Genomic DNA, 72,089 nt, shown 5'->3' on the forward strand with positions numbered 1-72,089 from the left:
TTTATATTTTGATAGGTAGCGTGAAGCTTAATTTACGATCGGAGTTGATTAATTGCGTTAAAATTTCGAAAGAGAGTTATGTTTACCTTTTCAGAAAATGTGGATTGGTGTAAAAGCGTATTTGATCTGTGGAAAATATATGGGGATGTATTATTGACAGTATTGCCTTACTCTGTTGCTTATCAAATATTTTCATATACATTAAATAAGATTCATCATTATCATCATCAACGGTATCCGGTCTAGGCCTGCCTCAGTAAGGAACTCCAGACATCCCGGTTTTGCGCGAGGTCCACCAATTCGATATCCCTAAAAGCTGTCTGGCGTCCTGACCTACGCCATCGCTCCATCTTAAGCAGGTCTGCCTCGTCTTCTTTTTCTACCATAGATATTGCCCTTATAGATTTTCAGGGTGGGATCATCCTCATCCATATGGATTAAGTGACCCGCCCACCGTAACCTATTGAGCCGGATTTTATCCACAACCGGACGGTCATGTTATCGCTCATAGATTTCGTCATTGTGTAGGCTACGGAATCGTCCATCCTCATGTAGGGGGCCAAAAATTCTTCAGAGGATTTTACTCTCGAACGCAGCCAAGAGTTCGCAATTTTTCTTGCTAAGAACCCAAATTTCAGAGGAATACATGAGGACTGGCAAGATCATAATCTTGTACAGTAAGAACTTTGACCCTATGGTGAGACGTTTCGAGCGGAACAGTCCTTGTAAGCTGAAATAGGCTCTGTTGGCTGACAACAATCGTGCGCGGATTTCATCATCGTAGTTGTTATCGGTTGTGATTTTCAACCCTAGATAGGAGAAATTGTGAACGGTCTCAAAGTTGTATTCTCCTATCCTTATTCTTGTTCGTGTTTGTGTTTGACCAGTGCGGTTTGATGTTGTTGGTTGATTCGTCTTCGGTGCTGACGTTGCCACCATATATTTTGTCTTGCCTTCATTGATGTGCAGCCCAAGATCTCGCGCCCCCTGCTCGATCTGGATGAAGGCAGTTTGTACGTCTCGGGTGGTTCTTCCCATGATGTCGATATCGTCAGCATAGGCCAGTAGTTGGGTGGACTTGAAGAGGATCGTACCTCTTGCATTTACCTCAGCATCACGGATCACTTTCTCGAGGGCCAGGTTAAAGAGGACGCATGATAATGCATCCCCTAGTCGTAGACCGTTGCTGATGTCAAATGGTCTTGAGAGTGATCCTGCTGCTTTTATCTGGCCTCGAACATTGGTCAGGGTCAGCCTAGTCAGTCTTATTAATTTCGTCGGGATACCGAATTCTCTCATGGCCGTGTTTGACTATGCTATGCTATAAAAGGCGGCCTTAACGTCGATGAAAAAATGGTGCAACTGAAATGCATATTCCAACAGTTTTTCCATCGCTTACCGGAAACCACAGAGCGAAAATCTGATTTGCCTGGAGTGAAGTCTTTTTGGTATGGGCCAATGATGTTCTGGGGGTATGGGGCTATCCGGCCTAGCAAGATAGCGGAGAATATCTTATTGATGGTACTCAGCAACGTGATACCTCTATAATTGCTACACTGTGTGATATCTCCCTTTTTTTAAAATAAATAAGATTTCCAACTAAAAGTGGAGTAAAAAAAATTTGCCTTTTTCCGTAAAAATATTCAGTTTTCTTTCACCGTTCAGTTAAAAAAAAAAGCTGTGGCTATATACATCACACATTCTGAGAAAAATTACATTACTTGACTTGTTATTAGAGGATCCATTAGTTGTAGAGCGATTTGCACTTGGTAGTTTTATGCTCAATATTATAACCAACATTTCTACAAAGCTTGATGATTCTAAAAAAAATAATAATAATAAATTTTATTTGAGTAGATATGGCACCGTAGATTGTTTTGGGACCTAGAAAACATGTGCACAGACGACCATAATTTTTTTGATATTTTTCGGTTGAGTAGTTACTGGGAACATTTACTTGAAGTAATCAACGTTTTCGAACCCTGCCACTGCTTCCTTTTGCAACCAATATCAAAACTAGTATCTGCTTCGGATGGAACTAATCGAGACCTTCCGTTTTATAGCCCATTTGACTGTATTCGGTGAAAAAAATATTGCATTTTGCGCGCTCTCCAACTTCAACTCAATGTAGAACGACGTTACTCACTCCGCGCGAGTGGATTCGCAGTTAGTACCTTTCTACCGAATTTCGTATCAATAAATGTAACCATGGCTGAATACACTGGACGGTGATCTGAAAGCCCCTCAATTGCATTCAGATCAGGCCTACGACAAAGTAAAATGGCGCAACCGATTAAGGAGGATTGACCCCGCTTCTGAACGGGGCATGAAAAATATAAAGCCGGAAATGGTTAATATTCCCTTATATTAAACGAAATCCATGCTTGTAATATAATCATCCAAACGATACTGCACTATCACAGGATAATCGTGTACCGAACAAATGTCCCTGAAAAACTTATAAATGTCATAATAGAATTTTTGTAACCTATGAATAATAATAATCGTTGGCACAACAATCCATATTGGATCAGGGCCTTGATGTGTGTTAGAGCACTTCATTCAAGACCGTAACGGAACACTACAGTAGACTGGATGAGACAATGTGGTCAGCATTGCGCTCGCCCGAGATTATTACCCTGATTTCACTCAGGTACTCAGTCACAGCTGAGTCGACTGGTATCCGACGTCAAATCACGATACAAATCCCTCTGCCACCAGCGAGATTTGAACCGCCACCAGCGAGATTTGAACCGCCACCTTCCGTACGACAGCCTTGTGCTCCAGCCACTCAGCTATCCGGACACGTAACATATTGTTCTGTCATAAGTTGGAATTGCTTTGCACTCTTTAGGATAAAGCTAAAGGTTTGGTATCCAGAAGCTAAAATTTGTCATGCGAATTGCATGCTATACAAATGGACAGGCTGCTTCGAAACTCCTACGTATAATAGAGGGAAACCTGGTGCAGAACGACAATCTAACAACTTTTTTATTACTAAATCTTCTGAATCACTGATAAATTGCTTTAGAAGATGTGAATATATATTTATAAACATTTTTGAACAGAAAGACGTTGGTACAACGTCAGTCTATGTACAGAAAGGGCGCCATTTCCTCGGTTAAAGGTTTGGCATATGTAAGGCACATTTTTTGGAGGTTACTTTTAACTTTTGACTTCTTTTTGTTTGGGACATGAGGGCTCCTAAGTTCACATCCACTTGATGTCGGACCGGACCAGATTTAGCGCAACTTACTCTTACTTCTTTTTATCCATGGATCCCTCGTTTTGAGCATATCACCCAAGTATTGAAAAAAGAAGGAAAAACAACTACCGGTTTTGTCTAAGGCAGAGGTAACTCAGCAGACGCCGCCTCCCCTCAGCCCGGAGAGCAGCGTCACCGAAAGTAGCAGCAGAATCCGCTTCTTTTTATACAATCGCAAACAGGACAAGATTGCGAATTATGTTCAATATAAAACTGCAAATACTTTAAGCCTAAGCCAGATCAAAGCTACATTTTTCGTTTAGGATACCAGTGATCCTAAGTCAGATGGAGAGCAGCTTACTCTCACCTTTTTAGTCCACAACTCATCTGGTCACTATTACCTTGATTTGACTCTGCCACGATAACAATTCCCTCCGTAACCAGTGAAATTCGAACCGCGACTTTCGACTACGACAACCCAGCACTCTAACCACTTAGGTCATTTTGATACTGGACGAGCCCACAAACTTCAAGACCCAAATGCAAATATAATTGTTACTTCATCAAAAACAGCAGAAAAAGTCCTTTCAAATTGCATCAAAACATAAACGACTTTATTTCATAAAATGATAATCAACAAGTATTTGTAGCACGAAACGTGCTCAACCTGTGGTCCGACTAAAGTGGAAAAACAGCAGCTAGTTCCTTGGAAATATTTCACAATAAGCAGCTATCAGAAGAGATATTGGAACTGATTAATAAGGAGGGTTTGAAGCAACGCATTTTGTATTATCCTCAGCAAAACAAAAATAAAATACTGAGATCAGGGAAAGAGATGGATAAAGTGTAGTTGGAGAGCTTGAGATCTTTACGATAAACTCAAGATGGCGAGAGAGATTTGTATAGAGCCGACAGCCGAGGATATCGAAGGATAACAACAACAGTACTGCTTACTGACCATCGAGGCCCGACGGATAGATGGCGAGAATATTTCCAGCAGATTTCAAGTGAAGAATTTGTTTAACCTCCACTTCCACGAGCATTGCCGACATTTGCGGCAATTTCACCTGTTAGCGCCACTGAAGTCGAAGAAGCAATAAAACGAATGGAATGGGAGAAACTCACAGGAACTGACGACATCACATCTGAGCTCTGGAAAACGAAGAGCTGAGACCTAACACTGTGGCTCAGTGAATTCTATAATCGGGTTATTCAGGAAGGAAGAAACCATCTGACTGGCAAGAAAGTATCACAGTTCCAATATGCAAAAAGAAATCCGGCAGAATGTTCACATTACGACCCAATCCGGGTACCTCCCCATACCATAAAGATTTTTTCTTGACAACCATATTCGCAAAATCGTTGAAATAACCGTGAATTGTGCAAAATTCGTCGAAAACTGTGGAACTACTGACGCAATACACGCTGGGCGGTTGTTCATGAAGAAGCACAGTGAGCCCTTTATACATTACATTTCTGAATCTGGAAAAAGCGTTTAACCATGTGCTACGCGAACTCATCTGGTATCTTCCTCAACAACACCTAGTGTGAGAAGAACTCGTAGGCAGGGTTAAATTGCTCTACCATATTCCGAAAACTAAAGTTCGAAATGTGACGGATACATCAAAACCACTTCATGTGTCTGTCGGTGCTCATTAAGGAAGCACCATCTCACCACTTCTCTTTATTCTTGTTATGGACACTGTGAAGCGAGACATCAAACGTCCAGCTCCCTATATATTGCTGCAGATGATACTTTGTTAGCATTTCATAGCAAAAATAATCTCGAGCAAAAATGTAATGACCGCCTCAGATTGAATCTGAATAAAATAGATTTTCTATCGAACATTCCGCATGGTCCAAGCCCTAGCCCTGTCAATGGCAGAACTGAGAGATTTAAATATCTCGGATCAATGCTATCAGCCAATGGAGAACTGCGTTATGAAATTGCTTGACGCATTAGCGCAACCTGGATAAAGTGGCGGACCCCACCTTCTGTTCTTTGTAATCGACGTATCAACGAACGTCGAAAATCTGTACGATTCTGAGTGTTGGCCGACCATAAAAGAAAATGAACGGCGTCTTGCGGTAACGGAGCCAAAGATATTGCTTTGACTAGTGGTGTGACACGTTTTGATCACATCGGAAATGAGGACATCCCCGATCGATGCGGGGTTGCACCGATCGTGGAAAAATTGCGAGAGAAGCGTCTCCGATGGTATAGACACATAATTGGTGCCAACGAGAATTCGCTCGCAAAGACTGGTCTGAACATCTTAGTCTATGATATGCGACCAAAAGCCCACCAAAACAACGGTAGCTTTATACGCTGGATGAGGATTTGAAAGCCTCGCGATTGCATCCAGATTACGATAAAACAAAATGGCGTAAACGATTACAACGAGCCGACCCCTGTAAACAGGAAAAATAATAATAATGATAAACGTCATTCAAGATCGTAACAGTACACTACAGTATACTTTAGGAGGCAATGTTTTTAGCATTGCGCTCGTCTGAGATTATTACCCTGATTTGATTCAGGTGCTCATTCACAGCTTAGTCGACTGGTGTCCTACGTCAAATCACGATACAAATCCCACTGCCACCGATCCACTAACGAAAATTCTCTCGTATTGTGTACACGTATTGTATTCATACTACGAGATACTGAATTTCTCTGGTGCAACACAATATTTTTGTTTATAATGCTAGAATTTTTTCAAAACTTTATGGTAATTACTAATTAATTTCTAAAATGCTACTGAAAATTAAAACTTTCGTGTAGTGCCCCATCTTAGTACCAACCATTCCTAACAACGCTTAACTTTGGTGACAACTTGTTCAACTAACTTGAGCACTTGATGATTTTCAGATTGAAAAAAAAAATTAATTTAATTTAATTTCTGGAGCTTAGCTCAGAAATTGCCATAAAATAATTTACGGCAAATTAGATTTACCATTCGCATGAAAATGGTCTCTGCTATAACTGTGTTATTAATATTAGAACTTCAATCAAACTTTCCAGTATTATGCCAATAATTCTTCAAGGACGCGGTGCGACTTTCCCTTAACAGAATAATTATGCCCTTCTACTTATTCCATGTTTCGTATCCCTATAGTTTAAGTGCATTGAATGTTTGGAATGTTTTCAGCAAATATATTTAATACAGTAATAAATTATTATTAACTTTATTTACTTAAGAAGATGGCAAGATAAGATGTGCTTCTGGCCCTAAATATATAGATGCATCATAATAATTTCCCCAAATTTGTTGATTAGATTCCAATTTAGAAACAAGACTTGATTCCCTTTATAATGCTTACATTCCCTTTCCTTATTCTTTGATTTTCAAACTAATATTATAAGTTGGGCTAGTTCCGGAAAGCATTACCTTTTATTTAATACCACACATGACACTTTTCCTGAGAAAAGCTCCTCGTTTTTACATGTATTGTGTAATAACAGAGCTTCCCTTATTTTTCTTTTTATCCAAAAAAACAGGCATCTTCTAGGCATCGCCAGTGGTGTCACTTCTTCGAGAAAACATATTTGAAAAGCAGTTCATAAGGGTAATGATTGTCGAACTTATACATGGGGTGACATATAACACCGCCAGTAAGATTGAAATTCTCACTTAGATAAAACTTCGAAAATTTTCATAAATTGACGCTGGACTACTAGGGTATACTAGGAAACACATTCACGAGGAAAAGATAAAATGTAAGATCAAAGAAAACGATTCAACAAATTTAGATCTGAAGAACTGGTTTATCGTTTCGCTCGATTTTAAATAATAGAAACAAAAAACTGAAAAGAGCCTACAATTTTTGGTCTAAGGTCAATATTGATGAAATACATGAAACATACAAGGAAGAAACGACCTCTGGGATGCATTTGTTGAGCGATATGATAGGAAAAATCTCAACCAGAAAGCCAAAACGCGTGATAGATTAATCGCTCTTCTGCAAATTTTCTATTCTCAAGAGTACAAATCAAGTAAATAAGGGTCACTAAAAAATCTGTTTGAAACAGCCTCTAATTTGTAACTCAAAACAGCCGGTCAGTTTGAAAATGAATTTCATTTTTCTAGCGATAAATATTTGAGTGCAGACTACATTCGCGATGATATATTTTCGCATCAATTCAATCTCCCTGAAAAGCACATAAAAACTCATATTTATACCAAGCCATAAGTCTACCTAACAAGACTTTTACTACAAACCTCATTCGATGCACATATGCCTACATCCATCTAAACTACATAAATTATGTAGGTATCTACTAAAACAGCTCTGTACCGACATTTCCTGAACACTCTTCAGTACATAAGTAAGTATGCAACATGTGATTTATTGAGCTACAAACAATCAAATTCCGGACAGACTCTATTCAATTTTAAGCTCTGCCGAGCATGTCATATTGCATATGAAGAGCGCGTTAGACCAAAGTCTATAACCTGCTCATAATTCATGAAATCGTTTTAACTATCAAAAGACAAAAGACCATAAAGAACACGCACACCTACCTACATACAGCCGGAGAACGCACAAGAATCCCATCAATCCATCCAATTTACCAAAGGAAATTATATTATTTTCATTTTCAGTCAAATTGCCTTCCATTTGGTAATTTTCTAGTTTTTAGCTTTCATGGCGCTGGTATTGGGATACCGTCTTCATTCTCAATGGCTCGTTATTGTTTATGGAAATTAATTAATACCTGGATTTTGATTAGGCATGTCTAGTGTATTTCATTTTCTAAAATTGATTCCAGGCGTCCGTTCAGTGGTACATCGGCTGGACCGTCGGGTTGGGTGGTTAATTTGTAATTTTTGGTAGAGGATAATGAACGAATGTTTTGATCGATGGGAATAATTTTACTTTTTTTCCAAGACCGAAATTTAGGGGAGGTTAAGTGACTGACTGTTCCTGGTTATATAATTTAGACGTTATTGCCAATTTATTATGCAGTAATTGCAAGTTATAGTGGCGACAGAGAGTAGTAAAGTTTCCACAAATCACTTAATAAAATTGGTTCTGTAAAAAAAATCTGAATTGCTTGCTCGATCTTCTAGTGTGAAACATTCTCCATCTGGATACAAGACATGGTTCGTGTACCGCATCATAAGAAGCTATTAACGAACATGCGAAAATTTGCAATTTGCATGCAATTCAATGGAAATGAAGCTAGAATTAATATGTATATCGCCTGCTTATCAAATTAAATATTCAAAATTATCCAAAAATGGTGTCGGGCATTAACATTTTTTGGATTTTTTAAAATTTAAGCAAATCAAATATTCAAAAGCTGGAAGCCCGCCTGGTGAATTAAGTGTTAAGTCAAGCGAATGTCATCAGCTTCACAGTATGTCACGCGAACAACTTTTTTCAGTATCTTTTTCCCATTGAATTTCTGGTTTTGACAGTTATACATATTTTAATACATACGTATATCGAAGTAAAATATAATATTAGTTATTAGCTGGGTTATTTCCGAGCACATATCCGAAGATGGAAAAAATTTAATGAAAATTTGTTTGAACTTTCTTTGATGTATAATAGCTGCAGAAAGGTATCTACTGTCCAAAAATGTGGCCTAAACATATTTCAAAAAATAAAATTCGTTATTATCGGAGAACTAATTTATGATCCGGAAGTATTACATCGGAAGCATCAAGTCTTTCCCTTCCTTCACTTCAATGTGTTATTGTTCCTCTTGATAAAAACTTTATGGAATTACGGTCATGCAGATGGAAAATTAAAATTCAACTTCTAAACCGTGGTCTAACTCGTGTGGATTTACATATGGTTTATCCATCCTAATCAGGATGCAGTGGTCTGTTAATTTTTTAGCATAGCGAAATCTGAAAACCTTTTATTCAGTGGGAATTTTTATTAAGAAATTATACAGCTTCGCTAATAACGCTGTTCTATATTTAAAACTTAATAACTTAATTATAAGTCAATGTCTGAATATGAATGAGAAGCTACGCCTCAGATTCCAAAACCATAACCACCTAAATAGGAATAAAACAAATATAACTGTGAAGCCGTCGGAAATGGAAAGGCAACGGGCAGACACGTGAAATTTTTGTAAAATGACGATGAGGATCAGACGTTTTCAAGCTAATCTGACTGAGCGGGATGACATTAATGTGCTATTTCCTATCAAGAGTTTTGATGGACTATAGGAATGTTTATACCCTTTCAAATTAATGATAAACCCAAACTATCAAGAATTCATCTATCCCGCATATCGTCAAAACAGCGCTGGTCATTTCAAACGCTATTTTGGTAAAGATTGTCTGGACCCCAATTCATACACGTTTGCAATCAATTAAATTAAAAATAAAAGGCTGATTTATCATATTACCTAGATAAATAAATAAATAATAAATAAATATTGATCTGCTGTGCTCTATAAATTATGTAAGTCGGATGCAGATCACTTAAAATGCTCTCAAATTATCCATAGTACCAAGGAGAAATATCACTTACAAGGTGCTTGACAAAACCTCTATCCGGAATACTTCTTTACGTTGTATGATCCAAATAAGTAAAACAAATCAGGAAGCTAGAAGCTAGATGCTTCACGAAGAGATTTGAGTGTGCAAATGCCCCATTAATACGAAACACGTAATATGTGCAAATATTTGAAAATATGAAAATATCCGCTTTCAAGTGATATTGACATTCAAAGTCTTGAATTCGCAAAGAAGCGACAGTTTTGTAATAGTGCGATTTGGAAAGAAAATGATAGGATTATGCTCTATGCTGCTCAATTTTGCTGCAACTCGTGATTCTAGGATGAACTTGAGGGGGTTTCCTGCCAATTACTAAAAATTAGAGTAATGTACTATTATTAACTTTATTTGAATAGATCAACGTATGTAGGGTATTTCGGAGCCTAGGCACCATATAGTGGCAGCCTCCTGATTTCTTTCTGATTTTTCGGTTACGTAATTTCTGAGAATGGGTCCGTTAAAGAAATGATCACTTTCAACCTCCCGTACTCCCCACCTTTCCAGCAAATGTCAAAACTAAGACCGGCTTCGGAAAGTACTAGCCGAGACCTTTCATTTGAAACTACACACATGACTATATTTGATGAAAAGAAAATTTACTCCTTCCTTTTCCATGTATGGGGAGCCCCCCTTAAATTCAATGTAAATGAATGTACCTCACTGTATACGTGAGTGTGCACAGTTCCCACGTTTTCACCAAATTTGGTGTCAATCACTGTGACCGTCTCCGAGAAAGTTTAGTTTACGTTATATGCAATGCGTTCTCAGCTGGAGAGAAGTTGTCGCGGGAATGATGAAGTCACTGATAAGGGTTGTGCCTTTTGCGAGCAGGCAATTTTGAAGCCACCCACCCAAACTACCAATCAGAGTCTGCCTTTATTCAAGATTCTGTGTAAGAAATTTTCTATTCTGCCCCGAATGCGTTACATGGGACGTCGTCGACTTCACACGGCAAAAGAAAAATATGAATTCTCCCGAAATCCTACGACAAATCTCTTAGAAAAACCGTTGTATTTCCGGGATTTCATTAAATTGTCATTAATGATTGTTCGTCGCGTGAGTGCTGTGTCGCACGCATGGTCTTGTATAGTTACTCACAGTCGTGGATTCTTTTGCATTTGTAGAAATGTTTTTTTCTAAATTTGGTCCGGTCGAATCTAATCTTCGTAACAGGCTGGGTAATGAAACGACGCAAAATTGATGTTCCTTTTTAAATGTTATACTAAACAGTTCTTGTTGGCATATTTTCTTAGTCATTTGTAATCTGCTATAACAACATATTGAGCTAGTCAGGATGTTGGTAACGTTTTGTAGTTTTTTGTCAGTCATTTGAAAGAACTTTTTCTCCTCCACAAAGCTGTGGTATATGGTTTCTTTCTAAGTTTTTAAATATATTTTCATTTTTAAACTAAGAAATAAAGTATCCAGTGAAGCGAAAAAATGAGCTGAGGTTATATAAGTGCTCAGTCATCTCGATTCGATCAAATTTGTGAAAAATTGGGAACATGGGTGCCTCACGACCTCAAAGAAGAACACAAGGAAATGGGTCTTCAAATTGCCTCGCAATAATTTGCTACCGAGCAGCACGTCGACATAAGTGATACTTCTTATACTGAATTAGGGCAGGGGATGAGAAATTATATCTTTACGTCAATATAAGGCAAAGAAGAAAATGGGTGACTTGAGGAACAACGCCAATACCAAAGGGTTCCTTCACCCACAAAAGGTCATGATTTGTCCTTGATGTCCGCATGCATTGGAATATGACTACAATAAAAAATAGTACGATTAGAAAAGAGCTATAAATTGCTCAGTTGTGCAGGGTAAATAAAGCAGTTCAGCTATAAAGACCAGACGGACAATATCCAACCATACTGCTTCACGACAACCCTAGGCCTCACACCGCATTAGCGGTTAAAGGCGCACTCTAACAGCTCAAATCGAAGGTTTCTCACCAACCACCATATTCTTCGCTCTCCTTCGAATTAAAAACAGGCCCAACAACTTATTCGGCACAGGATCGAACAATTTTTGGCGGAGCGGAATCAAGAAAATGGTCGGAACATGGGAGCAGGTCGTAAGGGCGCATGTATTTGTTATAATTATTGTTTTTCGTTCAAATAAAACTCTATGGAAACAAAACGTAACGGACATATTGATCAAATCAATAGTTTACATTAATAAAATAATAAATTATCCATTCGAATAAGCATTTTTTCTCCCATCGACTTCGATGTTCAGAACAATATCGGCAAGCGAATTTTCATTAGCACGAATTAGATTACCCTACCATCGAAGACGTTTATCTCACAATTTGTGCAACCCCATATTGAAACCCCATCGAATCCCCATTTGGGATGTAATCATGGCGTGTTACACTAATGGAACAACGCCGTGTTAACCAATGGTCTACATTACCGCTAGGTGCCGCTCATTGCCTTTTATAGTCGGCAAACACTCAGCACTATAGAGAGTGACATAATCATTTTTGTTTTTAACGACATTCAATGATTTTTTGGTCAGCTTGTTATGGACCCTGCTGTGTCAATAGAGATCAAGTAGAACTTAGCATAGTGTAGTAACTCCAACTATAGTTTATATATTTCTTTCCCTGATCTCAACATTTAATTTTTGTTTAACTCAGGATAATGCAGCCTTAAACCTTCATCCTTTATCTAGGCTTAAGATCAACATGCTATTTAAATAACATGGCGGGGTAAGCATTTCTTATGTAGTTGATTTAATTATATATCCGTGTGATTTTTTAAAGAGCTATTTACACAAATAATTTGATCTAGAAAGCACCGTGTTGATAATAGTCAACCTCATAGGCTTAACACTAGGAATTCAATATTATTAGCAAATGTGAAGAAGTTAAGCTATGATAGATACAAAACAGGGCTGGGGAATTTTAATATTTCACTCGAGTGTTAATTATTCTCGTTAATTATGCCGTAAGCATCCTATTTGTATGACTTTAGATGCAGTACATTCGCGCGAAAATTATAAGTTTGAACTGCTATAACTTTGACATTGACATTTGCCGAATTTCCAAAAAACTTGGCATATGTATGCGCGATAGTGTCCTCTATGCTGGTCCAGTACTCCTAGTATAAACTTGAGTGTGCCAATTTCTAAAAGCTGGTAATATACTATTAGTAAGTTTATTTGAGCAGATATCGGAATGGGGCATATTTTGAGGCGTATTTTTCATATAAGAGCACCCACTTGATTTTTATCAGATTTTTGGGTTAAATAGTTTCCGAAAATGGGTCCTGTCTCACTTTAAATGTGCAAATTTTTACTCCTTGTGCATGGGAAGCCCCCCCCCTTTAAACTCCAACTAAATTTATGTCACTCACTGTATGCGTGGGATTTCACAGGACCCATATGTCCACCAAATTCCGTTTTGGAGAAAAGTGCATGTGACAGACAGACACAGTGAATCGATTTAAATAAGGTTTTCTGTAAAACAAAAAATCCTGTTTTTTCATTAATTTGTATTTATTGCCAATTTGTCTTAATTAAATTATTAGTAATGAATTCGACTTTATTAACTGCTAGCTCTTTTAAAAAACAATTATCCAGTCCAATGGGTTCGCGCGAGGCGGAAAAGTTTTCACGAGGAATATTGAATAAAACGATCAGTAGAGTGTCTATTCTCACATATCTCCAATAAAAGTCTAGCTTTGTTTAAAATTCTGCGCGACTAATTTTTTTTTGTTCTGCCAGGAACACGTTACATGCTACATAGGCCCCAAACGGCAAAAAGATTTTAATTTTAATTTTAATTCAAATAATCAATCAACCGTGATCAAAAGCACAACTGTATTCTTTGCAGATTAGACTGAATCTCGGAAAAAGTTATGTTTTTATGTATCGAATAGGTTTCGTAAAAATCTGAGACATTCATGTCACCTTTTACAAGAAACTTCGAGGATTCCCTAGCCGAAAACTTTAGGAGTAATTCTCAACCCTCATACGAACACGTATTGCTCTAATTCTGAGGTCCTTTGCAAGGAAGTCAAGCAGCAGGAAAATACGTACCTGACAAGCTTCCATTTTCAAGGACAAGAATGTTGAATTTCAAAGCGGGATATATTTTGATGCTACCATAAAACCTGGGAAGTACATTATAAATCCCCACCCCCCGCCACCCTCAATAATTTACACGAATACCGATAAAGAGATAATATAACAGAAAACACAAACAGAAAGTGTCGAAGACCCCAGGGATGACAGCGAGAAAACTACTAGATAACTTGCACGGATTGCAAGAAATCATGCATAGAAAAGGGAAATAACGACGAGGTTCAATGGGCACTTTGAAAGCAAATCTGGCGATAGAGAAAAACAGACCGACACATGTCCTGAAATCATTTGTAGCCAGATACGTCGAAAAATACAAAATAACTAAGGAAAATGTTGACTCCACCATGTTATGTAAATAGTACGCTGATTCCAAACCTAGGTAAAGAGGGAGCGTTTGAGACAGCGTACTTAGTACTACCTCCGTGACCGGCGAAAGTGAGATTAGAAGTACAGGTGGACGGCCAGCTTAGTTAGGATAACTCAACCATACAACAGAAGAAAGATTATAAAACCTGTTAATTCCTTGGCGCATTCAAATCAAGAACCAGAACATACAAGAATAATGGGAACATTGAGCCACCAACATTGGGAGAAACAAAGTCAGCCATCAAATGCCAAAAAATAAACAAGGCGTCGCGTATAGATGACATTCTCGCTGAACTCATCGAATTAGGCGGTCTATAGACCATGACAGTTATCCATAATCTGGTGCTCTCCATCTGGAATGGGAAAAGTCGAAAAAAAAGTTTGATTTGCTCTATCGACAAAAAAAAAGCTGACAAATTGATATGCAAAAATTACAGAGGCATTTCACTTCTTTGTACGTCTTAAAATTCCTCAGTAAAATAATAGAGAAAAGAATTAGACTGAGCGCCGACAAGATTCTTGATAAATACCGAAGAGGGTTTTGAACTAGAATATCAATAATCAATCATAATTTAAATATTCGTTGCCTTCAAACAGGTATATGACCGCATTGGCCGAAATATTGTGTACAAAATAATGCTTCACTTGGGAATTCCAGCAAAACAGGAAAGCCTTGTTTGGGAGAAACTGTTCAATCTGGCACTGTGCACGAAAACCCCGAAAGCGCTAGCAGATTTCTTCGACGAAGACAGGACATCACCGCTCCGATTTCGAAATTGGAAGACACGATCGTTGGATCGAAACGGTTGGAGGAAGGACATCTTGAGGGCACACATCACACTCATCAAGGCCCTGATCCAATTGGATTGATGGGCCACGATTATTACTATTACTTAGATTAACAGGCAGCCCCGACTGTAAACAGATTGAACTTAAACTCACTGAGAGGAGGGGGGACAACTGATCCTCGAAATATCGGTATATGAAAAATAAAAAGATCCTTTTCGCTATTAAAATAAAATAATAGAGCAAAAACAGACCAACACAGGTCCTGAAATCATTAGTAGTCAGATACGTCACCGAGGGAAAACACACAATAACTAAGAATAATTTTTGACACCGCCATGTTATGTATATAGCATGTTGATTCCAAGCCCAAGTAAAGGAGAGAGAAAAGAGAAATAAAAAAACCTTTTACGGTATTGTAGCAAAATTTGATCTTTCTTTTTTTTTTAACTATCCGTGGAGCTATGGAGACTTCATTTTCACACTAAATTCGAGAAAGATTAATACGCACATAGACGGTGAACTTATTTCTTTGAGATTTTATGTTTCGTAAACCTTTAAAAAACCTGTTAACATTAAATGGGATAAACTAAATAGCTGCATATGAAGAACGACTTCGATGTTCTATCGGCAAACAATAAAACGAATGGCAGGAGTAAACCACTTAACCCAAGAGAAGTTTGGAGAAAAAGCTATCATTTTCAGGAAGCTTTTATCTTTACACGTGGTCTCTGCTAGAGAAAACCCCACTTTTCTTTTGGAATTTGTTTTTATTTATAATTAATTTTTTCTATGTTTATGAAAATTCCATTCAAAATGTTCAGACATATGTGTTTTATAAGGAAATAGAAAATTATAGATTAATCAACTTCTGAGAAGGGGAATATTACCTCCAAAAGAGTCTAACTTTAGGAGAAAATCCAAATGCACAAAAGTAAGTAAGTAAGGCCTATTATAACTCTGTTAGTAATATTGTGATTTGCAGCAAACTTGGTAGTATCATGCTCTATAGTATAGCCTGTTTTACTCTAGAGCAGACTTAAGAGGAGTTCTTAGTCAATTTATAATATATATGACAATATACTATTATTAACTTTATTTAAATAGGTATCGGTATGAAGAGTATTTTGAGGCCTAGTCACCATGTGCATTGATCACCATATTTCTATTCTGATATTTGGGATGTGTAATTTCTGAGAGCGGGCACTTGAAGTAACTGGCCCTCTTCGGAGCCCGCACTCCTCTACTTTGCAAACAATGTTAAAGCTCATACCGGCTTCGGAAATTACTAATCCTAAGACATTGACATTGATACCCATATGACTATATTCGGTGAAAAAGAATTTACACCCCCCTTTTGCACGTATGGGGACTCCCCTCTAACTCAACGAGGAACTATGTTACTCACTGTCTGCAATGGGATTCACAGGTCCCACCTTTCTACCAAATTTCGAATCAACAGGAGTAACCGCTTCTGAGATATAACAAACAGACAGACAAATAGACGGACGGACAGAAAGACAGTAAACCGATTTTAACATGGTTTTGTTTTACACTTTATAACATTTGATATATGTTTGGTGGTAAGCATCTTCGTATCGAAAAAATTGAAAAGGTTATACCTATGAAAGGTTTGTCTCCTTTTATGTAATAGTATTTAGTATTTTCAATTCGATACAGGCAACCTATTATGTTTGAGAGTGTAATAAATTAATACAAAGTAATTAATTCTAACTAATTTGTTAGATGTAATAGAATTTGCACCAAACTTTTCAATGTCATGACTTACATATATCATAACTTCTATTTTGATGAAATGTAGTCTTGATGTCTATCTATGTGAGGTTATCTTTGTAAAAACACAACAGTTCAAAAAATGTTAAAAAAACTTGTATAATCTGCAGGTTCTGGAAAGTACAATATTAAATTGATTCCTGTGACCGAAAGGAAAGACGGATCTCACCAAAATAAGATATTCGAATATTGACGACGAAATATACGCAAGAGTTCCGAGTTATTACAAACTGAATCATAGATTACCGAAAGTCTGCAAGAGTCTTTCTGAAGGAAAATAGTAGTAAAGGCCTCGTAATCGACGGTGTTGGAAAAAATGGAAGTTGCCGGAGGGTTTGAGGTCTTGCATATAGTCATAGGAAGAAGCATTGTATGCCTAGGATTTATGTTGAACTTTTCCGGCATAATTAACCGATCACTGCTGCACATTATTAGCAGCGTCTTCTAGATAATAATTGGTACGAAATCAATGGAACTGTAGATCATAAAACAAAAAACACTCTCTACATTCCTAATGCCACTTAGAACTAGGAGAAAAGAAAATCGCACCTACGTAAACATACTCAAAAGTGAAAAATCGGCTTGTTTTCTATCGTCCGATAGCAACATTGGCCTGCTTAAATCGAACTCGGTACTTCTTCCCACGGTAAGTTCCGTCGTGATGAAGCCGTCACCGTCTAGCTATCGGGCTCGGGTTCCGTCGAGAAATCGGCCAGGATACTTGACGCACGGACAACGTCAGGACGCAAGTAAATTAGTCCGAGCAAATTAAATACGTATCTGTACGCTAAATATTGGCACCTTGACTAGAAAGGCTGAGGAACTCACAAGAGCCCTTTGGGAGAGGCGCATTGATATCTGCGCTATACTAAAAACCAAAGAGCCATAAACTGCGACTTAGTACGTGAACGAGGTAAAAATGGCTATAAACTTCTCTATTTTAGTAGACCATGTACTCAGTACGGTATTGGCATTGCCCTTTCATAGGGTTTCCGGGACGCCATTAAATAAGTCGAAGGATTTGATTACCGGCTGATGAAGCTCACCATCTTATCAGCTGATCGCACTATCCACTTCTTCACCGCGAATGCACTGCAGACAGGTGGACTTGACGCCGAGAATCATGCCTTCTGGCAACCTCTCGAACTTGTAACATGTCCGCTGATGACTAAGTCATCATTGCAAGCGAACTTAATGGTCATATGGGTGAAATGGGAGACAACAACAGGTGCCATGATTAAAAATGGTTTAGAGCGGGCAATGATGGTGGGGAGCGTATAGTCGATTTTGCTGATATCTATGTAATTATGTATTTCCCTATGAAATAATCGCACCGTTGATTGATGTTTTGCGAATCAAGCCCCCGATAAAACAACCTTAGGAACGTAGTGCATTAAATAATGACGATTTCGTTAGAAGAAAGATGAAATGATCTCACTTACGCAATCACCAAGTTAAAGGCACAATCCACAAAGCGGCCTATGCTAACGATGGGGTCACCAAGCCAGGTAAGTGGCTCAGGTCCGTAAGAGAAATGCCTCTACCACAAGTTTTTCAACGATAAAATGCTAGCTAATTGGTAAATTTATAAGAGTGGCAATCGGGAAGCAAAGAAAATAATCGCTGTCACCCGTGCGGTCCATTCCGAATGTCTATAGGATAAATTGGACACCGGGGATGGCGTGAGAGATCTATATCAATTTGTCAAAAGCCCACAGAATATCGAACACTTCTGTTGCATTAATGAAAAAACGGTACTTTGTTCACTGATCGGCGAGTCACAATGGACTCCCTGTTAGCGCGACTAAAGTTGAGGAAACACTAAGACGAATGAAATTGAGGAAAGCAACAGAAACTGACGACATCGCATCTGAACTCCGGAAGGCGAAGCGATCCGGTTACTGGGGTTCTTTATGATCGACGTATCTACGAATGTCTCAAATCGGTCTCTAGGGCGACAAAGGCGAAAAAGAAGAACTAAAAAAATAAAAGGAGAAATTAAGCAATAGTATATAATATCGCGGAAAGTAACAAAGGACGAGATGTAATAATCTTGGAGATTAGAGGATAATCAAATAATGAATTCGAGCTGGCTATTGTCAACCAGGCAGAGCTGTACTTCATTGTGGAAAATTTGAGGTCAGCGACATGTATACTATATATGCAACACTTCATTTTTTAGAGTTCTCATGCCTAGTGCGCTCTAGTGATAATAAGATCGGCAATTCTCTGAGTGCTTTCTATGTGATACGCTGGCGTATATATGTTCTCAAAATCAGTTAAAGTTGGCCCCTTTTTCTTACTATTCTACAATAAATGATGATACTATACTTTATTTATGCTTACTCTTTGATATGAGGAGCATTTTTATTCTATAATTTTAAGAAGATTTTTTTATTAAAAGCATCCCAATTTGTATGCATCGTGGGATTCCAAAGAAGGGATCATATACCGCTACTGACTTTTAGTTGATGTTGAAAAGAATGTCAAGCAACGATGCAATCCGTGCAGTCCTTTCCCACTTTTTCATTTCCTCGTTTAGCTCATCCCAGCAATCAGAATCCATGAGGCATAATGCATGTAAATTTTGAAGAAGCCGGCGTTTAAAATATTCCTAGTATCCACCCTTAATTGATTATGAAAGTAGTACACCTATTTGGGTAAGAGAGCACATAGGTACGAAGTTACCTGAATGATCACTATTTCAAATTCAGCAAAGTAATATATAGCTTTGCCCTTGCGACTGGGAAAGAGCAACTCATGTTAATGATCTGATCTCCCCAGAACCTATATGGATCAAAACAATACCATGGAAATCATACCATCAAATCAAATCAAATATTAAACAATATTTCGCAGCTAAACAATCAAGCAAAGAGCAGAAGCCTGCAAGAGATTGTGGCGAAGAAAATGTGCGAGCTTTCTGCTAATATTTGTTAAGCGGTGAGCGTTGAGTTGAAGCAAAGTTAGCAGTCTATCATTACAAACAGCGCCCAATAGAACCAATACCAATTCGTACCTCAGAGAAAATGGGCTGATAATAGTGTGGAGCGAAAAAAATATTAAGCACCCTGGTCACCAACCCATTTTAAATAGCATTGCGGTACGCATCAAAAGCTGGTTTTATGCCTTATATCAAAGCAGACTTTCCGATCTTTATTGGCCACTTTTGTATGTTAGTTTCATGCTCTCTTGATTTGCCAAAGACACATGGATGATGATCTTTCGACCGTCCTCACAAGACATTAACCACATATATATTTTTGATCACTTAAAATCCTAGGATTTCCGCCACCGACAATATTTCTTATGAATTCTTAAGGCCCTTGTACTTAATATTCCAAATAATTAGAGAAAATATATATATTTCCAAGGACCGCGATCTGCAGAAAGATAGGCATTGCCAGGTCTTCAGTGAAGAGTTACAGAAAGTGGAAAGTCAAACACTATTATCAAAATCCTGCAAGCAAACATGCATAGGAGTGCAATGCTCATGGCCTGATGGGACAGATGGTGAAAGAAAAAAGGGCTGACTTGTTGCTTCTCAGCGAACAGTTTCGAGGTAGGATCTCACCACCTTGATCCTTAAAAATCCTAGGATTGTTGACATCGACAATATTTCTCATGAATTCTTAAGGTCCTTGTAAGCAGTTGTACTTAATACTCCAAATAATTAGAGAAAATATTTGCTAGGGAAATATCTATCATGAATAACGCTATCTTAGAGCACTGAAGAAAGTATTTCGGATGCGTGTGCCAAAGCAGCTCGAACACCACTAGAAATGAGGAGGTTGATAAGACGGGTTCTTCAAAAGTCCAGCCCCAAAATGATGGGGCCAGAGGCAACATTTGGAGTTAAGCAATCAACTGTCAAATCTACTATGAAAGGTGGCTGAACCACTCTTACATGGACAAAATTGGCGTTATGGAGATAGTTATCGAGCCCTGGGACATATCCCTGGGAAAATCCCGGAATGATAAAAGTCATAAAATAACTTTACCCTGGTGAAGCTTACGGAAGGAAAACTCACCAGCTAAACCAAATAGTCAGTTTAGGATGCACTGATCCAGTGAAACTGATTCAATTTCAAAATCATCATCCCATCATCACTTCACCCGCCGGGACAACGCGAAGTGATTTGAAATCTAATTGGTATGTGTCCACATAGCTTTCATGATGTTATAAATTTTCTAACAGCTAAGTAGCCATTCAGAAAAACATAAGCGATATTCTGAGTTGTGACTCCAAAAAAGTGAAACATTCTATCACTATTAAATGCCAATTACATAGGTGCCTTCGGAATCATTCTAGAATATGACGAGTAAGAACATAGTTTCGAAGGATCAGCAACTAACGAATTTATTAAAAGATCAAGCAATGTGCATAAGTGTGACCAATTTAGAGAACATACCTAGGAAGTACTGCGGAAAATTGAAATATGACTAACTAGTGCAAACATTAAAGAAGGGCCATGAAAACTTTTCCGTGCCACACTGAAAAGTAACTTGGAAGATGAATATATCCAAAAAGTTCCACAACCATTCTTACAAAGATCTTTTTACTAACAAACAAAAAAGTCATTGAACACATTGTACGATATACCTACATCCAATAAAAGAGGAAATCTATAACGAACAATAATTACAACACATCACAGAACTATTGACCGGGATCCTCCTCTGTGAAGGTATTTTGGACACAAAGAATTACTTTGTTGGTGACAAGTGACAAATATAAATTTGACAAGGGCTATGACATTTTTCTACCTGAAAACAGTCTGAGTAAACAATAAACAGTATTTGTCATAAAATGTAACCGGCAAATAGGAAACCATGAAATTGTTCAATGCAATACACTTCCTATCTTACATTCTCTTGACTCAAATTCTAGGAAAGATGTGTTAGTAATCTTCCATAATTCTTTGGTATCAATAACACTAAGGATTCAGTAAGGGTAATGAATGGCTGATTGCCTGTCCTTATTCTTTCTCATGGCAAATTGTAGCAGAAGGAAATTGACTAATTAGAAGTCCTTCGAAGGGTTTCCACTTGATAAAATTTCAAAACCCTCATAATTGATGTGTGAGGGGTTGGACAACCAATTTTCACATTTTGAATGTGACTCAAGTAAGATAAAGTATTTCTTTTTTTAGATAAAGAGTTTATTTCACATTTGTGCATATGGTATTTCGGGAACCGGTTGCTTCCTTCTTCAAGGCATAATTTTCGGTTTCCATAATGCAGTATCTTCGAAAATGAACCTTTATCCACTTTCTTTAAATAATCTACTATGAAAACCATTGGATATCTTTTGAATATAGAAATATTTCCATCATTAATCCCTTCAGAGAATCAATTCGAAATAATTGACCGCAAAAAATGAGTTATGAAACCATAGGAAAACTAATCAAAATAGACACCTAGAAGGAGTTTTTAAGCATTGAAACATACCGCTGATTAAATAAAGTATTTTTTTACTAATCCAAATTCCAAGTAATGAAAATTATCCTTGAAACACTCAACACTTGAAAATAGCTATTCACACAAAACACTATTGGGCACTTGAACTGCTTCAAACTTGCATAATTCAACTTGGGCACTCAATCAGATTTTCTTTTTTTGCTTCTTTCAACTTATTAAAAATCACTCTTGATGGTAAGTGAATTGATTTGTATCACCAAGCACTTGTTAGCATTGCATTTTTAATTAGTTAAGATCAATGAACACAGGAAGGATTTTGAAAATCTACCGAACCACATATGACACTAACTTTGATACTCAAAACAACACTAAAGGCTTTCCTTGCGGAAATTCTTCTCATCAGATATTCATTGAATATTGGTGATTAATGAAAATATTTATACAATCAATTTCCCGGCACACAATTTACTAGAAACGCCTTTTTCTGTAAACTTAAACTTTCTTAACATTCAATTTCCTTTTACATTTCACTTAAACTTAAAAAGAAGCGTAGGAGTGAGTTTGAATGTTAAATATAAACTTAAATTTGTTACCGATAATATGAACTTATAAAATTATTTTTATGAAAAACGTGCACACGATATTTCCTCAATAAAATAATAATAATCCGCGACGGGGTCTTAACAAATTCGCGGTAGTTAGAAAACTGAGGAGATCATAACTTAAGATTCCTGTAAGTGTGCGCGGATCTTTAATGATAATAATAAAGGAAAAACAAGATTTTTCTTATTTGTATTTTCTTATTTATTACTACTACAAACATAGAATACATACAGGAAAAAACCCGGCAGGTATTCTCCCCATAAAGAGAGCAAACTAGAAAGAGAGCATGGTAAGTTTTATAACTTGCTTTGAACACTCCACATTTCTACCAATATTGCTTGATGGCAGTTTATACGCACGTACAGAATGAATGCGCCACGGAGAGATTGCGCTGGAAAACCGCTCGCTCACCTCAAAAGGTCTCAAAAACCCTAGAATTTACCTGTCTGCTGTCGTTTTCGTTTACCTGGCCACAATTCATTACAGGTATGATGCAGGCGTATCGACTACTTATAGAGAGGTTTTTGAAAAGGCGACTAACCCTAGAATTATTCAGGATGCTGGACAAGAACTTTTTTAAAAGGGAAAAGAAATCTGTTGAAGTGCTAAGAAAGAAGCAAGTGGATTGGTTGGTCTTGAATGATATTTTTAGAAAAGACAGGGTTAGAATACAATCAACCAATACAAACGACGAATAATCTAAACATCTAGAAAAACTCCTTTAATTCAGAAAAAAAACCATAACAGTCTCAAAGGATGGTGCGATATCTGGAAAACCAGCGTCAAGTAGGAACCAAGCCCTACTTCCAAAAGCAAGTGTAAAGTCCTGGATTACTTTGCATTTCTTAATAAAAAATGGTACTTCATCTTTTCTGTTTACTTCGCTAACATCACTCTCTACAATTTACATCCGAATAAAATACAATCTTGGGTTAATTTCCAACACATACAGGTTATTATTCGAGCGCGTCAAGTTCCAAGACCAAGCAAGTCTCCGGTCCAACTTAAAGGAGGCTCGATAACTTGTTTTAATTTTATTAAGGTGTTTTTTATCGCTCTCACTATTTTGCCATGCTATGCCATGCCATGCTGTCTTTACCAAAATAAGACACCGAACCGAAGCGAGCCGAACACGATCGCCTTCAACTATAAAAACATACACCTGAATCAAAAGAAGAAGAAGAAACGGCTAAGATAGGATATATTTTGATTTTGTTTTGTATTTCAACGTTAGCTTTGGTGTTTTGCTTTCGAAAAAGAACTCTTTCGAGTGGCCCATTCTCAGAGAAACAGAGCAAAAATATCTTAAAGTCTCAAGGAGATACACAACATACATGTCGAGTTGTATCTCTAAGAAGTATATACGTATAGAGTGTATACGAGTATATATGCCTGCCGGCCATGCTGATGCATTGGTCCGGCATGGATCGCATCTAAGAACGCAAAATCATGTCCGAGAGTTCAAATATTTCTGAACAAAGTAGTAGAGGAAATTTTTCTGATAGATACGAATTTTATTAGATCCAAGAAATATCATATAAAATTCTAGAATAAAACTTTTTCCGAAAATTTAATCAATGGCAAATAAAATTCAATGTAATGAAAAAGCGAGTTGCTGGCTTGAGTCTTTTGTTTTCAAAATTTTTTTAGTAATCCATAACAACGAATTTTTCGTTAGAATTTTAACGAATAAAAGAACGACTCCAAAAATGAAATAGAAAAAATCTGATGGAAACTTAGCAATTAACCTAATCTAAGGCTATTATTAATTTTTTAATTATGAAAGAATTATGAGAAGAAGAATGAAGGTTACGGTTGCGACTTGAGGTTCGACAAACACTTTCCAATTACGGCGTATCAAGCCAATACAATGATGTTTGGGGACTTAATGAGCAATTTTATTTAATATATATTTTGCATTATTGTCCTCTGCCCCTTCCGCTTGTAAAGACCACGTATCTCTCTAAAAACCGAAGCAGAAAGAAAATTTTAACTTTGGATTTGTGAATTTCATTGACAATTGATTTTGAAAAATTCATGAAATTTAAATGTTAAGTTTCTAGTAAATCCTAAATCTATATCTAGAATATTTAGATCACCGGAAAGTGCAAATATCTATTTTCATCTATTCAATTTGAATACCCCACGTCTGGTACTATTTCCAAAAGGCCTGTGTGTGGAGGTGTAATGGTCAATCGTACTCGATGCTCCCGTCGTAGATATAGGTGGGACATTCGAAAAGCAAATGTTTCGTACATTCGTTTTCTCATTACAAGATAGATCTCTCTTCTAAACATGTGACCATCTAGTGAATTATTGCCAATCAGAATGCCAACAATGCTTCCGTAAGTTTTTTTTGCTTTTCGACAGGATAGACTTTGCAGTATGTTTGTTTGGTTCCTAGTTTATTATAGCAAAATTGCCAATGCTACTGACAATCCCATTGCTGGGGCTAAAACCCCTTTTACCTCACCTTAACCTAGCACACTACGGATGAATATGCGAACATTGACCCTAATTCTCTATCTCGAGGCTTTGCCAGCTCGCTTTATTTTCACCACTACACGTTTGTCCCAAATTCAAAAATGACTCTCTAATATTTCAGTTTTTGGGAAGTTCAAGGATTATTCACTTTTTCACATTTCACATTTTTTAAAATAAAACCATTGTGGTAGCCCATGGCTGAACAAAAAACTGTCAACCAAGGGCGCGAATATGTAGTAAATGGTAGGACGTGCAATCAATCCTCGCGGTATTCCCAAAGTTGCAGTGGTTCTGAAAATGTATATTCCCCGCTGACAATAGATGCTTTTGTTCTTCTAATACAATCATCGAAATAGCAGCCACATCAAGTACGTCTACCAATACTGCCGAGTTGCGTGACACCCCCCTGTCGTAAAAAAGGGTGACGAACTTCTCAATCAGAGAGAATTCAAAAAGGACCTCATCTGAAAGACAAGGGTAGAGGAAGAGAGGCTATTCAAGTGAACCGATAATATACTTCAGCTTAGTTCGAAGTCCGATAAGAAGAGTATGTTCTGCGAGGCAGTCCAGGGCTTCTAGGTACGATAGAGATGGTTTAAAGCCTAGAACCCATATGCACCCTTGAAATAAAGGATATAGATTATCTTACTAATAAGAAGGAGGCAGTGTGTGCAAGCTTAACGTGGGAGTTACATCTACCAACACCCGAGAACAAAAATTGGCCATTGTTCCTGTCCCGAGTGACATACAACGAGCCATCTTCTTCATTACTAGAAAATAAAGATAGGTTGAATCATTTGCAGAATAAGGTGAAGAGCAATTCTAAATTGCTGTTTTATCTTCTAACCATACGAACATAAAGTAGGGGTCTGCACGAGCAGGACAGAAACACTTTGTGTTACAAATGTGACGAACCCGGGTATAACACGAAGGCTCGACAATGATGACAATGACCGTGGTCTGCAGAAAGATGTAGCTCATCTTCCTGATTCTGAGCGTTGCCAGGTCTTCAATGAACCGCTACAAAAAGTAAAAAGTCAAACACTATTATCCACATCCTACAAGCAAACATGCATAAGAGTGCAACTGCTCACGACCTGATGGGATAGATGGTGCAAAAAAAAGAGCCGACTTGCTGCTTCTCAGCGAACAGTATCGTTTGAATTCGTTGTGCGGAAGTGACGTTTTTCATCCTTTACCGTACACCAAATTCTTGAGGCACACAGATTTTAGGGATGGCGTCCAGAACAGGACTTATTGACCTAAATACTGGTAGCACTCCAACTTTCCAATGCCCTGGTTGCAAGGCAGTATCACTTATGAACAGGACTTATTGACCTAAATACTGGTAGCACTCCAACTTTCCAATGCCCTGGTTGCAAGGCAGTATCACTTATGTAACTTCTGCTACGGAGTCGTTAGTGTCAGCGGACCAACGATAAAAGGTACTGGAAGACTTCACGCTCAGTGATTATCAATACATTTCCTTCAAAGTGACAAACGGCTCTTCCTAATGTACTGCCATCCGGCAGGCACTTGAATGAAACATCGGCAAAATTGACATTGAAAAATTTGTCGAAGTTCTCACAAGTGATTTAAATCAGTGAAGAACCGCAACTGAATCGCCAGTTCACTCAACAGCCTTATCACCGCATCTTGGATTGCATCGGCTGCCAAAAGGAAATTGCACCCAGGGAAATTACTTGTATACTGGTGGGTGGCTGAAAATGTAAACCTCACGAAGGACCTGACTCAAATTTCGGCGGTTTGCGAAGCGTACAAGAGGCAAAGACAAGATAACGCTTAGATCCGCAAAGTGTAAGAGTTGGAAAAAAGAACTTCGCCATGAAGTCAACAGGCAGAAAGCACACTGCTGGCAGGCGCTAAATAGAGAGTCATGGGCCCCGGGTATAAGCTAGTTTCAAAAAACTCCGTGTCCATCGATTACCCTGTTCCATGGAAGCAGCGAAGATAGTTCCATGGAATCGTTCATGGACCTCTCGTCCGAACTGACGCTGTCAATGAGGTATTGATGAAAGCCCATTCTTCACTGCAAAGGAACTAGAAGAATCGAAAATTCACAGTCGCACTGTTTCTGGGCAATATTGTCAGTAAGATGAAGAGATACGTCGACAGATTCACATTAGGTTCTACTTCTCCTTGACATGAGGATGATTGAACTCGATCGGCGAAAGGGGTTCATGGCGGAGGGTTCTTGAAACAAAGAACTTTCCCTCCCCCCCTCCCTCTCTTGATGGCACGAATTCCTGACTTTTAGGCTCCCTGAGGTGGAGGACTTGCATCAAGTAATATGCCAAATGGTTCCAGGCAACTGTCAGTTTTTGGGAAGGTATTTAATTAATCGTCTAATCGCTTAAAATTGTGGTAGTCTAACACTCAATGAGTAAACAAGTTCGTCCACCCTATCTGAAGAAAAATCATTCTAAATGGATGCTGAACTCTTGAATGGACTCAAATGTGGCGATGAAAAGACTCGATTGAATCCTGATGGGGTGTGATGGAACTTTTGTGAAAAGATTATCCTTTTTCGTCGCAAAGTTCACAACTATATTTAAGAGTAGATAGAAATTTTAAGCATTTATCTGCTCTATAATGTGTGTGGCCATCAAATAATACGAACCTGACAGCGAATGGGAAGTGGGGTAGTGGTTTTGGTAGATTCGGAGCTGGAATATCGAATGACAGATGATTTTAAGGATGGCTTGTGTGCTGGGTGATGGCTTGCGTGAATTCCGACATCGAGGATGAAAACCTCAATTTTCAAGAGGAGAAACTACTGAGAGAATCAATTTCTGTATGATTTCTATATGATTCTACCAGAACGGTGTACTGAAAAGCTATGTAATCTATGGTATTACTAAATTTTCATTGATTTTGTGGGAAATGGATCTGTATCTATATCGGTATCGATTAGAAATATTGGTTGAGAAGTTGCTAATTGATGATTTTAAAATCAGAACTCATAGACGAAGGTGGAAGATGTGTGGCCAACATCAACCTGCTGTTGTTGATATGCGGGATTAACTAAAAGATGGGTCTAGCGTTTAAGATGTCAAAGGCCTTCGCCAAGCCGGACCAACCTAGGTCGCCACTGAAGAATCTAATAGTCTTAATCTAGTCCGAATTCGGAATGCGGATATGAAGTCGGTACCTCCAAAGAAGCTTGCAGATATTTGATTCGGATAGTTCTGAGGTCTCCAAAAAGAGAGGGGTAGAAACCGCATTTTCTTCGTCCACATACTTTGCACCCATTTTTGAGGTTGTTTGTGAAAGAAAACTTTATTAAAATTGGTTTGACGTCTGTCTGTCTATCGCACGCACGGTTGTACCGATTAACACAAATTTGGTGGGAATATGGAAACTATGAGCATCCATGCATTCAGTGAGCTACATTGTTCTATGTCGAATTTAAGGTATGGGGAGAGATCGGGGTGTAATTTTTTCACCAAATTTAGTCATGTGGGGTATCAAATGACAAGTCTCGATTAGTACATTTGATGAAAAAGGCGGGAAGGCGGAGGCTAGCAACTGGCAATTTTTCTTTTTGAAAGACTGATTCTCAGAACCTACCTAACTGAAAAATCACGAAGCTGCCACTATGCCGTACCTAGGCTCCTATAACGTTTGAGTTTCTCATTGTGTGCTTCTTGGGCTATCTTGGACGTTTTCCCAAGAGTATGCACAGACTATTTTACTACCTTCCTCCCAAGAATAAGAATAATGGAGACTTTTAATTGAATTCAATACATTCAATAATACATAAAGTTCATGGTCTTGAAGCCTTTCTGCCCAAAGTTACCCACATTGACGTCAATCTCATAAGCAATCATCTAGCAATCTTTAAAAATACCCCAATCCTGCTCCAATTATTGCTTAGCCAGATAAATATCAATGCCTCCTTTTCGACCACCGTCAAAATTGGGATAAATTTTTGATGAAAAAGGATGATTCGGTGTTATTGAAGACTGCTGCGAACTTATTAATGGCAAAAAAACACCTACCTAAAAAATTCTGCGAAAGCGATTTCTTGGCTATGTATTGAATGTAGGAATGTAACACTGTTACCGTCATCTAGAGGGAAATTACAACCGGCAGCAATTATATTTAAAGTCGTATTTAAATCGATCAGAAGTACTGGATTATGTGTACAAAAGTTGATGATATTTATCTAACCACACAATTCTGACACAAAGAGAAGATATAAAGCAGGACCGAATACCCTTTCATGTGGAGTTTCCGACCCTAAGCAGTAGTATCTCGAATGATATTGATTGCGCTTGACCCTTGCTTGTCGAAACTGTGAGATTTTATTCATCTTTTACTATTCTCATTGATATCTTTCATTGATAAGGTACGAATTGAGCCTATATTTCTCTCGGTTTGCATGGGTTGTCACTTGTTGAATACTTGAAAAAATTTCAAATCTTCGCTTTTATATGTCGAACCTGGATTAACATATACATAATTGCCCACATATTTGTGGTGTTCAAAACAGTTTGCCCTTTGCAATGCGACACTGTTGGAGTTCTTTTTATATTACATATTATCTGTTTAAACTATTACCAACGAATATTTCAACAACAATTCGAAAAGGGATTGACCTTTATTTGACCGCTGTAGCAGATTTTAATTATCCTGAAGTCTATAGAACTTGGAATTCTACAATGATATAGGTGGTTGTCCTTTGAATACAAAAGTTCAAACTGTGGCCTTAATAGCTTTGATCTTTAGTTTACTTGTTTGACATGTTATCTTCCACAACTAAGCATTAGTTGCCAAATAATCTGGAAAAGATTCAAAGATTTATCTTAGCTCAGTTTTTTTCCAGGACTTCTAGGCAGACTGTTGTAGTTTTCAATAAACTCAGTTATATCAGTTAGATCATAGTGCTTGATGGAATGTCCAAATGTCTAATTTTGACAATATTCATTAGGGGGTGGTAAAACTTGTATCAACTTATCTTGATTATGAATCGGTCCTTGGACCATACTTGGTATTCCTTTTTATGACCGCCACACGTCCTTTGGGTTAACTGTTTGAGTTTTGATGGCTGAAATTAAGCTTTTCTTCATCCGTGAGTAGAGCTAGAAAATCTTGGCTCGTTTCCAAGCAAAAAAAAACTCACTTGACTACTAGTAAAGTCGTGAAACAATGTTCCGCATCCCTAGAATCACCAACTTATTTAAATTTTCAGGAAATGTTCGAACTTCTACATTCTAATAAATATCATTGAATTAAATCTTGGAGCTGGCACTGTCCATCCCCACATTTTCACCTGCTACTATACCGAACAATCCAAACAACATACCTGTAATATTTTCGAAGTAAACTAATATGTATATCATCAAGTATCGTCACGTGTATTTGTATAGATATACTCCCATACACAGTCCCTACACACATATCTATGGGTATAAATACCAATAATAGCAGCACGAAGACCGAAGACTCCTCTTAGCTTACACATATTTTATTAAATAATATTATACAAGCACGCAACGTCGTCTGCGCAAGTATGTTCCTATGAGAAAAACAGGAATGCGCGACTCAATGTTTATACAAAAGGCCCTAAAACTTAAAGATATATCCATGCTACAGCAACACTCTTGGCTGGCCGGCTCCGTTCATACACCAGGCCATGCGATGCTATGCCAAAGACTTCTTCTCGTTTTGGTGAGGTGTTCGGTGTGTCTTGTGGCCAGTGTGGTGCTCAAGTGCATGATGGAGCAGTTTCTTCTACTTTGGAACCTTTATCGAATCTTCTTTTCCAATTCTTCTTTGCTGCCTCCAGTCGTTTTCTTGTACAAGAGCTGGTGTCCACAGCCCAAGACGGCAACAAAATGTTGGACTATGAATTGTAGCTTGCGGGCTAAACTGGTCAGCGTATGGATTACTACCTCTTATCGTACTTCATTCTTTCGCTGCATTATATACGGTTAGAAGTGTTCTTCGGCTAGGAAAATATGAACACTTATCCATGTAAGCTTTCTCCAAAATTTTTACTTATTACTGTTCTACCTTCCCAATACGTACCATTTTCTGAGAATACTTATTCAGCAGGTTTTTCAGATAAACGAATAAGAAACTCTCCGACTGCTATCTTATTTATACTGAAACGTATTTGTAATAAACCGAAGTTTTTTCCTATTGTCCTCATAATAAGTCTTCTAGTGACCATCAATATATAGAACCAAATACAAACTTAAGCCAGGAGTACTAGTTTACAAATTAACTGCAGGCTGATATCATTTCATGAGAAGAATAACTTCTTTTCTATGTTACTATCGGAAGAAAAATCAACCGATTACATATGTCTGTAGCCATAGTCCCCTCTTATCTCTTATAACCACACTTCCAACTCTCCACCAATTTGAGGCAAAAGTAGTTCATGCTAGCACATTATCAGTTCTTGTATTGACCTAGGCTAAGAATTATCAATTTTCACTTTGCTTCAACAACTGGCATAACCACAATCACTAAAAATCAATGACACTTTGTAATGAACAATGTCAGTTGCATAGTGGCCAAACCTCGTATAGTGTTTTGGTGTGAATACTACACTTTAGGTACAAACTCATCGTTCCCAATTTTGATCTAATAGGATTGACAGACCTTAGCAAAATCAATAGACTACCCCCTTGCAAGCAGCATTGCTTTATCTCCGTTAGAAAAGGCCAAGCTGTGCTGTCCACCAATCATTTCGAATCCATCTAAAATACCTCTATTGATTCTGAAATCCAACCACCCAGCATCCGTGTCGCACCCTTTTATCTGGAGTATAACTCAAGGAGAAACACCCCGTCCTACTTTGTCATCCATTCTCAAAATCCAAACTCTTGTAATTCAAATTACAAGTTACATCTAATAACTTATTTTTTGTTCTTCAGCCTTTGTCCCGTTCACAAGCGTCATGATCGGTTTCGCCTTTTGGCTCTATCAAATGCCTGATCTGGTTGCAATCGCGAGGATTTTAAATCTCCATCCAGCGTATCAAGCCTCCGTTGTCTCTGTCGGCCTTTTGATCGCTTACCATCGACTTCGATGTTCTGACCAATCTTGGCAAGTGAATTCTGCTTAGCGCGAATTACGTGTCCATTCCATCGAAGATGACTCTCTCGCAGTTTTTCCACAATCGGTGTAACCTCATATCAATCGCGGATATCCTCATTTTGGCGTTGCCTCTCACGGTGTTTCTCCATGAGTAACCGCGAATCACGGTTATTTCAATGATTTCGCGAATACGGTTGTCAAGAATGCGATTTGATGGTCCCAAGCCCTAGGATTTGTCGGAGGCTTGTTACTCGATCCGGTCATGCTGTTTCTAATGAAATTGGATGCATTTCCTTGGTCGGCTTGTCGTGGGACCTGCCCCCAAGAGAGATCAGGTAGAATTTAGCATAGTGGAATAACTCCAACTATACTTTATTTATCTCTTTCCCTGATCTGAGCATTTTATTTTTGTTTTACTGAGGATCGTATAAAGTACGTTGCCTCAAACCATCCTCCCTTACCTGGGCTTGGGGCCATCATACAATGTTAATAACATGGCAGAGTTAGTTACATCTCGATTTCCACACCCACATTAATTATTAAATGACAATAAGAACAAGCGACCTAATGACGAAGATTGCTCCGCGACTACTTCTTCCTTAAATTCCAAATTCAGGAGCTAACCGGTACCTAGCATGTTCGTTTTCTCCTAATTTAACGAAAATTTCTACAGTTAGGTTCAATGTTCTTATTGGATTCAAATTAGCTTGCTAAAATGGTTGGACTCAGACTTGAGTGAGTCTTGCTGCTTCTAAGACTTTCGGACTTAGAGTTGGACGAGTCTTCTTCTTCCCCTAGAGTATTAAGATGAGTACTATGTCATAAATACAATTTTTTGTGGGCTCCCTGTACAGATGCAATGCTGGCCAGCAGCTAGTCGATACCCTGTCCCAATATTGGGCTGATGTGTGATCGTCACAAGAGATGCGATGGACAGAGGACTGTTTCCTGGGGAAGAACAACTACACCATATATTATAGCGGCCATCCGGTAAATGTGCTTCGAGTAGGTTTCCTAGTCAGCCAAAAAATGAAACCTACTGTTATCGGCTTTGAAAACGTAAGCGAACAGCTATACACTCATCATCTACGAGGCAAATTTCGAAATATAAACCTCATTAACATTCACGTGCCTTCAGACGAGACTGCAGAGTCGTAGAAGGATACCTTCTACGAGACAAGCCTGCCCCCAAAATCATACTTGGAGGTTTTAATAGCCAAGTAAGGACGGAGCTCGTATACAAGCGATAGGTTAGCTTCCATAACTTACGCAAAACTACCACTGACAACGGACTGCGGATTATCCACCTAGCAAGGTCGCACACAATAGTGTGGAAGTACCTGGTTTACACGAAAGCAGTCCACAAACAAAAATGTGCCCCGAAATATAGGACCACTTTTAACCAAATTTACCATGTGCTAATCGAATGGTTCAACCTCTCAACCTTGATGAATGTCAGAATATATAGAGAGCCAATACACACTCAGACCACTACCTTGTTGGCAAGCTGCTTCGAGCTCGAATAACAATACCACCTTGAAGTTCTTCCGGCGCTCAGGTGAGACTGAACAGTAAAGCCATCAATAACGAAATCCTCAGTAACACCTATAAGGGGGAAATGAATGAAAATAACAAATAATCTTTACAACCACCTGAAGAGCGTTATCATTTGTAAACTCGGAACGACTGGTTTGACGATGAATGTATCCCCGGGAGACTGGGGCTCTTAGAAGGTCCAGTTGGAGTCCTGGCCTTCTGCTCTTTTTGTTTAGCCTATCTTGTCGGAAAATTTTCTCTTCTCTTCATTTTACACCTTTTCATAATTTTCATTTCGCTGAGAAATAACAGAAACTCCTCAGAGTATTGTCATTCAAATTTCTTCCAAGATAGTTAGTTCCAATTTTGCTCAAGGAGGTCGGATACTATATATGTTATTCCAACTTACGATCAGAATAAATTAAGCTAAGTGAATATCTCTGAGTTGAAGCTTCCCTGCTTCTCGTAAAAGATGATTAAAAGGGATAAAAATCCGTGGCCTAGCAACCTGCAAATTTTGAAAATTTATTGTTCCCGAAACGGTGACAACGCCTTAGATAGGGATCGATCTCTCGGCGAACATCTTTGGCCACCGAAAACGAATTACAATTGGTTTCGGCAATGGTAACGGGGGTACTAAAAACGATCGCTTTCTCCAATTCGAGCGGGAATTTCAACGATATTAGTTGGACATCCTCCGCCGAAACGAACTAAGATGGTGTACTCCGGAGAATACTCCCCTCCCACTTGCAGCACTGTGATTCTGTACTCGAGAAACCCAAGCGGTTGTAGACGGAAATCCGGTTTCGGGTTGTTTCTGACGATTACCGCAAGGTACGCTCTCTTGACCTGAATGCTGGTTCCTAACAGACTTCTAACTCCAAGATGCCGGTCCATATTAAAGAGCATCACAATTGTACAATGCGATGCATCAACGGAGACTTCCGATATAATGGAAAAAATGCTTTCTACGAGCATCGCAATTCAGTGGAGGCTTCCTAATAGTGATATGTGATGTGATATGAATACCAAGGTGAGATCTGACAATACCCTTGCTCAATCATGTGATGACGAAACACGGTCTTGGCGTTTGTAACGATAATGGTTGGAGGTTCGTGGATTTCTGCAACTTCCACTGCCACGTCACAGCTGGCACATTTTTCGAGCACAGAACCGGCCATAAGGCCAGTTGGATTTCAATTTACCGACACCGTTCGAGCAATCTGATCGACCAATTCGCTATAAACAATAGATTTCGGAGTTGTCTCCTGGATGTGCGTAACAAGGAAGACGTTGACGTCAGCCTTGAAAGGAATCACCATCTGATGGTGCGCAGAAGACAATAATTTCAGAAGTGTATACCACATCGCGAAAGAGCCTGGATATGGTCGCAAATCTTGCAATGGTCCTCTGAAGGACGTCAACGGTCAACTTCTCATCCACGATAACGAACAACTTCAGAGGTGGAAAGAACACTTAACCACGTTTCTTAACCGTATCCCATTCGGATAAGTCACCGTAACATGCGGATACTAACTGTTCCGCCAGGCAGAAAAGAAGTCATTTTGCCGTCAATGTACTCAAACAAAGTAAAGCCCCTGGGCTTAACTGTCTCCCCGCGGTTCAAATCTCACTGGTGGCAATGGGAGTTGTATCGTGATTTGACGTCGAATACGAGTCGGCTCAGCTGTGAGTGAGTACATGAGTCAAATCAGGGTAATAATCTCAGGCGAGTGCAATGCTGACCACACTGCCTCCTACAGGGTACTGTAATCCTGTAGTGTACCGTTACGGTCTTGAATGAAGTGCTCTAACACACTTCAAGGCTCTGATCCAATTGGATTGTCGCGCCAACCATTATTATTTCCGAGTTATCACAATCTCGGCTGATGCCGGATTTTACCTAATACTAGCACTAAGTGTCAAGCATTTAGGCTCGGACGATCCTACCTACTTAAAAACTAAAGGGGCACTGGTGGTGGTGGCCGGTGGTAGGTCAGTGGGAGAATCCGTCGAGTACTCCCCGCATCGAGCACGTATGCAGAATAGTGTACTTCCGCATGGTTTGAACCAGACTGTGCGAAAATCCCAGGATATCAAGGGAAGCCGTGAGAGATTTAGGTACAATGCCTGTAGCTGACAATATTATGGGAACTACAACCACCCGCTCGAGACGCCAAATTTCTTTGATTTCACGAGCCAATGGCTCATAGTTCACCTTTTTCTCTACGTACTTCCGTTCAATGTTGCTATTATGGGGGATAGCAACATCAATAATATACGCGATGCGACCCGTCTTGTCAACTAACAGTACGTCAGGCTTGTTGTGTGCGGTATGGTGATCAGTCAGAACTTGCCGGTCCCAATACATGCTGTAAGCAGAACTATCAAGTACTGCTTGCGGCTCATATCGGTAAACCGGACATGTTCCCGTGATCAGCCCATGCTTATATGCAAGGTTTTGATGAATAACCTTACATACAGCATTATGCCTGGTGATGTATTGCACCGGTGCCATAACAGTACAGCCAGAAATGAGATGGTCCAACGTCTCTGACGTCGTTCTCCACCCGTTCTTTCATGATGAGCTTTTTATAAGCTCGGGTGGCGACCACGCCATCCTGAATGGCACACATGACCCCTCCGTCTCAGCAAAGGGCTCCCCAGCACACAGCCATCTGTTCGACAAATGCAAATCGACAAATGGCTGCCAAAGACAATTGACGTGTTTACCGTGCATTGCCTTCGACTTCCATTCATCGATCCGCTCTTGGTCCGACTTCACCCCACTCAGAGGATTGAAAGATCGATCCTTCAAGTTAAGTGGAGTCAGTCCACAGTCTGCCTTACAGACAGCCGCATGCAAGGGACTCGCCTGCTCCTTGCTGTAAAAATAAGCGCGCAGCGAGTCGACTTGGTGATGATGTTGTGCCGCCACGTCAACCACGCTCTTACCTCCGATGTCACGAGGCAGGTTCATCTGCTCCACGGCAGACTTTGGGTGATGCATTCAGAATTTGGACATAGTTGTCCGTATCCGCTGCTGGACGTTTTCCAAGTCGGTCTTCGTCCACGGCAATATTCCGAATGTATAAGCCAGTGAAGGGATAGCGAATACATTCAACGCGCTTATTTTATTCTTCCCCGAGAGATGCGATTTCAGCACCAGCTTTACACGTCGCAGGAATTTGGACAGCAGGGCATCCCTCAGAACACCAACTCGAGGATGGGTTCCTTGCAGAATTCCTAGGTACTTGTAGAAGTCTGTCTCGGTCATAGCTTCGATGTGGAGGTCACCAATGCTATGTCCGGCATGCGGCTCGTGATGACCTTTGCGGATGGCTTGGATTCGACACTTGTCTAATCCAAACTCCATTCGAATATCACCGCTGAACATGTCTATTATTCGCAACAGACTTCTAAGATGGTTGTCAGTACCAGCATACAGCTTTATGTCATCTAAGTACATCAAGTGTGTCAGTTCGTACTTGGCACGTACTTCTGCTCCTCGGTCAGAATGTTGTTGGTCTCGAGGTGCGCATTAGTCCTTCCACTAATAATGGACGTGATGAATTTGTAGAGGGTTGGTAAGCAAGTGATCGGTCTTGTGTCTGCGGGGTCCTGCACCGTGTCCTTCTTAGGGATCAGGTAGGTAATCTCCGCAGTGAGGAAAGGTGGAAATTCCTCCGGCCGACTCATGACCTCATTTATACTGCGTGCCAACCGACTGTGTACGCTGGTAAATTTCTTATACCAGAAATTCTGCACCCGATCCAGACTTGGGCCCCTCCAGTTCTTCGAGCCGTTTATGGCTCGTCGAACATCCTCTTCGGTAACATCCGCGAAATTCATGCCAGGTGTATTGGCATGGCGGGTGCCTTCGGCGGTGATCCACTCAGCATGCTCAGCATGCTCAGCATGCTGAGCAGGTAACCCCCAAAGTCCACCCCAAAACTCTTTCGCTTCCGTCACCGAGAACTGTATTGTCTGGGCGCTCTGTTGGGATTCGTTGAGAGATCTGAAAAAGCTCCGCTGGTTCCTCGCGTATGTTTGCATTCTGGACACGTCTGGAATAACTTTCGCCATACCGTCGTAACCGACTGCATATGACAGAAAGTTTTTGTTTTAGTGTGTCCAGAATTTCAATAACGGGTGTCTCACAGGGGATGGCATAGTTCCGGTAAACCCTCTGCACTTTGTTTCTCACCCGTCGGCTGGCATTGGCAGTACTGATCTGAATCAGTCTAGCAATGTCCTGCCTTAGTAAGTCCCGCCGACGACGTTCCAAACGAATTTTCCATGGTGGATCTCTTTTGTCACTCAAATCAATAACACGAAAGTGAATCTTCTGACCGTGCAATCTGATAGCCGCAACTGCACCACAATACACAAGTGATTGTTGTTGCAGCAGCCACATATCAGCGCACAGTCGAGATGCAATCTCATCATTGATTTAAGATACAATTCCCGGAGTTGCTGGAGATGCATAGAGCCTGGGAATGCCTGGTCTATGCAAAGGATCCATATCCGAGAATTCTATACACGCTCTTTGGAATTCGTCCCGAACCTCAGCGGAAACCTCAGCTGGACGGTGGAGAAGAGTGCTTCGGCGAGTACTGAAACTGTTACCTACAGTGCGGCGTGGTGTTGTTGATGCCGCCGCCTCTGCCCCCATCGACTCTCGGTCACTAGTTTCCCCGATGACTTCAAGTCGAACACGCTCCCTGATGGTGGCCGGGATTGTGTCGCTGTGAGTAACAAAGCGGTACTGGTCTACGACTCGCTGCACAGTCACGTGCGCGAATTGCGGGAAACGCTCGACGAATCTCTGGTGCAACAGGGGGCGGTAAGATGTTGTACCCGCCCCCGCCGTTATTTCGTAGTAGGAGCGGATGATGAAGAGGTTCATTTCTTCAGTCCATTTCATCCGCTTCCTACGCGAACCTGCTGAAGTGGTCGCCACAGATTGTGGCGAAACAGCTGCAGCAGGCGGAGCTGTGCTCCTGGTCGTCGTGGCGCCTAAACGTCGAACCGCCCCACGACTAGCGGTTTCGACGCCATGCTGTCCATTACGAGAGCCCGACCCAGTCACCAAGTCAGACGACTCTCGCCGGTTATCCGTACCGGACCTTAAATTTCTCCTTCTTCTCATTTTTGGTGGTGCATTTTATCCCTAGGTGCCAGGTGTTGAGATAGCTTCCTTAGTGAGTAATCTGCAAGACTGCAAAGTTCCTGCGCTTTCCTCACCTACCCCCTGAGACGCTGCGGTGGCGTACAGCCATTCAGACTGAAGCTATCCATCCCTCCTCCTTTCACAACCGGGCTTGGGACCGGCTTCGACGGAGTTATTATTATTATTATTTCCGCGCTATGTGCCGTTGCAAAGATAATAGTTAAAATAATCGGATCTCATCAAAGAACATCTCGAAAGCTTGATCGACAGAGTGCAGACGGGCTACCGTTCGGGATTCTTCTGCATTGACCACATCTACACCCTACGGATCATTTGGGGACAGTGCGCGGAGTTTAGATCTTCGCTTCTCCTGCTCTTCATCGATTTCGAGTAAGCTTTCGATGAATAGGAAGTATATTTGGAGTGGCATACGCAGGAGGAGCATTCCGGAGGACGTAATAACTATTATTTATAGCGACATATGATAACGCAAAATGTCACGACCTGCACCGAGGTAAAATCTCGGGGGATATTGAGGTCGAAGTCGTTGTTGTTTTTGCTTACCATTAGTGAAGTTTTTCACGTTGCCTTCTCCGGAGGAAGTGGAAGAATTCAATGGGTGATGACATCTTTCTTCAAACACCTCGACTACGAATGAGGTCATGGATCTTGGCGAAATGGCTCTGAATTTAAAAAGAGAGAGGCAAGTAGAGTTGGGCTGAAGATAAACACCAACAAAATTAAGGTTCTCAATCTGACGTGTCATCGCGTTCTACTTATCTGCATTATTGGGCTGAGCATTGAAGGCGTTCACCAATTTGTATATCTAGGAAGCGTGGTCTCCGCTGACGGTGGCACCGAACTGGATGTTGCCCGACGCATTAACGACGCTGTCCTGTCAAAAATCTGCGAGTGCAGTTATCTCAACACCAAAATCAAACTGATACTATCCCGTTCTAGTGTTCTTTTAGTGTTCCTATATGGGAATAGCAGAAGGAACGTGATGTCCACTGTTACCCAAAAGCTCTAAGCTTTGGTGAACGAGCTGTTTGCGCCGAAGCGCTGGCCTGATACTATCTCAAACAGAGAACTTGATCGGCGCACAGGCGTGGCACTCATACGTACTACGATTGGAAGACGCAAGGGGGAAAAGATAGGTGATACATTAAGGAGAGACAACAATTGGGTTGCATGCAAGACCATACAGTGGAATCCACCCTCCTAAGACGACCAACGGGTGGATTGTCTCCAGGGCACTTTGCACAGAACAGTAAAGAAGGAGTGCAAGGATCCTAGGAAATCAGGGGAGCTGAAGCGCATTTTAGGTAGCCGCGAACGACGGCGCGTAGGTGTGATTGAGGCGCTATACCCCACTAAGGGAAGTTCGGGAACCATATATAATACATCCTGGATGGGCGTAAAAAGAGAGCCGCTAACATCGGCCTACAAAAGGATCTCCACCTGATAGTCGCTTCCATTCGCTTGCGTATTGCCTCTGCCACTTCTCACAGAATTGGAAAACTGCGACCCCCCAAGTTCATCATCGACCGCTTGTAAGATCCAGCAGTCGACAGTGGGAGAGCTATCTTATTGATCAAACGTCAGATGTTTTGTTTTTCTTAACATAATTTGTGAATTTCCTCTTCTTCTTTTTCTTCAGCCTTTGTCCCTTTCGGGGTCGGCTCATCGTGATCGGTTTCGCCATTTGGCTCCATCGAATGCCTCATCTGGGTGGAATCTCGAGGCTTTCAAATCCCCTATACCCATTGATACAAGCCACCGTTATTTCAGCCTACCTTTTGGTCGCTTACCATCGATTTCGATGTTCAGACCTAATATAGGGAAGTGAATTCTCGTTAGCACGAATTGCGTGACCATACAATCGAAGACGCCTCTGTCGCAATTTTTCCACGATCGGTACAACCCCATAACAATCGCGAATATCCTCATTTCGGATGTGATCAAAACATGTGACGCCACTAGTACAACGCAACATCTTCGTCTCTATTACCGCAAGACGCCGTTCATTATCTTTTATAGTCGGCTAACACTCAGAACCATAGAGGGCGACAGGACGGACGACATTGCGGTAAATTTTAGATTTGAGACGTTCGTTGATATGTCGATCACAAAGAACGCCACTTCATCCAGGTTGCATTAATGCCTGAAGCTGTTTCATAACGCAGTTCTCTATTGACTGATAGCGTTGATCCGATGTATTTAAATCGCTCCGGTCCGGGGACACCGCTAACAGTGATTGTGGCTGCTCTTTTTAGAGATCATTTACACAACTAGGATATTTCAATCTGCTGAGAAACGGCTCAAAAATAATTTTTTAGTTTTTTTTTAAGAATCGTCTCCCAAAAAGCGTTCCGGAACATCTTACACTTTTTTTGTTGGATATATTTTAGGAACTCTACAGTTTCGAAATCTCGACTTTTTGATTTGTTTAACTGGCATTCACATCTTTGCATAGTATAGAATACTAACGTAGTGTCTCCCTTTTTATTTTTTTTCATTTCCAGTTAGACTGTACTTCTGTTTAATTATAATCACACTCAATGCTGTTCGGAGCACATTTCTTTAAACCCAAACCCCAATCTTCAGAATATCTAATCCAAGGTGCAACCTCGGTGAAAAGGATTTTCCCATATTATATCCTGCACAGTTACTTCGAAAGTTAGCATGTGGAACATATTTGGCCTACAAAACGTGCTCAGTACAGTACATTCACAAACCATCCAATCCTAGATTGAATTTAGGCTCTTTAGACAACCAATTTTAATGATCAACTGGTTGTTGGCTTAGAGCGGGGCTCAAATTACAGCAAGTGCAGCAGCCGATATCCATCTTTCTTCTTTCTATTGCTAATTAAATTAAATAGGAGAGAGATACCACCGTCAATTTCCGAAAGTAAGAGTAAATATTTCAACCATACGTGCCAAATTCCGAGCTTTCTGCACCTTCGAATCTATATCCCGTTCTACAATTGTGTTTCCTCCCAAACTGGTAATCACGGAATTCGTTGAACGAATTTTAAAGCACCTTGCATTTTATAGCCTTGATGCTCCATCAAGTTTTTTTTCAAATCTTTCAGCTGATAAATTCGGAGAATGAAGTCCGAAGTGTACCGCTCATGTAGATGGTATGCTAGCATATTATGCTTTGTACTCGGTCTTAAGGACCCTTCAAACATTATTTCTATTCTGTCCATGTCTGCGGAATATATTCTGGATATGAATTCCTTCATACAAATAAAAATGTCCACACATGCAACCCTACGAGTTGCATTAGGTGACCGTGACGCATAGTCATAGAAACCACCTTGAATTGGTGTCCATCCGCATCGTTCGTCGATGTCGTCTTGGCCATCATATCGTCATATAAGCCATTGGGAATCGAAAAGGAAGCACCAAGGGCAACAACAAAATAAAAGAATGCCAACGCACAAGGTATTCTTCGTAAGCCCGTGGGTTAACATGAGTTGCGCCTGTTACATGTGTTGTTATGATGAGCGCGTTCTCTCAGGTGAGTCGAAGCCCCCCGAGTGCCTATTCCCTAGCACTGAAACGTGAAAATTCTTCACAATCTCCACAAATCGTAGAGCAGAGCGATAAACGCGCACAAATGAAAATATACTTATATGTTTGTACGATTGTAGAGTGGTAGACGCACCAGGGCATAGTACCTACCAAACAAGACTAGTCAATATGAATGTGTTGCGACCGCTGCATAGATGCGTGCTGTGCCCATCAGCCTTTCAAGAACAAGGTGGGCAGGAATCAAGAAGTGCCTAAAGTGTTAAGTTCTAGCTTGCATCGTACAATAAAGATTTTCAAGATCCAATGAAATTTCCAATTTCACAGATGAGTTAGAGTCAGATTTGTTTCATTACCTTGTGTTGTTTTCTGTAATATTATCAATCATGACCATTAAATTGCTTTAGAATTTCGAACCTGCAGCAATTTTTTGAATTGTTCTCGGGGCGCATAAACAGTAGGTACCTTCTCCCCATTTTACTCATACATGGAGTCACTTGTAGGACTGTCGTGCTACAATTTTATTATTGAGACCGATCTGAAATTGTAGCGTAATGTAACATGGAATAAAGCTGCATTTAGAGCTGTATACTAATTTAGCTCCTTGCAGTGGAATGCAGAAGAATACAGAAAATGTATCTTCGTATGAATTATCATTCAACTCACACTTTGTTTCCTGAAATCAATGCTAAAGAAAATTTAGATAACAGTTTAGTTGTGAAAATGGGAGAACCGTAATTCCAACCATTAAGGCCACAATAGGCACATTGAATTGTGCCCTGTGCGTTTCCCTGGGCAGTATCCTGCTTGCACCCTTTGCAAATTCGGAAATTCGGAAATTCAAGCACAGCTCCTCTAACCAAAGGGGGGCAAGAATTTTTAGTCAAAAACGATCCTCAAATCTGAGAAATTTGAACAGACGACTTTGGGATTTCTCTTCTTCTTCTGCCGCACAGGCTCAGCAGGCAGTCGAGCCCACCATCCCCAATTTATTAACAGTTTATAAACATACTGCTAATTCCCATCACTAGAATAGTAGTACAGTAGAGCTCGCTTACTTAATGTTTTCGTTGAAAGCAACTAGCCTAAGGCTTTCATGTTGAAGGCATCAACGAACACCTAAGCCGTCTACGTTCCTCTGAAAGGACCTCCCATTCCCCACAGCCCATAATAAGTTGTAAATGACCGTATCTGGTAACATGTCGGGAAACGGAAGTTCGATGCTTCAGGTAACAACAATCTTGTTAATTTTTATGTAAGAATATTTGGGTATACGAAGGCTCCATTTACTTAGCTCGTGTAAAAGGGGAAAATTTGACCTCCTATAACTTTATTACTAATAGTACGATTTCCACCAAATTTTCTAGTAAGAAGCTTCATTTCAAAGCAAGACATAGGTCCATTGTCCATGGTCTAGGAGAAACTTAATGGTAATAATGAACTATTATTAACGTTATTTGGGTAGATATCTTAATGGAGGGTATTTGTAGTTCTAGATATCAAATATATAGGCGACCATCACTTTTTTCAGAGTTTTGGTTGAGTAATTTCTGGAAACCGATCCTTTAAGTAATTCATGCCCCCACACTCCTAGCCCTTATATTCCATATCAAAATTAAGACCAGTATTAATCGAGACTTGAATTCATTCCCCACATGGCCATATTCGGTGTAAAACGATTATGTACCCTCTTTTACGTGCATGCCCTCCTTTAAGTTTAGCGGGCAGCAATATATTTCACCGCATATCTGGGGGTTCGCAGTTCCAACTTGTCTATTAAATTTCGAGCCAATTGGTATAACCGTTTTAGAGACAAGTGCATGTGACAGACCAACTGACTGGCGGACAGACAAAACAACCCCCAAGTGAGCCATCTTCCTAGAAACTTATATGTCTCCCGGACACTGTGGGGAAAACATTAGAGCAAATTGTCCACAATAGATTACTCCCTTTTGTTGAGGGTCATGGAGGCCTGTGCGTAAAGCGAGATCAACCATTAACGCCATCGAATTTGTTTTTGGTTTGGCCCAGGATGCAATTCATGGAAAAGGTAGCAGCACCTAATATTACGCGATGGTGACCGTTGGACGTGAGAAATTTATTCAATTCTGCCGATTGGACACTGATACGGGAATCTTTGGCGCAGATTGGTAATCCTGCTTTGCTCGCAGCTTTTGTCAACAACTATTTAAAAGAACGGAGGTATAATACCGATGATGGACCCTAGGAATACGTTATTTTCGCGGTTGTCTAACAGGTCTATGAAACTGGGCCCACTGCTATGGAACATCATCACTTCCAAATCGGCCATCAAATAGTTGGGAGTAATGATGGGCGCGATCCTCAGTTATAAGCAATGCGTAATTGGATCAAGGTCTTGAAATATGTTAGAGCACTTCTTCATTCAAGATCGTAACGGTACACTACAGGATTACAGGACCCTGTAGGATTTGACTCAGGTGTCCATTCACAGCTGAGTCCACTGGTATCCGACGCCACATCACGTCCACCGCCACCAGTGAAATTTGGGTACAGTATGCTTCTGACAAAGCATAAATCGCAAATATGGTCCTGGCAAGGTTGATGCCGCAAGTAGAAGGGCCAGGGTATACTTCGAGGTTGCTTATAACCCAGATGGTGAACTCAATCTTGCTCTATGTGGCCCCAATTTTGAGAAAGATATCGCAGGACTTAATTAATACTAATGAACTGAATGCAGTCAATGGAAAGACAGCTCTGAAGATGTGCTATATTTTCGGGGCTATCTCTCTATCTATTGATGCAAGGTTCGTCATTTCGAGAATGATGCCGATTGATACATTTGTAGATGAGATAACAAACATATATAATGCAAAACCTATCTCTCCTTTATCGCAGACGAAGAATGCCAAAAGGGAGAAATCTGCAAATGGATGGCAAGTACTTTAGGAACGCTCGAGAAAGGGTCGGTGAACACAAAAACTCATCCTTGCCATCCAGGAGTGGTTGGAGAGACGGCACGGTGAGATTATTTATAATCTTACACAGTTTCTCAGGGAACACGGAACGGAGTACAATACCTGTACAAGTTTAAAGTGGCCACCTCACTCGTTTGTCCAAGTTATGATTCAGTCCCAAATGACACGGAGCACGTTTTCTTCCATTGCCCAAGATTCGTGGAAGGCAGAAGAAACCTTGAGGAAATTCTAGAGAAGCTGCTAGTACCAAACAATCTGAGGCGGGGAATGTCAAGACTATTGTAATACGATCAACTCCATGATCGGATCCATCCAGAGTGACCTATAAAAGGCAGAAGAGACGAGAAAAGCACGGTTATGACCGTATGTCACGAATAAAGGAAAGGAGATCAAGCTGGAATAAACTAACCCCGCCCCGTGATGTTCTTATGGTGGTTCCAGTGGTGGATTCAATGGCGGTTTTAGTAGGTAAAAATCCAATAAACCGGTGTATCCTGAGCACTGCCTTTTGAAGATTTGTACCTCCTCATAAAAAAAGACAGACAGACAGTGAACCATTTATAAAAAATTTTTTTTTTCAACAAAATAAAACGAAAAAGGGCCTAGGGTTTTTAGAATCAAAGTTTATGGTAAGCAAATATGCTGCTCCAGGACATCCAGTCTTTCTGTCACTAGGGCAGTCATAATGTTATATTGGCTCGCAGATCCGTGTCCATAAAACAAGTTAAATACTAAGAACTAGTTTCTGAGTAGAGACCTTAATTCTGCAATTAGTTCAAAGTTATGGTTTTGTTTACTGCCTCTGAAATAAAATAACAGCACGTAGTTACTCATCTCCTAATCACTATCAATGTATCTTCCATTCTGCAACCATAGGCTTCCAATTTAATGGCAATCCTCTTTAATCACAATCTGATTGACCCACTTGGTGCCTCAAGTGAATCTGCTCCCTGGTAGATGCTTTTTTCGATCTTATGGTCTTCTTTGCAGCTCAATCGGGGAGTATTGATTTTATCTTACACGGCTGTTCCCCTTCTTTACCCTACCGACGAAGCAGCTTAGCTCGAAAGATAGTCTCGTGAGTTAGAGGAATACAGCATAGGGCTTTCATGGAAAGCGTCTTATCACCCTTGTCAATAGCGTAATAACCAGTGACTTGCCTTAATAAGAACAGCCAATATCCTGATTTTGAAGATTCTTCTCTCGAACGCGGACAAAAGTTTTCCATTTTTTCTATACTCTATACAAAACTTGGCACGCTAAGCATCTTTAATGTACCTTCATATTCGATGCTGCTGGTAATTCATAATCTCTTTTCTCATAACCTTTCAGAGGGAGGAAAAATACCCGCGCAAAACATTCGTTCTACATACTGAGTGGTAAGTCCAACCTTCGTCTATGTACAAGGCTCAGCTTTTCGCTTTGGATATGTACTTATTTATTCACACACAAAACCGCTTTTCCGTCTTCATGTTTTCCAATTCGTTTACAATGGGTAGTGTGCAGTACGTCCGTACCTGCGTGGAAACTGAAACATCGCAACTGGCTGTGATAAGGCTCATCGTCGAGTCCATGAGTGATTCAGCAATGGTTTCTCCACTCGCAAGTCTTGCCTCTTATTTACTCCTTTGGGGATAATGTTCCACCTGATATATGATCGCCAGTCATCACTGTGAAATGAGTGCTTTCTCCTCTGGCTGAATTTACTGCGTTCTGCATGGCTAATCACATACTTCCTCAACAACAACGAAATCATGCAAGGTTTGGCACAAATCCTTTCAAAAGAATACGTATTCAGACCCAACATCAGGATTGAACTGCTTCGAATGTACTTGCAGCTCTACCAAAATGATTTGTAGAGCAATAGCAGTTATAACCACTCACTCACATCCCACTAGGATACTAAATGTAAAGTAGGCAGAATACCTTTCTAATAAGATTGAATTGCTGCATCAACACTCGCAGTTGTGACATTACCATCGAATCTGCTTCCTCAAGAAGCTTCTTCTACTACAATGTCCGCTGCTGCTTTATCCGGCAACAGCGTAGTCTCGGCTCTAAAGAATGTATGGGGTCTAGGGACCAAGCTGCCGAGTTTCCATCTTATTTGTCTCAACATTCCAACATCACGTCATCTGGTTAGATGGCAGGATTTTAAATTTCGAGCACCTAGAAGGTTACTCTGTCTTTCGTGGTGACAGAGATTGCGCTGCACTTTGCACATCAACCAGCGGAGATGCCATGACAGCTGTAAAGTCCCCTTTCCGTACCGAAGCGATCATTTCCCCTTTCTCTTCCTTCTGCGATTCGGCCACCACACGAGTCATTTCGAAAAACACATATCATATTCTGCATTCTCAGCCCCCGTTCCTGTACGAAGATTTTTACGACAGATTATCAAAAGTCGTTCGACTCCCCTCCTTTATCGTCTGCTCCGACTTTAACCTTTCTCGCCTACTACTCCTAGCTTTCTTTCACTCCCCAATAACTCCTCCCACCCTTTCCTTTATCCACTTTCACGAAGACCTGTCCCTACCTCCAATTTAACCTTTCCAGAAATCACTTAAATCGCACTCTTGATCTTGTCCTTCTCAACTTTCCTAAACGTTAATTTTCCCGATCCTCTCATGCCTCCTCTAACGTTGCTCCTGACGCCCATTACTCTACTCTCGATTTGATGATATGACCGGACCAATTCCACTCTCCTATCATGCTCAAGTCGTCCAAATTTAATTCGTAAAGTGTATTTCGAAGGCCTGAACTCAGCCCTGCTGACAGAAAGCTGGGCTCTCCTCCTGTCTCCAATAACGTGAGAACAAGCACTCAGAACATACATTACCCTAGCAACAGTCAGCTGCGCCCTCCTTCTCTCTCCATTTACGTGCAAGCAAATACATTCCTTACCATTCCATCGGATCTCCTTCCTTGTCACGTCCCCTACTTTCCTCTTGTGCTCTTACCCAGTCTGGTTCCCCCTAAAGTCCACAAAAAACTTCATCAAAAACTTACTGCTAGGAAAAACTTCCTATGTTGTGGAACCCACGCTAACTCTGCGTTCCTCGCTCAAATCTCTAATACTTAAGTCCAGGAAAGAATTGCACAGAAACCTCAAACCATTCTGATTTCACATTTGCGCTTATGGTAACTCCCCCCAACTATCTTGTGATTTACTCTGCCGCTACTTTTCCTCAGTATATATTCCCCCCCTCACTCTTCTTCTCTCCCGCAAATGGATGCAGCCTACCTTGCGGCTCCTGCCCATTCTCCTCCTTATCCATTTCCTTGTCGGGTACCTTATTGACAACCTTAAAGCCAACACTGACGAAGGTTTTCTTAACCTGTTTTTATTAAAACGAACAGTCTATTTCCCTATTTCGCTCCTATCCTCTTATTCCAAAATCTTAAAAAGGTATTTCTGCGACTGGTTGTCCGCCCACATGGGCCACCTCATAGTGAAAGAGCAACACGGCTTTGTTAAAAATAGATCCACTACTTTTTTCAAAGCCTTCGGCAATGTAAATCACAAAATATCATACTTTGTTCCAAACTCACCTCTCTTAGCATTTCCATATCACTTGTAACATAATTTGCCTCTTACTTTTCCAATCGATCCTGACGCGATTCTTTTGATGGCTGCTACCCTGCTTCCTCCTTTCCCTGGCGTCCCATAAGGCTCTTTTCTTGACCCTCTATTATTTTCACTCTTTATCAGCGACCTTCCCTCATCCCTCCTCCATACTTATCCTCGCTTGCTCTATGCCGACCAAGTCCAGTCCATCTCCTTTCTGTCAAACGTAGATACTCTGGTTCGTTGCTAATGGTTTAGATCAAGAAAGATGGTATGCAGATATGCTTAGGGATTAATAGCAACTAAACGAAATATACAAAATTTTGAGGGGAATATTAAAGTCAATCATAAAATTTTACCAATGACTTTTATAAGCCGGATTTCGGCGATAATCGAATTGAATAAAAATGTATTATAGGCGAAGTATCTCTATAACTCTCATTGAATTTTCACCTAGTTAAATTCTAGAAACGAAATACACTTTTTGGAACGTGATTCGGAAAAAATTTAGTATCTCAACTGAATACCTAATTCATTTATTATATGCATCTCCTTACGAAAAAAAGTATCCTCGGCCAGAATCTAAATAATCATTGCAAGAAGAACAAATACCGAGAAAATCTAAAGAACACAGGCAAAAACGAAAACAAGAAAATTAAAATCAAACAACAGGCGACACAATCACAGTTTATTTAAGTGTGAAACGTTTTTAAAAAGGTGCGCGACAACTAATTACAATATGCAAATTTTATTGCAATAATGTCGCGAGCACTCAGACCATATTCGTATGAGAATAAGAATGAGGGAACAAATGCCAACGTATATATTTACGTGTATGCATATGCCGGTAAGTACATAAAAGTTTAAAAAAATCCAGTTTCCAGATTTCGCTATGGTTGGTGTTTTTTTAACTGGTGCGCACAATTTTTTTCTGGTAAGTTATTTTCTTTTCTGCACTTTTATGAGGACACGTTCAGAATAATTGCATGACAGAAATAATGAAGAAAACGGAAATAGTTTTGTGGAGTAAAGAATATAAAATTAGAAGAAGATCGAATGTGGCTTGCCGGTAGCCTAGCAAAATGATTTATGGGAAATTGGCGTAGAATTTTATTAGGAATACGCACACATTCGCATATGGCAATATAATATCTGAGAGGAGGGTCATTCCTTATTAATGTAATGCGACGTCATTGCTCAATCCTGCATTCCAATTAAATCGAAAATTCCTAATTTTTCCCACAAATCAAAGTAGTCACACCTTCACAATATGTAACGGAAGATACATATTTCCAGTTATTTGCTAGCGACAATTTCATCTCATGAAAATTTTCCTCACTCCAAACGAAAGACTTAAGCCAGTAACCCGCTTCCAAAATAAAATAAGACATGTGCTATGGTATTTCTATTTGCACATTAAATTCAATTAATGTTTGCTACCGTTCAACAATAGTCCCTTCACAAGCTCTTGACAATTATCATCACCAACAATCGAGTAATTACTCTTCCCACAAATTTCAGGTGGGCGTCTTTTCGATTATTCAAGCATTTATAGAAATCACAATATTTTCTTAACACTCATTATGCTCATTTCACCGCAAAGAAATTCCTTGCGAATAATAGAAATCCAGACGAGAAGAAGCGAGACCAAAGGAATTAAATGATGAATTGAACAGAAAAATTGGAATTTTTGTGTGTGGCTATGACAACTTGATCGTGATCAAATAAGGAAAGAGTAGATAACACTTGAGAAAACTTTGACCGTGACCGTCATCATCATCACCATCAACAATTTTGGAAAAAATGTCTTCAGGGCTGAACCAACTGTAAAAATCGTCTATTAATGAGAATCTATTGAAGAACCTAACGGAACGGCATCTTCTTCTCACAAAAATAGGCAAGCAGTCAACTAAACAGTCGGCCAGCGGGCACCAACCATTACATTTCATATTTAACTGATGATGATGGAGAGCTCGAAAAATTAAAAAAATACCAGAAATGGTTGATTAAGAAGAGGTCGGCGAAGAGTAAAAAAAATCGAATTGTGCAAAAATAATAAGCGCCAAAGAAATATTTCTTTGGGGTCAAATGGGAATGCTGAGAATGGAATTAAGAGTCTTTCTTTCTTCGCGCTCCAAGCAGCATGTAGCCTTTCTTCATTGATGCGAAAATATTGTCGTAGGTACAAGACGCCTGCAGTGTTCAGAATTTGGGGATATAAGGGGAACCCAGCGATACGAAATATATAAATTATCTTAATTGGACTGGGTACTGAAAATAAAAGAAGCCGTAGATGATAGATGGCAATACCAACATTACTCTTAATTTTGACTTCTTACCTTCTCGACCAGTTGTTTTCCAAAAGTAAACTCAAAGTGGGGCATGCCTGTACTAAAATTATAATTTTAAAAGTGTTATTTCCACAGATGAATGAAAGTTACCTATTTGACTATTTGACTGCCCTTAAAGTGCTCTGAAAATAAAATCAAACTCATTAGTGCGACTATTGTTATAACTTTCTTTAATACTTTCATAAAAATAACGAAAAAAAATCAAAGTTATTTGAAGAATTTCATATTTGCCCATAGCCCACGAAAATGAGATGAGATATGAGTATATTTGTAAAAAAAAATCACTGTTAAAAAATCCTTCCGGGCACACAACCGTTATTTGAACCTAAATCTGACTTCAAGAGTTGCTATGAAATACGACCTTCTAGCAAATATATGTATATGTTCTAAATTGAAAAACGGCGTTTTTACCAATTGACGGAAACATCATGCTAGAGCGGAAAAGTAGGTAGCATCCGCAGGTAAACCGATCCTAATTAAACCATAGTGTGCGAGATAGCAGCTTTAATCGGGGAGTAGCAAATACAACCAACAACCCACTCTCATGTCATAAGCGCGGAAGTGATGTAATTTTCTTCCAAAAGCTTCAAATAAATTCAAAATTCAAAAGGACTCCTTTAAAGAAGACAGTCAGCCAATCCGCAATCCGTGCTTGCATAATGAAATATACACTGAAATTAACGAAGGTCCTGGGGTACCTGACATGTAGGTGTACTTCCACGATCCTCTTTCATCAACTGCGCAACAACCGATATTCGGTCTAGGCCTGCCTTAATAACATCCCGGGTTTGTGCTGAGATCTGCCAACTTGATATCCCCAAAAACTGCTTGACATCCTGGTCTACACCATTGCTCCATCTAAGACAGGATCTTCCACGTCTACTTTTTTTATCAAAAATATTGGCCTTACAGGCTTCCGGGCTGGATCATCCTCATTCATATGGATTAAATGACCAGACAGTCGTAATATTGATTATAAATTTCATCCCTAAATAGGCAAAGGAATCGTCCATCCTCATGTAGAGAGCTAAAAATTCTTCAGAGGATTCTTGTCTTCAATGCGGCGAAAAGTTCGCAATTTTTCTAGTTAAGAACCCAATTCTTCGAAGAATACATTAAGACTGGCAATATAATTGTCTTGTTCAGTATAAGGTTTGAACCTATAGTGAAACATTTCGAGCAGAATCTGGTGGAAACATTATTAAACAAACTTCTCGCATCAAATGACAGTTGGCCTAAACGGGTAGTGCGTCTTGTGAACCTTTGGAAGTTCATAGATTTTGTGCATGGGAGCTGTGTATGATGTAAGTTTCCTTCTATTGTTTTTTGTACTGAAACACTGTATTCACTTTGACTTGCTGGTCGTGATACAATAGGCGAATGTTTCAAAACCTAATAAGGGCGATCAGACCCGAGTCTGCACGAGGACTAATCTGAACTAGCTTCGACCACGGAGTTTCACCACGGTTCCAAGAGAACTGTCTCAGGACAATTCGTGGTTCATTTACTTTTAGCCCAGTTGTAGCGGTTGGTCTCCTAGTGGGATTTTAAGGAGGATTGTGGCAGACAAGAGACCTTCCGGCCTCAAATGTGGAATTGCGTTTCAATTTGGGTGCCATACTCCTTGGTTTGGTAGAGATTTAGGTAGGTCTTGCTTTCACCAGTATGAATGATGTGCCATGTATTCAGTATAGTCTGGTACCGTTGCCCTTATCGGGGCTCTAATGGTGGTTACAAAATCAATTCGTATCTTAAGAAGACCAAGGGGTTAAGTCAAAACGTCGAGTACTCACGTTTTATGCTAGCCATCTATTACTGTTCTCCTTTTTAGATTTTTGCCTTGGATATTGATAGGATATAAATTGTTCTTTCATGCCGTATTCACCGAAAAGACCAAAAAGAACATCAGCAAACGAAACAGAACACGACAGCATGCTCATTTTGATTGAAGTGAAATTTTTGATACGGAAGAAACACAAATAGCAAAACTTCAGACCGACTCAGCTTCGCAAAATCGAGGAAAACCTATTCAGGAGCCCACAACGAAAACCTTAACAGGCGATTGGCACAGTATTCATTGTTACAGTAACAGTTAGGCAACCAAGCCTGTGAACCTGCGTCAGGAGCTCCCTGTTAGCAAAATTTAAAGTTTCTGGTGAGCATAATCAGTCTTCTTAGTGTTTACCGTGAATCCGTTACAGAAGTACCAACTACATACAAGATTGCATTCAGCAAAGTTGTCGATAATTATTATAGCTAGGTCGTCCGCAATTGCTTGTGTGAAGACCTTTGTTTTCTCCAGGAGCCATAGCGAAGAAAGAACCCCCCCCTATGGACAGCCGGTAAGACATCCTACCTCAATGTGAAGGATCCAACTGATCAACAGTGGATGGATACCATGCTGTCTTGCCACGTCATAAAGCGCCAGGAATGAGGTATAATTGAAGGCGCCTTCGCTGTCCATAAATGCACCTAAATTATATTCTTTCCGGATATCATCTTTGCAATTTTTGCCCTTTATTATCAAACCAGGAGTAATGCCAGCTGGACTCGCGAACTTCTTTCTATAGAACGAGTTCAATTCACATATCATCGTTTCTGCCACGCTTTCATGTACCTTCCGCTCTGTAAACGTAGATAACTCAGTTGCTAGCTACGATTTGGGTTGCGTCGAGATTGCGATTTCATCTACACGAAGATCGTTTATCCGACCTTATGGTCTGCTTTAGAAGTTTCTAAACCCGTTTATAGCGATTCCAACCTTTTGAGTAGACAGTTCTCCTGGAAAACTTCTCCCGCGCTATTTGGAAAAGTGGGTTCATTACCCTAATTGAAGATCTGCAGTTCGTTTCCTAACAGATACCCTAATAGTCTCGATCCTCCCGCGTTGATATCGAAACTTCCCCGACATATATGGTGACCGTTAACATCACATCCTAATATTACCTCCATCCATTTACTTTCGGCATATTGGATTACCATGCTAATACTTCCACTGAGAACTTCATCTACGTCATAAGGAAAATAAGCAGGGCACCGAATCTCCTCATCTCCCAATTGGTTTTTAATGGTCGGGTTGGCCGATGTGGTGTCACTATCACATAAGTCATTAACCACGGTCGATTGGAGGTCCTCTGTAACCGCAATGTGGGACCTACCGCTTCCATCGACATACAACAAGTCAGCATGTCGGAAGTTGCCTGACTTTCTACACCTACAAGATATAAAAATGCTTTGCAGCTATTGATTCGACGACTGATAAGTGCAGTCGCCACTTACCAATGCTGTAAATTTATTTGAGAAATATGTGGGCTGCAAGTCCCCTTCAATGGCTTTAGAAGCCGACATTAGAAACATGATGGTCGCAAGCGCTTAGTAGAGAACTCAGCCCGTTTTTCCCCGAACCTTCTCAACGTCAACCTCAGGAACTTCAATAGTAAGGAAAGGTTCTGGCTTATCGGCTTTCCCTTCTGCTTTAATACTGGACACCAAATTGTTCCAGAACCTCAGCACCATTTCGCTTCTGTTCCGGAAGCCAGAGAAAGCACCTTTTGAATGACAACTGCTCAGAGATTCTCTTCAAAATTGGAGGAGGTAATTGCCCACCATCCTACACATCGATGATGTCGATATGTCGTCATATAGGACCTATCCATCGGATTCAATAGACTTGCCTGCAAGTGAAGACTTAACCGTTGTTGATGTTGGCCGAAAAGTTGGGAATGTCAATGGTTTGTTGCCACTTCGGTTTGCATTAGCCAGAGATGCCCTGAACGCTCCTTTCCCGGGGATTGTGACTTCCCTAGAGGCAATTAGCCTAAAGGCGATTTGCCTGGAGGCATTGTTTTGCCAAAAAACCTTGGCACAACCCGGGGATTGTGGCTTCCCTAGAGGCAATTAGCCTAAAGGCGATTTGCCTGGAGGCATTGTTTTGCCAAAAAACGGTTTACCCGGAGGTTGCTTTCTGCCCAAAAGGGGCCTGTGTCATTAAGAACTGGATCCCAATTGGATTGGTTCCCGCTTGAATAAGTGGAGAGTGTGAATCTAGACTCAGATTCTTCATCGACTGATTTTAGTTGGCAAAACTCGCATACTAGCATGTCCAGGCCAATGCCTTTTGAAGATTTTCGCTTCCTTAAAACAAGTAATGATACTTGCTAACTTTTCTAAATCCGTATGACCATATGACTCGTTAAGAAGATTCCAGGTGTGGTACCAACCAATGCTGTGAATAAGAAGATTCGCAGATTAGCGCACTAAAATCAAATGGTAATGTGGTACCATTGTTCCAGAAAATATTCTTTCTTCCGTCCAGAAGTGGTAAGAATAGAACAACCACAGATAACATGCAAGGGGCATCTGCTTATTAAATTACGAATGATGTAATCATCCCCAAGACCAAATATCTATCTTGTATTGTTTGATCTCTTGAGACAAATAGCGAACGCGGGGATCCTTGAATGCTATTATCGGGGAACCACATTGCAAAGATCACCTGTACTATCTACGATGCAAATAATAAAGAAATTTCGGAAATTGGTGTTTACTTACTCAAACATTTCTTTTCAACTTAGCCACCATTTACAACAAGCTAAAAAAATTATCCGTAAAGGCTTTCTCCCGGCTCATAAATATGGATACTGTGTTGGTGTGATATTTGGGAGAAGAAAGGCCGAGGAACTCGCAAGAGCCCTTCGGGAAAGGCGCATTAATATCTGCACTCTGCAAGAAACCCGATGGTCTGGTGCCAAAAGCTGCGACATTGAACGCGAACGCGGTAAAAATGGCTATACACTTCTCTATTTCTGGCAACTTCTCGATGAAAAGACACGTCATTGCTGGCGACCTTAATGGTCATGTGGGTGAAAAGGGAGACGATAACAGGTGCCATGGGGGAAAGGGGTTCGGAGCGCGCAATGAGGGTGGTGGCGAGCGCATAATCGATTTGCGGAGACCCATGATCTTGTACTTATGAATACATCGTTCATCAAACGATTGTCTCATCTTCCAAAATTTCATAGTAGGAGCAATAAAACGCAAATCGGCTATCTTCTCGTAAAACGCCAACATTTTACCACTGTCACTGATTGCAAAGTCGTTCCCTATGAGACCATCGCACCTCAACATCGGCCGTTGATTGCCGTCCTGCAAATTAAACCACCGATAAAACCGCGTTAGGAACGCACTGTCTCGCCGCGCATTAAATAGTGGCGATTTCGTGAGAAGAAAGAAGAAACAATCTCACTCATACGATTGCAATTGCCGAACATTACGAATGAGGAAGAATCATGGAACCAAATGAAAGACACGATCCCGAAAGCGACCTCTGCAGCCCTCGGGGTCACCAAGCCAGGTAAGCGATACACCAACCGAAATACTTGACTTTGGAGTGATGATGTCGAAATGAATGGCCGTGAAAAGAAAAGCCTCTACCACAAATTTCTCGACGATAAAACACCTGTTAATTGGCAAATTTATAAAAATGCCAAACGGGAAGCAAAGAAAACGGTCGCTGTCACCTGAACGAACCATTGCAAAAATCTTTACGATAAACTGGACACGCGGGATGGCGAGAGAGATCTGTATCGACTTGCTAAAAACCATAACAAACACTTCTGTTGCGTTAATAACAAAAACGGTACTTTGCTTACCAACCGTCGAGCCACAACGGACACATGGCGAGAATACTTCGAGCAAATTCCAACTGAAGAATTTGCTCATCTTCCACTTCCACAATCATTGCCGACATTTAGACCAGTTCCACCTGTCAGCGCAACTTGGTACTCAGAGGTGGCGGTGAGGAAAATGGGGCGGCAACCCTGTCAGCCAAACCAAAACCAAGTGGACGAGGAGAACCTCCATAGTGGTGGCACCGGAAGATGCTGCACTCACTTTGGTTTGCCGGCCGTGATGCAGTAGACGAATGCTCCAAAGGCCTAATTAGAGCGATCAGACCCGAGTCTGCACGGGGACAAATTAGTCACGAAACCCTACCAGGGGTATACTGGTACCATGGGAACCGAGAAAGCCCCTGGACTCTCATACTTCGGATGAACTCCCGTTGTATGTGAATACAGCTCGGTTATTTGCGGTTGGCCCCCCTAGTGGGCGTTTCATGGTGGTTGTGGTTGTGCTCAAGCGAGAAGAGACCTTCGGGCCTCGGCGTGGTGTTGCGTTTCAACGCGGGTGCTGTACTCCTTAGTTCGGTAGAGAGAAGAACTTAAATGTCAGTGCAAGTCGAGGAGGCAATAAAACGAATGAAATCGGGGAAAGCAACAGTACCTGACGACATCGCATCTGAGCTCTGGAAAGCGAAGAGCTGGGACCCAACACTGTGGCTCAGTGAATTTTTTAATCGGGTTATCCAGGAAGGAAGAACACCATCTGACTGGCATGAAAGTACCACTGTTCCAATATGGAAAAAGAAAGGTAGTCCAGCAGAATGTTCAAATTACCGTCCGATCCGGTTACTTTCCCATACCATGAAGATTTTTGAACGCATTCTTGACAACCGTATTCGCGAAATCGTTGAAATAACCGTGAATCAAGCCGGATTTGTCAAGAACTGCGGAACTACTGACGCAATACACGCTGCGCGGTTACTCATGGAGAAACACCGTGAGAAGCATCGCCCTCTTTACATTGCCTTTCTGGATCTAGAGAAAGCGTTTGACCGTGTACCACACGAACTCATCTGGTACGCTTTAGGACAACACTTCGTGCCAGAAGAACTCGTGCGTTGGGTTCAATTGCTCTATCACGATCCGAAAAGTAAAGTTCGAAGTATGGCGGGTGTATCAAAACCGCTTCGTGTCTCTGTTGGAGTTCATCAAGGAAGTGCCCTCTCATCACTCCTCTTTGTCCTTGTTATGGACACCGTCACACGGGATATCCAACGTCCAGCGCCCTACACACTGCTTTATGCAGATGATGTTTTCCTAGCATCTGATAGCAAAAATGATCTCGAGCAGCTTGTTCAAAAATGGAATGATCGCCTCATGCAACACGGTCTCAGATTGAATTTAAACAAAACTGAATTTTTGACGACCGATCCCCATGAAACAGGCACAATCACTGTCAGCGGCAGTGATCTGCCCAGATCTGAGCGATTTAAATACCTCGGGTCAACGCTATCAGCCAATGGAGAGCTGCGTTATGAAATTGCTTCACGCATTAACGCAACCTGGATGAAGTGGCGTTCCACAACTGGTGTTCTTTGTGATCAACGTATCTAAAATTTACCGCATTGTTGTCCATCCTGTCGCTCTCTATGGTTCTCAGTGTTGGCCGACTATAAAATACAATGAACGGCGTCTTGCGGTAATGGAGACGAAGATGCTACGTTGGAGTAGTGGCGTCATACGTTTTGATCACATCCGAAATGAGGATATCCGCGATCGTTATGGGATTGCACCGATAGTGGAAAAGTTGCGAGAGAGGCGTCTTCGATGGTATGGTCACGCAATTCGTACAAACGAGAATTCACTTGCAAAGATTGGTCTGAACATCGAAGTCGATGGTAAACGACCAAAAGGCAGACCTAAGCAACGGTGGCTTGATACGCTGGATGGGAATTTGAAAGCCTCGAGATTACACTCAGATCAGGCATTCGATAGAGCCAAATGGCGAAACCGATCACAACGAGCCGACCCCGCTTGTAAACGGGAGAAAGGCTGAAGAAAAAAAAAAGAAATATCGATTTTCATATTTGTTAAGTTAGAAAGACATTTCGCGGTCGTCCAGTCTAAAAGGGCTCCTCCCTCTTAGAATACTTCAGTGTTCGGTCATTCACACTACGATGATTCTTTCCTTCTGCTTTTTAGCTGATTTTTTTTCAAGATTACGGTTCTCGGTTCGGTTTTCAAGTATACGGTACCCAAAATTTGGAGAGGTATTAATTAATCTAACTCAGTCACCTAATCCGCGAAAGTGTTTTAAAATAATAGCATTGAGGGACTGTCAATCTGAAGAGTTGCCTCGTATTCCAGCCAATAACCTCACCCATAGATTCGAGCACATTCGCCCCTAGTTCTTACAACAACTTTCTACCTTTGATTAGTACTTCTAATAATTTATGATTAATAATTTTCCCATAAAATCTTGAAATCTTTTATTTCATTCTCCTATTCTGTCCTGCTCCTGAGCCAATGTCTAAGGTAAATTCCCTCTAATTGCACAAAAAAATTCAAATTTTACACACATAAATGCGTTAACTTGGCATTTTAGCGGCCGCTAAGGCGAGTGAGGTCTTTACCACAGTGGAAAACACCTACGACATATGTATGTGATGCGGAGGCGCAATATATGTCTGAGATATATCGCGCATAAACAAATTATGTTTGTTTGCATTTTAAGCTTGTCATTTATTATTTTTACCATTTTTTCGGGCAGAAAAGTGCCTGCCGGCTGGGTGTTAGTCGGTTCCTTGGCACCCCGTCAACTTCACCGCATGTGAGGCTTACAAAGTCCACAGACCCAATCCGTTGAGCAATTCTCTTTATGTTGTAGTTCTTGAGAGAAAGATTTAACACTTTGCTTGGGGTAGGGTAAAAGGTTGTGTGGAGGGTGACAAAGGTCGAATTTCATAAAATTCTGAGTAAAAGTTAATTGCGTTTGTCTTATAATCTAACAAATGAGTGGAACATTTTTCTTGTTGTCATCGTCTTCCTTGTTGAAATCTTCCTAAACTTTTCTCCATTCATTCTCTGAAATAACTTTATCTTGCGCATGGAAGACGCATCAAGATTATTCTTTAAGCTAAAGTGCACCCAATTCACACTTTTGCCTGCAATCTTGCTTAGCATAGCTTGCTCATTGATGTAGAATTCCAACTGAATCTTGGGCGCCTTTTTCTTCGCCATCGCCTGCGACTGTTCCGATTTCATTCAAGGGAGAAGGTGCAAAATAAAATCGTTACAAGGTGCACACACTAGAATGCAAATATGTGCAATGTCTACGATCTTGAGATGAAGAATGCTAGGTGGAAAAGATTCTGTCGCCAAGCCGTTAGAGAAACACACCAACCGTAACTATGTATAGCTCCGTGCTAGGCTCCTCTGAACCATTTAGTTTCGGAAGTCTGCAAATAACTACACTAATTCTGGCTACTTATAGGCTTTAGATTCGTTGTTGTTCAGCTATAGACGGAGGTGCAAAGCAGCTTCATTTCAGCATTTGTTCGCTGTTTATTTGCATTTGATAGCTAGTCAGACTATAAATAATGTTTAAAGTGTCGGAGAGAAGCACTGGACTTGAAATAAAGGCAAATGGAATTTTCTAAAAATAGGAATAACTTTTTGCTTTCGGCTTAATATCCTGCACTTGCATTCCTGCTTGAACGTATTTTTCCCGAAATTATTTCTGGGAAAAATGGTTTTAAATTGTTTACTATTTACTTCTTACGATCATTCCCCCGCACTTGGATCTCGTGCTTCTCCAGAGCAGATTGTTGTTGCTCTCATGGCGACCAAGTGCGTGTGTGATGTCAAAATTAACATACGTACGTTCCAGCGAGGGAAGACAAATGTTCAGTCAACAGCATACTTTATATTCTTTTGCGTTTGCAAGTACGTTGATACCAGCACGTTTCTCCTATTCCTGCGCCGTTGCCCGCTATTTTGAATGAAAGATTTAGGATACGAGACTTTGTAACCGTTGTAATATGAACAAACAGACCTGGGATTGGATTCAAGTCTCGACAAACTGCTCGAGCAACTGCAATGGTATAGATAGAATAGAAATCTGTTGGTTTTCTGCATGCTATTTATTATTTCGACATCACTCGGCAGCTATTTTCCAAGTTGACTTAGACGAAAGTTAAAAATATTAGCTTTGGGGCTCTGTTGACTGAACTAATCCTTGGCAGAACTAATCCAAACATCCCAAGACTGGCGTATGTTTCGTTGGTAAATTTAGTCATTCCAGGTTTTCTTATATCCCCAATAACCGCCGGAGGAGTAAGAAAATGGACAGGCTAAGCCACAATCTACATGCTCCGTCTATCTGCAGTATAAATTCCACCCATTCTGTCTAGAATAAACCCATTAAAATTTGACTTGCCCTCAACGGACATTGGATCGACTTACATCGCACACTTCCACAAACAAGTTTCTCTTCCGAAACATGTGACAACAACGGATAAGTGTGCATTAGCATTAGTTATTTGACATTAGGAAATGAAAGGATTCAAGCATTACTGTCCACTGTCTCAACAAACTGATGCTCGTATATCTAAGCGGATATCTGGTGGGTACATATCTGGACGTGGACGACAACCTGTGGGACTGTAACATAACTTCACTTTTTGTGTAAATTCAAATGATCATCGCCTCAAAGTTATTCGATCTGGTCTAGGATACAAGAGTAGATAAACGCCTGGAATCATGTGTGCAATTGTTATGCACTCGTAGTGCAGTTTTTGCATAGAGTGTCCAATACTGTGGGTGCTAACATGGCGAACATTATTTTAGATTGTCACGAAAAAATGCTTGTAAACTTAACTAAGGCGACAGAGCGTTTGTCCTCCATATTCACTGGACGGAGCCTTAGGCAAAGCAATGGAATTCATGTTTTCGGTGTGTTTTCGTCGTGAGCCTACTAATTGAACGATACAGACAATATAGCCGTGCATTTTGAATAAATATCTGCAATTAAGGTTTGCACTTCACCTTGAAGCTTCGCCAATATTGCCTTCTGCTTTCCTCAAAAGATTCAGCCAAACTCTATACACATCTCAACTTTCTCTTGCAAAGAAGATTCCTTAATTCAACTGTCGGAAAAACTTCATCCAGTAAAAAAATTTCTTTTGTTAAGTTTTTTAAAACAGCTTAGAAATCTTTTTAATAGCTATTCACTGCAATATTACAATAATAAATTGTTTATCGGAAACCAGGAACTTATCAGTTTAGACATAGATGGATTAATAACAGTTTTCCCTAAAAACTGTACTCATAACTTTTGAATATACAGGTAACTTGTACCTCCCCATATCTTTCAATTTATATATGTATATATGGTAGTCCTTCACCCCTTGATGGGATATTGCGCGTCAACCACACCTACGCTAGCTTTCGAGACGCTCGCCCTCGTCCTCTACTATTCCGCAGCTTGGGACGACCCACCCAACTTAGGAGAGTGGATTCTTCTAAATGACGTAGCCAATGCAATTGGCATCTCTCCTTTATCTGTAATCTATCCACTGCCACTTCCATCTTCCGATCACACTTTTGCGTAACAATGGAGTTCACTTTCCATGTGCTACCCGCCTATAGAAACACAGAAAGAATACTAGCACAGAACAGTCTTAACTTGATCTTGGTGTTCAGATAAGTGCATTTTCAGATTTTAGATAGGGCAGGGAAGCGAATCTAGCATTTTTATTGCCACGGATAGCATCCAGTTCGATGCCACCGTACGCAGAAGCCACACTTCCTAGATATACATATTGATCGACTCCTTCAATGCTGTGCTCATTAATGCAGATAGGAAGAGTGCGATGACCCATCATACTGAGGACATTGATTTTGTTCGTGTTTATCTTCAGTCCAAATCTACTTGCTTCTCCTTCCAAATACCCTGGTGAACTTCGCTTTGGACCTCAAAGTCTTCCGAGATTCTACCTCGGTGCAGCATGTGACATTTTGCGCCATCATATTTCTCTCTGATAATGATTATTAAGTTCTCCAAAATGCCCCTCCTGCATAGAATACTCCAGATACACTCACCGTTCACGCAATCGAAAGCTTTGTCCAAATCGATGAAGAACAATTCCACCCAAGGTTCCAAAATGATCCGTAGGTTGTTAATGTATTCAATACAGAAGAATCCCAAGCGGAAACCATCCTGAACTCTGTCGATAAAATTTCCGAGATGTCCTTTGATGCGTTCCAGGATTATTTTAGCAATTATTTTTGCGACAGCAAGAAGCACGCATACCCCTCCAATTATCACACTCAAAGCAGATCTCCTTGTTTAAGATCTTGATGATCATCCCCTGCTTCCACTCTCTGGGATTCCCAAGACTTCTGTCCTAGTGGAAGCAGCAAATCTGCAGTAACTGCAGGTGCAGCAACAAATAACTATGCGGGTAGACCGTGAAGCCCTCCCACTTTACTTCGTTTGAGTGCATTGATGACCGAAATAAATTCTTTTCTGCTTGGAGGAATAGTGCGTACCCACATGTTAAGGTGACTAACCATTTTAGCCACAAGAGGAGTAACCTCATCGGATATAATACGGTTAAGAAACATGGTGAAGTGTTCTTTCCACCTCTTCAGTTGCTTATCATTTTGGATGAGAAGGCAACCGTGAACGTCCTTCACAGGACCATAGGAAGATTTACTACCGCATGGAAGCTCCTTCATGATGCGGTATGCAGTTTTGAAATCATTGCGATCTGCGGCATCTTCCGCTTCCCTTACCAGCGCAATAGCAAATTCTCTCTTATCACGGCATACACTACGCTGAACTTTTCGAGATTTCGCAGTGGTCAGTAGAGCCTTCAACCCCTTCCGTTCATCGATCCGCTTCCACGATTCCGCAATCAACCAGATCTTATGACACCCGTTCGGGACGTGGCCGACGACCAGCACCCGGGCGGGTTACTCAGTATATCCGCCACCCGATCAGCAAGATAGCTCTCTTACTGTCGAGCAATACCTGGATCACAATCACGGTCGATGTTTAACCCTGCGGGATGTGGCGGACTCAGTACGCATTCGAACATAAGCGACCATCAGATGATGATCCCTTTCGAGACCGATGTCAGCGACTCTCTTGTTGACGATCTACTGCTGATCGAAAGTGGTTGATCTGACTTCCCGTGCGGCGTCGACCAGTTGAGCCTCAACTGAACTTATGACTGGCCGATCGCCAAGACCTTGGTTACCGAGCAAGGTGTTGTCAGCAAGTAACATGGTGTTCTCAGATCCCACCGAGCAAGGTGTTGTCAGATCCCACTTTGACATTCAGATCACACATCACAATCGAAGTGTCAGCTTTTGGAAGCCTTCCCTGAACTGCGTTTAATTGCTTGTGGAAAGCATCCTTCTCCACTATATCGAAAGTCTTCGTAGGCGGATGATTGTACAATTGTGATGATGATCCTTAAGCTGGACCGGAAATTATAACCCAAAGCCTCTTCCTATCGGCTAGCAGCGAAGCTGATAAAGCTGCAGGGCTGCACTTCTATGTTTCCAGCGCATGATCCGTGGATTCGATTTAACAAAATCGGTTATACTGAATCAGTTATGGGGGCTAGGATATTTTATGAGAAAAGATTCATAATGCCGAGAATTTGTGTTCTGATGTGAAAACTATGAGGCAACTATGCTGAGACAAGTCTGTTCCCAGGACCTAACCTCAGTCATCTAACAATACCAGATTAATTGCTAAAGGAAAACGTCATAGTCTCCTTTGTTTACTTACCCTATAAATCTTTGTGGCCCACACCGACATATGCATATGCACAATCAAGTGGTCTTAAACTAATAGGATGCGAACACTCAACATATCCGTTAAGGAAGTAGCAAATTCAATCCCAGAGGAGCGAAGCTATTTGATTTTATCACTGCAACTGGTCTCATGACTAACAACATGCAGTGTGTTGAGGCAGGCTCCATTGAGGTGGACCCCTGACTGATCCCGACTCTGAACAAAAACTCCCATAAGGATTTGTATCAACCCACGCTTGACCTCCCTGCTCGCGTAGACAATCACGGGAATCACTTTAGACGACTGCACATTCTAGCAAAGATAGCTGCTTGCAGGTGGGACAGCAACAACAAATACAATGACACAATCGGCAATAGCCGAAATTTATAGAAGGAGCAACAATAAACCACCCTCACCGCTTCTGGCAACTAAAATGGGAGATTCCACTATAAATCGCTTTGTAACAAACGCGAAGTTACGACAGTCGCCAACCAAAAACGAAATAAGACCCACTATCCAAACGGAGAAAGCGGCTAGAAGTGAAAAAAGGAGTGACACCGTAGAAGCTAAGAGTCATAGCGGCTAAAAGGAGCGACACATGAATATCCAAAATGGTATAATGGACATGAATGAATTGCTGGACCTTATTGGCCACCAGCGAAACTCCTGAAAGACAGCTGAAGAGGAACTAAGGAAAAAGTGCATCACTAGTGCAGCTCCTAATTGCAGAAAAGGCAGTGTCCTAAGGGCGGAGGGTGGGGGAATAAATAATTGACAAAGGAGGTGAAGGAAAATAGCGAGCATCTGCCGACGAGGATCCAGCGAAAAGAATTCCATGATGTGTAACCAAACGGACCAAGCACCGTCGTAAAAAGGAGAAAACTCAGCAGCAACAATCCAAGTTGAACAACGACGGCCGTAAATCCACTATAGCAAAGTCGAAATCGACTACGACAAATAACACTGGTGACAGTGAAATTTGAATCATGATTTGACGTCGGATACCAGTCGACTCAGCTGTGAATGAGTACCTAAGTGAAATCAGGGTAATAATCTCGGGTGAGCGCAATGCTGACCACATTGCCTCCTACAGTGTACTATTGTGTACCATTAAGGTCTTGAACGAAGTGCTCTAACACACTTCAAGGCCCTGATCCAATTGGATTGTTGCGTCAACGATTATTATTATTATTAAGCGGAGGACGGATGAAATCACAATGCTATTACTTACAAAGAGGAGGAACCAGATATAAGGGCCCAAATTTTTCAACTCTCCGAAGAAGTCAAGTATCTGGACGGTATTCTAAATACCAAGCTTTTTTGGAACAAAAATGCAGAAACAAAAACACAACTTTGCCTCTACATTGAAACTTAGGCCTCATATGGTGATGTGGGTATACGTTGCTATCACCAGGCCAATGTTTCCTTACTCAGTTTTTACAATGCCTTCCGATTCTCGGGTCCCTATACATCTGTTTGGTAAAAGATATGAAGTTACCCTAAAACGTAGAGAAAACAAGGTAGAACCAGAAAAATAGTATGCTCAAGGGAAATAATGAAGGAAACGTACTTGGGATAGAGGTACGACAAGCGCAGCTTGGAGATTTCTAATGAAAATAAATATGGTAAACTTGCTTATTTTTATCAAGATAAATTAGCCAGGCTCCGATTTGCGGAAAAATGTAGATTTTGGGACGAGGAATCATAAAAGAATCAACTGGCTCTGCTTATTCGCAAGCCCACTCCCTGATGTTTCAACCCTCATTCCACCGTTTCAATCGTGAATGCAGTACGATTCTGATTTGCAGTCGCACATTACTTCATCAAACCTCATATCCTTCCTTCAAATCCTAAGCTACTCAGTGTGGCACTTCTAAACCCGATTTAAATTCTTTTATTTTGTTAAATTGTCGCTTCTATTACTGACATTCTCTCTAAAGTTCGGCATCATAGCTTCATAGGCACCAGGCGCGCGTTTATGAATGCGAGATGCAACCCTTTTACCAGCCAACTATGATTGGCCTCTGCAATGTAAGCACGCTCCTCAGCAACGAAAATTCTAACGATTTAAGCTGGACATTCTAGGCATAAGTAAAGTAAGATATGGGACTTTGTAGAATACTCCTCTCCGTCTTGCCATACTAATGACAATGTGGATTTGTACTCTGCAAAGCCAAGTGGCAGCAGACGTGAATCTGAGGTCGGATTGTCTCTGATGGCTACCACAAGGCAAGCCCTCTTGACCTGTCGGAGTCGGTTTCTGACAGACTTCTTCTTCCTAATATGGTGGTGAAGAAGAAAGACATCCTAAAGATGACATTGAAATAGTGATCTATGCTCTGCATGCCAATGTGGGCTCTGACAACACTTTGCTCCCACATGTGGTGGTTAGAACACGGTTTTGGCGACCGTAACAATAATGGTGGGAACTTTGTGGACTTCTGCTACTTCCACCGCCTCATCATAGATGACGCATTATTCCAGCAAGAACCTGCCAGCTGGGTTTCAACTGACCAATACCGTACGAGCAATCAGATTAACCACTTCTCAATCAGCGGTAGATTTTGGAGTTATCTCATGGTTTTACGTAACAAGAAAAACGCTGACGCTGGCCATCTGATAGTTGCTTACGTTCGGTTTGCGTCCGACACTTCTCATAAGGTGGGAGAGCTACGACTCTCCAAGTCCAACATCGACCGCTTATATCATATAATCCAACTGTCACTCAACAGTGGGAAAGCTATCTTGATGATCGGTGGGCAGGTACACTAGATAATCCGCCTAAGAATATTTTCTCCAGCAACGTCTCAAAGGGATGATAAAATCTGACTGACTGCTGAATCGTAGAAACAGATCGATGAATGGAAGAAGTTGGAGGCTTTGTTGACTGCTGCGAGTGATGGCAGGCGTGACTAGCTCGAACTCCATTACCATTCGAAATCCTGGAAAGTTAAACTTAGTGTGCGCCATAACAAAAGGGAATTTATTAATACGCCGATTAGAGAAGCGGAGGATGCCGCAGAACGCAATGTTTTCAGGAGCTATATGCGTATCATGAAAAAAACTTGCATATAGTTGCAAATCATTCGATGGTTCTGTGAAAGACATTAACGGTCAATTCTTATCCGCCATGGCGAGCAGTTGAAGTGGCTTTTAATCTATCACATCCCGTAAAGTTCTTCCACTTGTAGATGAAATGACTAGTCACCGTAACATGCGCAAATGGGCTGTCCCTCCAAGCAGAAGAGAAATCATTTCGATCATCAATGTACTCAAACAGAGTAAAACCGCTAGGCTTGACAGTCTCCTCACAAAGTTGTTTATCAGTTTCTGCAAATGTGCTACTACTACTCATATTGAAATCCTCGGAATCCGAAACCTATCCCAGAGAGTAGAGGAGGGGTTAGGTTAGGATTCCATAGAAGGGCACCCGTTTTAAGTGTAACAATTGGATGGGTGTCTGCTGCCCCAAAGATAATAGCTAAAATAATCCGGGAATAATCAAAAACATCTGAAAAACTTGATCGACAAAGAGCAGATTGCATTGACTACTTGCTCTTCATCGATTTCGGGAAAGCTTTCGGTAGCGTGAGCAGGGAGTGTAGCTGGATCTACGTAGTAGGGATATTCCGAAGAAACTAATAGCGACTAATAGCGAATCAGCGCGACATATGTTAACATCCAATTCGAAGTCCACAAGGTTACATCTTGTCACCGATATTACTTTTTCTTGTTATCAGTAACATATTTCGTGCTACCTTGTCCGAAGGACATAGAGGAGTTCAATGAACTTTTACATCTTCCTTCAAATACCCTGACTACGCTGATGATATCTGTTTGCTCTCTGACGGATAATGAACCGTGACCAAATGATTCTGGGTATTGAAAAAAGGCATGTAGAGTTGGACCAATGGTAAACACCAACAAAATCAACGTTCTGAGTTTGACCGGTGATCGCACTCTCCATATCTGCATTAATAAACAAGGCATTGAAGGCATCCATCAATTTATATATCTAGGAAGCGCCTTTTTTGCCTACGGTGGCACAATGTGATCGAAAAGAGAACGAGAGGGTCCCTTCAAGAGCATTTGGCGCAGAACAGTTACGGGGATACGGGCGTCTCAGGAAGCCCTGATTGGATGTGAAGAGCATTTCAAACCTTGAACGGTGTGGCTGACGAGCGTGCGTTCATGGAAACCATATATGTGTTATATTAAATTTTTGAGAAAATTTCAAGAACTATTTGATCCAAGTAGTACATCGTGTTACTGGCTTAACTCTTTCGCTTCTTGTAAATTGAAATGAAAATTGAGGTTGTTGAAGCTGATTTGATATTTTTAAATGTTTCATATTAGACAATTTGTCAATTTGCGTTGTTTAATGGTCGAAATCTTCAAAAGCTATCTTCTTTGCATGGATCTATATGGAGTTCTTCCCCACCAAGATCACCTTGTTGCGTTCTAATCTCGACACGGAAGTAATGAACGCTGTACCAGCATAAATTTCGTATTATCCTACCGCATACGCCTATTTCATTGTAAAGAAATGCCCTCTAGCATCATCCGGAATCCATATAAAATCGATGATGCCCTTGAAATACCTGACCGTATATGAATCAGCTCTGATTGTACAGTTAACTTCTGATGCGTGTTTTGAGGCTGGAGGTGAATTCTCTGTATACGACACTGGCAACACTTTTATAATTACCAATTCAGGAAGTAAATATATTTTCTTTTCACAAATAAGACTAGGACATCAGAAAGTTGCCTAGAGTATATAACATGATTGCATGCGTTACTATATGAAGATAAAAGCTTGCAACTTGCAACTGAAGGAAAATCATAGGGTAAACGCTACAATAGTAGCGATATAGTCTCAGCTCCTCTTTTCACTCGGAGAATGGTAAATGAAAATGCAATAGAAAATTAAGGACGGCAACTTGGATGGTGGCGGTAAAGTCTTTTTAACGCCATCGAATTTTTAACCATTGCGCGATTAGAAATCAATTGGAACTCAAATCTCTCAAATGTCTCTCCTGCCCAGTGTTGAGCTTCCGATGAGAAACCTTCCATTCCTCTGTACCGGGAACCTCAATTATTTTGGAATACCATAATTTTGGATAAAATCTGGCTCAATAGGTTACGATGGGCCGGTCACTTAATCCGTATGGATGAGGATAATCCAGCTCGGAAAGTCTATGAGGGCAATATCTATGGTAGAAAAAGAAGACGAGGCAGACCCTGCTTAAGATGGAGCGATGGCGTAGGTGAGGACGCCAGACAGCTTTTAGGGATATCGAATTGGTGCACCTCGACGCAAAACCGGGATGTCTGGAGTTCCTTATTAAGGCCAAGCCAATCTGAAGTTTGGCTTCTTCTTCAAGCAATCAGATCGGCCCTTGGTTGTCGCAATTGTTTGTCTCAAGGATTTGAAAAACCCAATAGTGATCTGTTGTCCATCCTACGTTGTGCTCCTTTAATATTTAGGTACAGCTGGGGATCGCACTCTCTCTCTTACGTAATTTTGATCCATTCCTACTGGGATTCTTTGTAAAATACCCCAGTCGAATGTGTTCTGCACTTTCTGATTTGCATAGGAACGACCACGTTTCATAACTGTATAGTAATACAGGCCTTATAATTATTTTATATATACTTTATTCTTCCCCATCTCCGTTTGAAAATGTTACTGTGATTTGTTGCCTGCGTGGGTCGGGTCTTTTCACTGTTTCTGAAATTTCCTGACAAATTCTCCGCTTTTCATAGGGCACCTGAGTATTTCTTTCTTCGCAATTCGCTTCGCGTGTTCAGCTCATTGAAGCTTCAGCAGCTTAACTAGAATTGGTATGATTATTTTATCAAATTAGCCATTTTCCTGATGACGTACTCAAGCCCCGTATTATACAGTATAAAGGTGGCATCATCTCCCTGTTTCAGGCCGGAATCAATTTTGACCTTCTAAGCCAGTTGTGTGTTGGATTTCTCCTACGATTTGTCATTAGATGGACTCCTCATTGCTACAAATACTGATTAAGGCTTATAGTTTTAGCCAATTTCCGCTACATGCGACAATGATTTCTTTCAATAAATTTATTTTTATCCAGCCTGGATTGAGCTATTATAGTATGTTCCACTAGGATTAGTTCGCCATATTTTTGTGTTTTATCTTGATAATTCGATATATTTTTTTGTAATCCTCACTTTTTTCTGGTTTACATCGCTACATTCGTTATCACACCAATCGTTACACTTTTCATCTGTTAAGGGTTCTACTATTTCTTTCATTACTCCCTCTTTCAATCGCAACCACTTTTTCTTCAGAGTATATTTGGTGGTGCCACACCAACCAGTTGAATGCCTTTGCCGCTGGCTCATTTCGTACACAATCTGTATTACGCGATACTTAGCAACGCGGTACTAATTTGAATGATTATGCTTTGTTATGCGACACCGATACTTCGTCCTAATAAGATAGTGGTCTCAACCACACTTTGCATCTTGGGACATCTGGGTTGCTTCTGGCAGCCTTTTCTCGAGTAGTACATGATCCACCAGATTGAAAATGCAACCATCTAGCCACGCAACCAGTGTATTCAAGGATATCGGCTGTGGGGAGTATGTCGAACATACAATTTTTTTAGTTAGTTTAGTTTTTAGTAGTTTAGGTTTTAGTAATATCTTAAAGACTACGCCCACTAGTCTTTCTTCTATAAACTTCTTTCTTTCCAATATTCACGGTGAAGTTCACTATCACGTTTTTAATGGAGGACATTGAGTCGTATGTGATTTCTCATCGATATTCTCATATGTATTTTCATAACATAATCAAATCAATATCAAAATCAAAAAAGAAATTTAAATAACAATTAATAATTCTTAAATCTAATCTTATGAAGAAACCACCTAAATTAATAAATCCCATTCGGTAAACAATCCACATTCAAAGCCTAGAAATATCCACTTCCTTCCATTCATTTTTAGCTTGATCACCGTACAAATAAACAAAAATGCTTATCTAATTAATTGCTTAATTTTTTCGCCTGTTCTCCATATACGGACGAATAAAAAGCGGAAAAGGCTTGAAATTCTAATCTTTTTTTCCATTTCGGAACTTTTTTTAGCGTTTAATCAACTCCCAGATCCGAAAAGAAAACAAATTGAATATAGATCGACCGTGAAAATAGAAGA

This window comes from Hermetia illucens, chromosome 1 (genome assembly GCF_905115235.1).
Source record: "Hermetia illucens chromosome 1, iHerIll2.2.curated.20191125, whole genome shotgun sequence".
Taxonomy (NCBI): Eukaryota; Metazoa; Arthropoda; class Insecta; order Diptera; family Stratiomyidae; genus Hermetia; species Hermetia illucens.